This window comes from Oryx dammah, unplaced genomic scaffold, assembly GCF_014754425.2.
Source record: "Oryx dammah isolate SB20612 unplaced genomic scaffold, SCBI_Odam_1.1 HiC_scaffold_19, whole genome shotgun sequence".
NCBI classification, from domain to species: domain Eukaryota; kingdom Metazoa; phylum Chordata; class Mammalia; order Artiodactyla; family Bovidae; genus Oryx; species Oryx dammah.
In genome coordinates this window covers 41,675,813-41,747,901 of record NW_024070203.1, presented here as the reverse complement: position 1 = coordinate 41,747,901, position 72,089 = coordinate 41,675,813, and positions in this window count along the sequence as shown.

Below are 72,089 nucleotides of genomic sequence, written 5' to 3'. Positions count from 1 at the left end.
AGTTTGCTAGTTCAGACAGGCCTATTACAATGCATGTGGAAGCCAGCCAGAGAGCCTCGAAAGGGTGGGGTAAGCATAGTAGTCCTATTTCCAGTTTGACAAGGAAGTTCAGCCTGGTAGGAATTTTCCGATTTCTTTGCAGTAGCAACAGCTTTGCATCTCACTTTGCGAGGGGCCAGATCTCTGCTACGGCATTTGAAGATGGGCATTGAGGTGTGTTTCCTCCCTTGAGCCTGATATCCTCATGGCAGAGACAAAGCTGTGTTGTTTCTCTCTTCCACCAGATCTTTAGCACAATCTGGGCCCATTCCTGGAAGAATTACACTCTCTCCATAAACATAATCTCTTCGTTAGAATGAGTAGGATGTTATCCTTGTGTGTGTGAATAAGCCAGACATGAATTGCCTGTCTCTTTGTGAGCTTCACTGCCTTGAAAATGTTGCGATTCAGGGGAGTCTGGGCCCTAAAAAGATGGAAATAAGCTTCCCAAGTTTAATTTCACGATATTCATAATTTTAAAACCAACTTACCATATGTTAGAGACTCTGCTCAGTGTTATAAAACATGCAGAGAAGAACGAGGCATGGATCCTGCCCTAAAGGGGTTGACAGCACAGTTGAAATAATATGAATGTGTGTGTGTGTGTGTGTGCGTGTGTGTGTGTGTGCGTGTGTGTGTGTGTGTGAGAGAGAGAGAGAGAAGGGTAACAGCACAGGCAAGTTATGAGAGTTCTGTGGAGATGCTCAGTAGGGGGTATTGAGAACCTTCCAGTCTGGTTTCAATAGGTGGGGGCAAGAGTGGTAGATTGGCAAAGAATATTAGTAACAAAAAGGAAAGGAGATGTCAAAAAACAGACAAGCTGTCTGAGCCCTTAAAACTCATCAGACTCTCTCTAGGCCAGAAGAGGCAAATCAGAAGGGTTTTTTAGGTCAAGGAGAAAAGCATGTAACCTAAAGCCACCAGACAGTATAATAAATCTGGAGTCCTATGAAATGCCTTGATTAGGATCTGTAATAATTAGAACCGAGAGGTAGAAGTGTGCTCAACCTTGGCATGCATTCAGAATCCTGTAATAAGGAGGTGGATGATTTTGTTGCATAACATGCAAGTACTGACTTGGGATCGACACACCTAAAACACATGAGGGTAGGAAAGAAAAAGAGTGAGGGGTGAAATAGAGCCGGAGAGCCTTCCTGTATGCTGGGTTCCCAGAGAGTTACCTGAGGAGTTCTGAGGCTTGGCCGGGCACTGTGTTCTTTGAGTGCCTGCTACCCTGAACACTATCACCTGGACCTCATGCTTCTCTGAACTACACTGTTGAACTGGGGAAGCTGTAAGGATCCATCAGCTCTGTCCTTCCACTCTTCTTGACCCCACACTCTGGGCCAGCCAAGAGGAGTCAAAGGCTTTGTATGAAAACATCACAAGAAAATGGATTGTCCTTGCTTCTGTGAGCCTGTCAGTTAATAACTCAATTATTACATAACTACTTTCAGCTCCTCAGAATAAAACACATACAGAGTATTTCAGGGATATTTCAGGGCCTATTGTGAGTTGAATCATGTCCTTCAAAAAGACACCCTGAAGTCCTAACCCTGAGACTGTGACCTTGTTTGGAAATAGGATCTTTGCAGATGTACTCAAGTTAAGATGCAGTCATACTAGAGTAGAATGGACCCTACATCCAAAGACTGGTGTCCCTATAAAGATAAAGAAATGTGGAGAGACCCAGAGACTCACAGGGAGAAAGGCCATGTGATGACAGAGGCAGTGTTCAGAAGGATGCAGATATAAGCCAAGGGATGCTAAAGATTGCTGGAATCCTCCAGAAGCTGGAAGAGGCAGGAAGAGTTCTTCCCTAGAGTCTCCAGAGGAACCAGTTTCTGCTGACACCTTGATTTTGGATTCCTGGCCCCCAGAACTGTGAGAGAACACATTTCTGTTGTCTTTAGCCTCGCATTTTGTGGTCGCTCGTTATGGCAGCCCCAGGTCATGAATATAGAGCCCTCACCCTGTACGGTGTAGCACAGATGCCAGTTGACTCCCGCATCCTTGATGCTACACCCATTTTTGCCCATGACCACCTGGGATGCAGAACCCCACCTGTTTCCATAAGAAATCTCATCATGCTAAGCATGTGTGATCTAGGCTGTGCTTTCATGAGTATCTGAGAGGTCATTAGAAGCATGTCACATTATATTTGGTACCATATTTTATCATTTATTTTGCCCTTCTCTCCCTCTTTTTTCCCCTCTTCTCATTCTCTTAGTTAGGGTTAGTCACTCAGTCATGTGCAACTCTTTGCGACCCCATGGACTGTAGCCCACCGGGATCCTCTTAGTCATGGAATTCTTCAGGCAAGAATACTGGAGTGGGTAGCCATGCCCTTCTCCAGGGGATCTCCTCAAACAAGGGATCAAACCCAGGTCTCCTGCATTGTAGGCAGATTCTTTACCACCTGAGCCACCAGGGAAGCCCACTATCCTACTCCACATCAAAAAAAAAAAAAAAACAACCTTTTATTCTTCATATTTTACATCATTACTGGAGTACCTTTAGTACTCAAGTCTGCTTAGGTTTATCAGGGTCTTTCTTTCAGAAAAATACCAGTTCGTTTCATGAAGGATTCCAGTGGATAAACTTTTTTTGTTACTACAACTGTACTCCTTCATTTAGGAGAAAATAAAATAAGCTCAGAGAAGTGAGTTGAGCTGTCTGCTACAGTTCCCTCATGCACTGGGGCTTCTCTGTCCTCTCTCTTCGACCACAGGAGGATCACTCCTCCTCCATTTTCTTTCATCCTCAAGTGCCTCAAAGGCTATCCTCAAGCCCTTTCTTCACATCTCCAGTCACCTTTTACCTCCCTAAATTTCCAGGGATTTTATCGTAGCTCTTGACCCTACCCTGTCATGTCTCTTGAGTAGCTTCATGTATTTCAGTTGCGGTGGACAGGGTTGGTTTCTCTGTGGCATGTGGGACCAGGGATTGAACCCCTGTCCTCTGCATTGCAAGGTAGACTCTTAACCGCTGACAACCATGGAAATCCCTTGATTATCTTATTTGTAATAATCAAAGGTGTAGAAGGGATGAATTCCAAGCTGCTGTCTATCTCAGAAAGTTTGTGATTCAGACTGGTTGTTGTGCCTGTAATGCACACAGGTACCTACAGTGCTGGGGGGCTTTCCAACTCAGCATTCATTTTAAGAGATTTCTGGCATTGCTTTTCAGACCCACCTACTGTTTAGATGGCTGTGAACGTGAGCCATATCCATTCTTGTTTCTTGGTCTCAGCTCCATTCCATTCTAAATTTGATGTCATTTTTTGCATAAAAGTTATCTGCAAATGTCATTGTTTACTCAGGCTTTTGGGGGAGTCTTTACATGTATCAATTATTCTCCATCCTCCCTGCCATGAAGAGTATCCATGCTACACTTCCATTTCTGTTAACTCTTATCAATATAATTGCTTCCAAATCTTACCGGCCCACCTTGTAGGCCAGGAGACCAGCTCTAGGAAGGCTTTGTGAGGCTGGGGGAGCAGCAGCTGGTTCGTTTCTTGCCTTGGTTGTGCTGTTCTGAACAGTGCTGGTGCTCTGTATGGGGCAGCCAAGGAGAGCGCTAGGCACTCACATGTGGGACGTGTAAGGAGTTAATTCCTGTGGGGCCATCTCTGACCAGCTGGGAGCAGCAGCAGGTGGAGAAGAGCCTCCTTCTTCCTGCCCCCTGCAGACAGTTCTGAGCCACCTTTCAGAGACTCCAAAGTGTCTGTGCATCTCTAGCAGCATTGCTGGAGACAGAGGCATCTGGTATTGCTTTCTTTCCTTCCCTGCCTCCCTCTTCCTGATCCACACAGAAGCCCTTGTCCCCATCTCTGCTTGCGATGGGAATCAAGGCCAGTGTTCCTTCAGGGGCAGTTTTGAGAGAAGGACCTAAAGAAGGGAGCAAGTTAAGAATGTAATATATTTGTGCTCAATCATATATGACTCTTTGCCACCGCATGGACTGTATGTAGCCCTCCAGATTTCTCTGTCCATGGGATTCTCCAGGCAAGAATACTGAGTGGGTTGCCATGTCCTCCTCCAGGGAGTCTTCCCTACCCAGGGATCAAGCCCTCATCTCCTGGATCTCCTGCATTGGCAGGTGGATTCTTTACCACTAGTGCCCCCTGGGATGGATGCAGTTGCCGCTGCTAAGTCGCTTCAGTTGTGTCTGACTCTGTGCGACCCCATAGATAGCAGCCCACCAGGCTCCCCCATCCCTGGGATTCTCCAGGCAAGAACACTGGAGTGGGTTGCCATTTCCTTCTCCAGTGCATAAAAGTGAAAAGTGAAAGTGAAGTCGCTCAGTCGTGTCTGACTCTTAGCGACCCTATGGACTGTAGCCCACCAGGCTCCTGCGTCCATGGGATTTGCCAGGCAAGAGTACTGGAGTGGGCTGCCATTGCCTTCACTGATGGATGTAGTATGTCTCCCCAAAGCTTTTGTGCTGTCTGGACCCCAGGGCTTGATCCACATTCCAGTGGACCAGCCCCTCCATTGGAGCTCCCTTAGATGCCTCCTCACCTTTGACAAACCCAGTGAAAAGAGGAACTCACCCCTTGTATTCCTTGCAACCAAATGAAAGATGACAAGACTGTCCTCCATACAAGAAGACTCCCATTAGGGATGTCTGTAGGTCCAGTGTGAAAGAGTTTATCATGATTCCACTTACAGCCCACTCTCCCAGGTGACCAGAGATTGGTGCTCACAAAGTAAAGTCATTTTACCTTCATGGTGTGGATGCCTGAGAGGCTTCACAGCATCCAGCCTGGGAGAACCTGCTTAGATGCCCGACTTGCTCATGTAGCTAAGTCAAGCCCTGTCTCTCTGAAATTCTCTATGTGCCACGTTGGAGCAAATGGCTTTCTGAGGCCCAGCCTAAAAGTTTTCCAAGCTCCTTTATTGTCTTCCTGACAGACTAAAGAACTTATCGAGGCTCTAATGAAAGGCAGGCTGCGATTGCTGTCATGTCAAGAGCGCTGCAGTCGGGAAAGTCGACATGATTTCATGGCTAATGATTCACTCGCTAATATCGGTGTGGGTTGCAGCGAGGATAACCAAGTTGAGCTGTCTTAGATCAAATGATTCAATTAGGCCAGCTGTCCCTATTTGTCATGGCTCAACTCGCTTTCAAATTACCTTTCCAAAGTGCATACGTGCCTTAGCATAGAAGTTAACAGCTCAACTGTTTTACAAAAAAGGGATACTTAGGCATGATCAGAAAAAAGTCACCTTTTTTTACCCTGTCCACACAGGCTTCTCCCCTTCCCCCAGCCATTTCCCGTAGGAGACACAGTGTGTATTTACTCAGCTAACCCAGCAACCTCCTCATCAGCTATTGTCAGTGTGGTTTTACCTCTGAAGCCTTTTGGGGTATCTCTTGGCAAGAAATTGTTCATTCTAAAAGGGAAGGTTTGGTCCAGAGATCTCTAAAGTTACTGCGGGAAGTTGTACCAAGGTTAAGATGTTTTTCTGACCCACTTCCCATCCCTCCATTGGCAGCTGAGCGAGTTTAGGGTCAGAGAAAAGCTTATGTTATATATCTGAAGTTTTTCCAGAGCTGATAGAAAGGCTCAGGGGTGAAGTAAACCAGTAGCCTCCGTGTGGCTTCAGATGAACAAGGGTTGATAGTACAGCCAGTGATGTAACTGAGCATCAGTTAGAAGGTCAGAGAGGCCCAACATCTTGGTGAAGCATGTGAAGAATCTCATTGCCTTGGGGGAGCAGAGGACTTCTGGCCACAGATAATCTGAATAATGGTTATTTGATTTTTCCCTTCTGTGTGAGGGGCACTGCACAGAGATAGTGGGGAAGTGGAACAAAAACCAGGGACCTGTTTTCTACCCCAGAGGGGCTTTCACTTAGTGATTGTGAAGTCTTATAGTGTACCTGAGGATTGTGGCTATCAGAAAGACAAAGGCAAAATTGAAGTGAGTCTCAGAACTTCCCTGATGGCCCAGTGATTAAGAATCAGCCTCCTAATGTAGGGGATGCATGTTCAATCCCTGGTCGGGGAACTAAGATCCCACATACCAAGGGGCCACTAAGCCTGTACACCACAGCTACTGAGCAGGCATGCAACCAAATAAATATTTTAAAAATTGAAGTGAGTCTAGAGAATAACAGATGTGGGCAAAAGAACAGAGGGCTTAATCTAAAAAGGAAAAAGTTAAAGAAGTATAAAAACATCATTCCTTCACATGTAATGGCAAAGGATGGAATCTAACTGCTTATACTCCTAGAGGTACTACCCCGAGAAAGGGAGATCGGTAACTAATTGTCATATAATGGGGTAAACTACAAGCAAGGAGAAAAATGATGTGGGGCTCTTGAAATTTCTCCATTTTGAAATGTTCTCAAAAGGACAGTGAGAAGTACCATTGAGAGGGGAGGACATTCATGGACATTCATGAGTAAATCACTGTTCTTTCTTCCTTGTGTGTATTTGAAATTAGTTTTGTCTTAGATGTAACTCAGGTTGCATGTAGAAAGAGTGGAGTCCAGTGCTATGTGATGGTAGACTGCTTCTCCAGGCTCTTGTTTCCAAAACTTATTCCCCTGTTTTTTCAGGGAGCAGGGTGGTTTCAACTCTTTCAATTTCTCATGACTTTCCTGGTCTCAGAGAAAGTAGAATGCATATGCTTGTGTTTTTTCTTGGTCACTGGTCATGTGCATTTTGTATATGAGAAAAGAGAGTGATCTAGAGCAGGGTTCTTTTGGATGTTATGGGTATTTCAGGTGTTGGGTACACTGATTTGTTGATTGGATTTTTAAAATTAATTAATTTATTTTAATTGGAGGCTAATTACTTTACAATATTGTGGTGGTTTTTTGCCATACATTGACATGAATCAGCCATGGGTATACATGTGTCCACCATCTTGAAACTCCCTGCCACTTCCCTCCCGATCCCATCCCTCTGGGTTGTCCCAGTGCACTGGCTTTGAGTGCCCTGTTTCATGCATCAAGCTTGGACTGATCATCTATGTCACACAAGGTAATACACACGTTTCAATGCTATTCTCTCAAATCATCCCACCCTTGCCTTCTCCCACAGAGTCCAAAAGTCTGTTCTTTATATCTGTGTCTCTTTTACTGTCTCGCACATATGGCCATCATTACAATCTTTTTAAATTCCATATATATGTGTTAATATATTGTATTGGTGTTTCTTTTTCCGACTTACTTCACTCTGTATAATAGGCTCCAGTTTCATCCACCTCATTAGAACTGATTCAGATGCATCTTTTAATAGCTGAGTAATTGGAGAAGACTCTTGAGAGTCCCTTATACTGCAAGGAGATTCAGCTAGTCCATCCTAAAGGAGATCAGTCCTGAGTGTTCATTGGAAGAACTGATATTAAAGCTGAAACTCCAATACTTTGGTCACCTGATGCAAAGGGCTGACTCATTGGAAAAGACCCTGATGCTGGGAAAGATTGAAGGTGGGAGGAGAAGGGGACAACAGAGGATGAGATGGTTGGATGGCATCACCAACTCAATGGAGATAAGTTTGGGTAAACTCTGGGGGTTAGTGGTGGACAGGGAGGCCTGGCATGCTGCAATCCATGGGGTTGCAAAGAGTTGGACATGACTGAGGGACTGAACTGAACTGAATATTCCATTGTGTTTATGTACCACAACTTTCTTATCCATTTGTCTGCCGATGGACATCTAAGTTGCTTCCATGTCCTAGATATTGTAAACAGTGCAGTGATGAACATTGGAGTACACGTGTCTCTTTCAGTTCTGGTTTCCTCGGTGTGTATGTCCAGCAGTAGGATTGCTGGGTCATATGGCAGTTCTATTTCCAGTTTTTTAAGGAATCTCCACACTGTTCTCCATAGTGGCTGTACTAGTTTGCATTCCAACCAACAGTGTAAGAAGGTTCCCTTTTCTCCACAACTTCTCCAGCATTTATTGTTTGTAGAATTTTTGATGGCAGCAGTTCTGACCAGCGTGAGATGGTACCTCATTGTGGTTTTGATTTGCATTTCTCTGATGAGTGATGTTGAGCATCTTTTCATGTGTCTGTTAGCCATCTGTATGCCTTCTTTGGAGAAATGTCTGTTTAGTTCTTTGGCCCATTTTTTGATTGGGTTTATTTTTCTGGTATTGAGCTGCGTGAGCTGCTTGTATATTTTTGAGATTAATTCTTTGTCATTGCTTCGTTTGGTATTATTTTCTCCCATTCTGAAGTCTGTCTTTTCACCCTGCTTATCGTTTCCTTCATTGTTAAAAAGCTTTTAAGTTTAATTAAGTCCCATTTGTTTACTTTTGCTTTTATTTCCATTACTCTGGGAGGTGGGTCATAGAGGATCTTGCTGTGATTTATGTCAGAGAGTGTTTTGCCTATGTTTTCCTCTAGGGGTTTTATAGTTTCTGGTCTTTGATACATTTTGAGTTTATTTTTGTGTATGGTGTTAGAAAATGTTCTAGTTTCATACTTTTACAGGTGGTTGACCAGTTTTCCCAGCACCACTTGTTAAAGAGATTGTCTTTTCTCTATTGTATATTTTTGCCTCCTTTGTCATAGATAAGGTGTCCATAGGTGCATGGATTTATCTCTGGGCTATCTATTTTTGTTCCATTGATCTATATTTCTGTCTTTGTGCCAATACCATACTCTCTTGATGACTGTAGCTTTGTAGTATAGCCTGAAGTCAGGCAAGTTGATTCCTCCAGTTATATTCTTCTTTCTCAAGATTGCTTTGGCTATTCAAGGGTTTTTGTATTTCCATACAAATTGTGAAATTATTTGATCTAGTTCTGTGAGAAATACCATTGGTAGCTTGATATGGATTGCATTGAGTCTGTAGATTGCTTTGGGTAGTATACTCATTTTCACTATATTGATTCTTCTGATCTATGAACACGGTATATTTCTCTATCTATTTGTGTCATCTTTGATTTCTTTCATCAGTGTTTTATAGTTTTCTATATATAGGTCTTTTGTTTCTTTAGGTAGATTTGTTCCTAAGTATTTTATTCTTTATATCACAATGGTGAATGGGATTGTTTCCTTAATTTCTCTTTCTGTTTTCTCATTGTTAGTGTATAGGAATGCAAGACCCACTCCAGTGTTCTTGCCTGGAGAATCCCAGGGATGGCAAAGCCTGGTGGGCTGCCATCTATGGGGTCGCTCAGAGTTGTACACAACTTATGTGACTTAGCAGCAGCAGCAGGAATGCAAGGGATTTTTGTGTATTAATTTTATACCCTGAAACTTCACTATATTCATTGATTAGCTCTAGTAATTTTCTGGTGGTGTCTTTATGGTTTTCTATGTAGAGGATCATGTCATCTGCAAACAGGAGAGTTTTACTTCTTTTCCAATCTGGATTCCTTTTATTTCTTTTTCTTCTCTGACTCCCATGGCTAAAACTTCCAAAACTATGTTGAATAGTAGTGGTGAGAGTGGGCACCCTTGTCTTGTTCCTGATTTTAGGGGAAATGCTTTCAGTTTTCACCACTGAGCATAATGTTTGCTGTTTATCATATATGGCTTTTATTATATTGAGGTATGTTCCTTCTATGCCTGCTTTCTGGAGCGTTTTTTTATCATAAATGGGTGTTGAATTTTGTCAAAGGCTTTCTCTGCATCTATCGAGATAATCATATGATTTTTGTCTTTCAATTGGTTAATGTGGTGTATCACATTGATTGATTTGCAAATATTGAAGAATCCTTGCACCCCTGTGATAAAGCCCACTTGATCATGATGTGTGATCTTTTAAATATGTTGTTGGATTCTGTTTGCTAGAATTTTGTTGAGGATTTTTGCATCAAGGTTCCTTAATGATATTGGCTATAGTTCCTTGTTTTTATTTTGTGGTATCTGTCTGGTTTTGGTATTAGGGTGATGGTAGCCTCATAGAATGAGTTTGGGAGTTTACCTTCCTCTGCAATTTTCTCGAAGAGTTTGAGTAGGATAGGTGTTAAGTCTTCTCAAAATTTTTGGTAGAATTCATCTGTGAAGCCATCTGGTCCTGGGCTTTTGTTTGTTGGAAGATTTTTGCCAGTTTTGATTTCCATGCTTGTGATGGGTCTGTTAGGATTTTCTATTTCTTCCTGGTTCAGTTTTGGAAGGTTATAGTTTTCTAAGAATTTGTGCATTTCTTCTGAGTTGTCCATTTTTTGGGCATATAGTTGCTGATAGTAGTCTCTTATGATCCTTTGTATTTCTATGATGTCTGTTGTGATTTCTCCATTTTCATTTCTAATTTTGTTGATTTGGTTTTTCTCCCTTTCTTTTCCTTGATGAGTCTGGCTAATGGTTTGTCTATTTTATTTATCTTCTCAAAGAACCAGCTTTTATTTTTTTTGATTTTTGCTATATCACCTTTGTTTCTTTTTCATTTATTTCTGCTCTAATATTTATGATTTCTTTCCTTCTACTAACTTGGGGGTTCTTCATTTCTTCTTTTTCTAGTTGCTTTAGGTGTAAAGTTAGGTTATTTATTTGATTTTTCTCTTATTTCTTGAGGTAAGCTTGTACTGCTATGAACCTTCCCCTAAGTACTGCTTTTACTAAATCCCATAGGTTTTGGGTTGTCATGTTTTCATTTTCATTTGTTTCTATGAATATTTTGATTTCCTTTTTGATTTCTTCCATGATTTGTTGGTTATTCAGAAGCATGTTGTTAGCCTCCACATGTTTGTATTTTTAATAGTTTTTTCCCACTGTAGTTGACGTCTAATCTTACTGCATTGTGATCAGAAAAGATGCTTGTAATGATTTCAGTTTTTTTGAATTTACCAAGGCTAGATTTATGACTCAGGATATGATCTGTCCTGGAGAATGTTCTATGTGCACTTGAGAAAAAGGTAAAATTCATTGTTTTGGAGTGAAATGTCCTATAGATATCAATTAAGTCTAACTGGTCCGTTGTATCATTTAAAGTTTGTGTTTCCTCGCTAATTTTCTGTTTGGTTGATCTATCCATAGGTGTGAATGGGGTATTGCAGTCTCTCACTATTATTGTTATTGTTAATTTCCCCTTTCATACTTGTTAGCATTTGCCTTATGTATTGAGGTGCTCCTATGTTGGGTGCATATGTATTTATAATTGTTATATCTTCTTGGATTGATCCTTTGTTCATTATGTCTTTGTCTCTTTTCACAGTCTTTATTTCAAAGTCTATTTTATCTGATATGAGTATTGCTACTCCTGCTTTCTTTTGGTCCCTACTTGCATATCTTTTTCCAGCCCTTCACTTTCAGTCTGTATGTATCCCTTGGTTTGAGGTGAGTGTCTTGTAGACAGCATATTTAGGGGTCTTGTTTTTGCATCCATTCAGCCAGTCTTTGTCTTTTAGTTGGGGCATTCAACCCATTTACATTTAAGGTAATTACTGATAAGTATGAACCTGTTGCCATTTACTTTGTTGCTTTGGGTTCGAGTTTATAAACCTTTTCTGTGTTTCCTGTCTAGAGAAGATCCTTTAGCTTTTGTCAAAGAGCTGGTTTGGTGGTGCTGAATTCTTTCAACTTTTGCTTGTCTGTAAAGCTTTTGATTTCTCCTTCATATTTGAATGAGATCCTTGCTGGGTATAATAGTCTGGGTTGTAGGTTTTTCTCTTTCATCACTTTAAGTATGTCCTGCCATTCCCTTCTGGCCTGAGAGTGTCTATTGAAAGATCAGCAGTTATCCTTATGGGGATCCCCTTGCGTGTTATTTGTTGCTTTTCCCTTGCTGCTTTAAATATTTGCTCTTTGTGTTTGATCTTCGTTAGTTTGATGAATGTGTGTCTTGGGATTTTTCCCCTTGGGTTTATCCTGTTTGGGACTCTCTGGGTTTCTTGGACTTGGGTAGCTATTTCCTTCCCCATTTTAGGGAAGTTTTCAACTATTATCTCCTCAAGTATTTTCTCATGCCCTTTCTTTTTGTCTTCTTCTTCTGGTATTCTTATGATTCAAATGTTGGGGCATTTAACATTGTCTCAGGGGTCTCTGAGGTTGTCCTCATTTTTTTTAACTTCTTTTTTCTTTTTTCCTCTCTGCTTCATTTCTTTCCACCATTCTATCTTTCACTTCACTTATCCTATCTTCTGCCTCAGTTATTGTACTGTTGGTTCCTTCCAGAGTGCTGTTGATCTCATTTATTATATTATTCATTATTGATTGATTCTTTTTTATTTCTTCTAGGTCCTTGTTAAATATTTCTTGCACCTTCTCAATCCTTGTCTCTAGTCTATTTATCTGTAACTCCATTTTGTTTTCAAGATTTTGGATCATCTGTACTATCATTGTTCTGAATTCTTTTTCAGGTAGACTCCCCGTCTCCTCTTTGGTTTGGTTTGGTGGGCACTTATCATGTTCCTTTACCTGCTGAATATTTCTCTGCCTTTTCATTTTGTTTAGATTGCTGTGTTTGGGGTGCTCTTTCTGTAGGTTGGAAGTTCGTGGTTCCTCTTTATTGTGGAGCCTGCTCCCTGTGAGTGGGATTGGACTAGTGGCTTGTCAAGGTTTCCTGGTTAGAGGAGCTTGTGTCTGTTCTGTTGGATGGAGCTGGATCTCTTCTCTCTCCTTTTGAAGGAAAGGGCTGCCTTTCTGTGTGCTTGGTGTCCTCCACCAGTGTTCAGAAGTTGTTTTGTGGAAGTTGCTCAGCATTCAAATGATCTTTTGATGAATTTGTAGGGGAGAAAGTGGTCTCCCTGTCCTATCCCTCCATCATCTTGGGACTGTCCCCCCGATTGGATTTATTAAGAAATAGCTTATTAATTTATTTTGTCTGTGCTGGGTCTTCATCGCTGCTTGGGCTTTTCCCTAGTTGTGGCAAGCAGGAGCTACTCTCTAGCTGTGGTTCTAGGGCTTCTCATTGTGGTGGCCTCTCTTGTTGTGGAGCACTGGCTGTAGGCACATGGGCTTCAGTAGTTGCAGCTCCCAGGCTCTAGAGCAGAGGCTAAATAGTTGTGGCACACTAGCTTAGTTGCTATGACGTGTGTGGGAACTCTGCCGATCTGGGATCAAACCCGTGTTTCTGGCATTGGCAGGCAGATCCTCTACTACTGAGCCACCAGGAAAGCCCTGTTGTTTGGGTTTTAATATCAAGCTACTCTTGGAAATAAGGAAAACCATGCACCGCCAGATTCAAAACCTAGGCACAGTGTGGGGGCCTTCCAAGCCTGAGTAGTATGGTGGTTTAATGTTCATCTAGAGTCCAACCTGGCCCTGGAGTCCAGGTGTTTCCTTCTCCTCCTCAGCATGGTTGTGTTCCTGTCTGGATCAGACCCTGCTCTCCTAGCCCGATCCTTTGTTGCTGCTCAACTAAAGTCCTGCTCAGTATTTCCTCCAGATCTTGAGTTCAGACCACCCCTGAAGAACCTAAGGTGGTCCACCCATTGTCCCTCTAGAGCAGAACTATCACAACAAACCCTTTCTGGCTGCTGAACTGCAGGGTGACAAAACCAGGAGCTCACTGGCTTTTTCCCATCAGCTTTCATCAGAGGGCAGGGTCATGTGTCTCCAGCAAAGCAGGTCATGGAGCAGAAACTTCTGAGAAAAATCTCTTGGGTCGGCGGAGGGGGGAGGGGTCATTATGGGCAGAATCCTATGTCCTCAAACTCATATGTCAAAACCCAAACTCCCGACACCTCAGAATGGGACTCTCTTTGGAGACAGGGCCTTAAAAAAGATAAAGTTAAAATGAGGTGATTAGGGTGGGTCCTAACTCAGTATGATAGGTGTCCTTATAAGAAGAGGAAATGTGGACACAAACGTGCCCCCAGAAGAAAGACCTCTTCACATGGAGACACAGGGAGAGGGTAGCTGTTGACACACTAAAGACAGAGGCCTCAGAAAATGTCCACCCTGCTGACACCTTAATCTCAGACTTCCTGCCTCCAGAATTTTGAGAAAATAAATTTCTAAGTGGCACTTGTTAAGGCAGCCTTAGTAAGCTAATGTGTGGCTTCCAAGGTGGCTCAGCGGTAAAGAATCTGCCTACGTGCAGGAGACTTGGATTCAGTCTCTGGGTCAGGAAGATCCCCTGGAAAAGGAAATGGCAACCTACTCCAGTATTCTTGCCTGGAGAATCCCATGGACAGAGGAGCCTGGTGGGTTACAGTCTATGGGGCCCCAAAGGAGTCAGACTCGACTGAGCGACTAGACAACAACAGTGAGCTAATACAGGGTGGCAAGCAATTTGGGGCAGAATGATGCTGTGAAAAGAGCTTTGCATGGAAAGCTTGGGAATGAAGTGTTTATAGTGATTCTTCCACTAGGCGGGACCTTAGGCAAGTCTCCTCATGTCTTGAAGCCTCAGTTTCCTCAACCATAAAATATTAGATGAGTTGAGCCTGTGACTTGCAAGCCTCCTAAATGACCCCATTGGAGGTCTCCTCTGTCCTGCTTCTCGGATTTCATCTTGAGCTGTGAAGGCAAGGGGTCTGGGGAGGACAGGCCCCAGGGGACTTCATTCACTGCTCACTCATCATCCTGTCACAGTGTACAGTTTCCTTTTCACAGCTACTTTCCTGTTTGTGCCTACATTCCCCTGAAACTAGGGGAATACCTGCCTGGAGACATAATTAGCCTAATTCTCCCACTGGCAGGAGGGTGACTGCAGGCGGGTGATGCTGTGCAGGTGTGACTGACCGAATTTGAAAATGACATTCGGTCGTGAGTTCCAGCCTCTCAAACAGGACAGGACCAGGTGCCTCCTGCTCTTCTTCCGCCTTCTCTGTCCTCCTTCTCTGTCCTCATGAAGCCCAGAGGCTCTGCTTCCAGTATCTGGCCTTGTGCCTTCTGACCTGATGATAGGAAAAGGCCAGCTTTACTTGGTTCAGGAGGGCCACCTGACCTCATTGCTGAATACAGGGGCACCCTGAGAAACTGCTCACCTCTGGGGGGGAGGGGGTGCCTCACTCCATCTTTTGTGAGCCAGTGACTAACTAGGATGGTAAAATATCAGTGTGGAGGAAAGCACTGCCTAGGGATTTGGGTCTGAAAGGGAGAGTTTTATTCTTGTTTTAAAAATTAATTTTTTTAAACCATAGGTCCTTGTTGTTTATTTTATTTTATATTTACTGGGGTATAGTTACTTTGTAATGTGGTGTTAGTTTCTGCTATACAATGAAGTAAAGCAGCCACATGTATACATATATCGCCTCCCTCTTGAGCCTCCTCTCCTCAACCATATCCCACCCATGTAGGTCATCACAGAGCGCTAAGCTGAGTTCCCTGTGCTGTGTAGCAGCTTCCACCAGCTACCTACTTTATACACGATAGCGTTTATTTATGTCATATCTAATCTCCCAGTTCATCCCACCCTCCCCTTCCCTTCACTGTGTCCATACATCCATTCTCTATGTCTGCATTTTTATTCCTGCCCTGCAAATAAGTTCATCAGTACCATTTTTCTAGATTCCATATCTGTGCGTTAATGTATGATATTTGCTTTTCTCTTTCTTTCTTCACTCTGTATGGTAGACTTTAGGTTCGTCCACATTTCTACAAATGACTCAGTTTTGTTTCTTTTTATGACTGAATGATATTCCATTGTGTATATGTACCAGGTCTTGTTTATCCATTCCCCTGGTGATTAACATGTAGGTTGCTTCCATGTCTTGGCTATTGTAAATAATGCTGAAATGAACATTGCTGTACACATGGTTTTTTGAATTATAGTTTTATCAGGGTATATGCCTGGTAGTGGGATTGTTGGAGAAGGTAATGGCACCCCACTCCAGTACTCTTCCCTGGAAAATCCCATGGATGGAGGAGCCTGGTAGGCTGCAGTCCATGGGGTTGCTGAGTCCAACACGACTGAGCAACTTCATTTCACTTATGCCCAGTAGTGGGATTGTTGGGTCATATGGTAGTTTTATTTTTAGTTTTTTAAGGAACCTCCATACTGTTTTCCATAGTACTGTATAAATTTACATTCTCATCTACAGTGCAAGAGGGTTCCCTTTTCTCTCCAAATCCTCTCTAGCATTTATTGTCTGTTGATTTTTTTTTTGTTGATGGCCATTCTGACCATGGTTATCTGTTTTGTATTTAGAATGTACATGTCAACTCTAAACCCCAATCAAAGAGAGTTTTATTCTTATGCTGGGCTTTCCTATTGTTGCTTGTCCCTGCCACCCTGGTGCCCTGAGGTCCTGGCTCCAGTGGCTGGACCCTCATCCCTTCCACTGATGGGGGTCCCTAGATGGTCACTGCTGCCACTGCTGCTTTGTGGGGAGAAGCAGGAAGAATGTTCCCTTACTCTACCTTATTTGAGCATGTCATGGGTTGAACTGTGACCCCATCCCATTCACATGTTGAAGTTTTCACCCTTCAGGATCTCAGATTATGACCTTATCTGGAAATAGGTCATTGCAGGTGTGGTTAGTTAAGATGAGGCCATACTGTAGTAAGATGGGCCCATAATCTTATATGACTCAGTTCAGATCAGTTCAGTTCAGTCGCTCAGTCGTGTCCAACTCTTTGCGACCCCATGAATCGCAGCATGCCCGGCCTCCCTGTCCATCACCATCTCCTGGAGTTCACTCAGACTCAAGTCCATCGAGTCCGTGATGCCATCCAGCCATCTCATCCTGGGTCATCCCCTTCTCCTCCTGCCCCCAATCCCTCCCAGCATCAGAGTCTTTTCCAATGAGTCAACTCTTCTCATGAAGTGTCCAAAGTACTGGAGCTTCAGCTTTAGCATCATTCCTTCCAAAGAAATCCCAGAGTTGATCTCCTTCAGAATGGACTGGTTGGATGTCCTTGCAGTCCAAGGGACTCTCAAGAGTCTTCTCCAACACCACAGTTCAAAGGCATCAGTTCTTTGGCGCTCAGCCTTCTTCACAGTCCAACTCTCACATCCATAATGTCCTTATAAAAAGAATACCTATGAAGAGAAAAAGACACATATGGAAAGAAAATGATGGGGAGAAACAAGAATGCCATCTGCAAGGAATGTCAGGGATGGCTAGGGACTTACCTGGTGGTCCAGTGGCTAAAACTCTGCTTTCTCAATGCCCAAGGTTTGATCCCTGAGGTTGGGGCACTAGATCCCACATGCCGCAACTAAGACCTGGCACAGCCAAGAAAATAAATAAATAAAAATGGCTAGCAAACCACCAGTCTGGGGGAGAGGCATGGAACACAGTCTACCTCACAGCCTTCAGGAGGAACCACACCTGCCACCGTCTTGATTTTACAATTCCAGCCTCCAGAACTGAGAGACAATACATCTGTTGTTACAGCCTCCAAGCATGTGGTACTTGTTATGGCAGTCCCAGCAAATGAATACAGAGGGAGTGCTTGGGACATGCGTTCTCAGGACTCGTGACACTTTCATTATATACTTTTATGTTATGGTCTGTATGCACAGGTACTGAAGGTCGATTGGCTGAAAGTGACTGGCTGTGACCCAGTTCCAGCTGCTCCACAGCAGTCTCCAGTCCCACCCTGAGTCATCTGTGTGTTTCCAGCTCTCCTCCAAGTCCCCACCACCCTCTGGAGGTGCAGGGTATCCTACTCACACACATACCCTGAGCACGCAGATGCTGTTGCAAGTTACATCTTATTGTTCAATTTCTCATCTTTGAGAGTTTAGCAGGGGCTTCAACTTCTCTCGAAAGCCTTCTCTGACTCCCCGTCCCCATTGATCTGGACTCTCCCAGAACCTCAACTATTCCTCTCACAGCACTTATCATACTACCCCTTAATTGCCGACATCCTCATCTACCTCTCCCTCTAGGTTCTGAGTCTGGAAACCATGTCTTGATCCCTTTTGTGTCTCCAGAGCTGAGTAGAATAGCCGACAGTGCGTCCACTCTCTATGAGTATTTGTGGCATGAAGGAACCCATGAATGACTAAATTAATATTCAGCCCTGGGCCCGAAAGCTGCACCACTGCCGGGAGAGGATATAGCTCATCAAGTAACGCTGCTTTCTGGTGCCTGAAGAACTCAAAACAGCTTTGATTCAAAATGTTGGCAAAATAGACTGCCTCCACTATTTTGACTTTTTTGGAAATGAATTGATGAGGTAATACATTTTGAAGCCATGCCACAGAAATATACCATGCTGTGCTTTTGAAAGTGAAGCACGGCAGCGAGGTGGTGTTTCTGGCTTATGTCCTTGTCAGAGTTAAAAGGAATTTTATTTACTCCTCTCAGCCTATAACTGCAGACCCAGAGCTGGCCTTCCTCTTGGGAGACTGGTGTCTCTTCCCTCATAGGTGGCACAGGAAAAGAAAGTTGGCACATTAAAATATGTAACCTGCTAAAAGGCAGCAGTCAGCCAGGCTATCCTGGGCTATACCAATGTGTGTGTGTGTGTGCTCAGTTGTGTCTGGCTTTTTGCAACCCTGTGGACTGTAGCCTGCCAGGCACCTCTATCCATGGATTCTCCAGGCAAGAACACTGGAGCGGGTTGCCATGCCCTCCTCCAGGGCACCTTCCTGACCCAGGGACCTTCCTGACCCAGGGATCAAACCTACATCACTGTGTCTCCTGCATTGGCAGGCAGATTCTTTACCACTAGCACCACCTGTGAAGCCTGGCTGTTGCAATACTCCTCCAGTATTTATGAATACTTCCTAAAATGATCTGCATGCTTGATTGTGAAGTTGAGTGTAGAGTCTTCCAGGTTCTAGAGCACTAAGCTCCAACTGTACTTGTGAAGAGGCCCAGCTGAAAACAATGACCTGAATTCTCTGGGTGTGAGTATTAATGTATGCAGCTCCTCAAAGCTAACTTCAATCACCCAGTGAACATGTGATGTGATATATTTCAGGCCAGGCTGGCTTTTTGCTCTGTAGTCTTGCATTGTTAATGTGTGTTTTTTAGTCTTGCATATTTATTGCATTTATAAATATACTTAAAAAATCTCTCCCTAGGAGATAAGGAAGTGAGGACAGTGTGTGAAGCTCGTACCCCATGTCACCCTCCCCCATCTGCGGAGGCTTCACTGATTGATAAGAGCATCCTTTGTGCCATGTCTTAAGTGCCATCTCAGAGTTTCCTACATAGGACTTTCAGCAGTCACTGTCCTTTGTTGGAGATCAAAGCTTCCAGCCCTGAGCTCAGGTATTTGTTCAACCTCAGTAAGTAAAATAAATAAAGTTAAGGAAAATAGTTTTGTTTGCAACTCAACATTTAAAATAGGTTACTATGGGACTTCCCTGGTGGTCCAGTGGTTAAGACTTTGCCTTCTAATGCAGGGGGTGCCAGTTTGATTCCTGGTTGGGGAGCTGAGACCCCACATGCCTCGAGGCCAAAAAAAACAAAATATAAAACAGGAACAATATTGCAACAAATTCAATAAAGACTTTAAAACTGGTCCATATTAAAAAAAATTAGGTCACTAAATTTTCTCTAGAAGACCAGTTTGTAGTATTTTAGGCTTTAGAGGCCATGTATAGTCTCCCTTGCAGAGTCTTATTTGTTTCTGTTTACTTTTTTCTTTTGTTTTTTGAATTTTTGAAAACAACTACAATTAACTCTTGAACAACGTGGGTTTGAATGTGCTAGTCCACTCATAACACAGATTTTTTTCAGTAGCAAATACTATAATCCTGCACAATCTGTGGTTGGTTGAATCCATAGTCGGTTGAATCCTTAGATGTGAGACCAGGGATCGGGAGGGCCAACTATTAAGTTGAAAAGGGACTTTTCAACTGTATGGGGGTTCAGTGCGCCTAACCCTTGTGTTGTTCCAGGGTCAACTGTATTTTCTTGTTGTTTGCTGTTGTTGTTCAGTCGCTAAGTCACGTCTGACTCTTCTCAACCGCATGGGCTGCAGCACACCAGGTTCCCCTGTCCTCCACTATCTCCTGGAGTTTGCTCAAACTCATGTCCATTGAGTCGATGATACTATCTAACCATCTCATCCTCTGCTGCCTCCTTCTCCTTTTGCCTTCAATCTTTCCCAGTATCAGGGTCTTTTTCAATGAGTCGACTCTTGTATTTAAACTATGAAAACCAGTCTGAGCTCCTGAGCCATATAGAAATGGACTCAGGGCTATATTGGGCCCACTCTTCATTGTTGGCTGATCACTGATATAAAACATTGTATTTTTTAAGTGTGTAAGGATGATTGTAGCATTTACCATTGAAACCTTTGGTAGATATAATTCTTTTTTTAAAAATTAATGTTTTTACATTAATTTTTATTGTAGTAGAGTTGCTTTACAATGTTATGTTAGTTTATGCTGTACAGCAAACTGAATCAGCCATGTGTATACATATATCCCCTCTTTTTTGGGTTTCCTTCTCATTTAGGTCGCCACAGAGTGTTGATCAGAGTTCCATGAGCTATACAGTGAATTCTCATTAGTTATTGGTAGATATAATTCTAAGGAGGCCCGGGGTACCTGTTTCATGTGCAGGCTTGTATAAAATTATGAAATTCTATCATGTGAAATTCATGTTACTGAAATACTAACAATCAGATGCTTGTGTAAACAGGGCATGAATCATATGTTCTTACTGAGTTTTTCAAGTTTGCAGTTGAGGAAGTGCATAATTATCCCTAAATCTGACTGCTTGGATGTAACTTTTCAATGTCGTTTTGTCTGAACCTGTTGAGTAGATGGAATTTGGAAGTCCAGGCGTAGGTGTACACATCCATGAATATTTGTTACATCAGAAATCATCTTATAGTGGGCGCAAGTTGAAGTTGTTGTGAAGTGACTGATGTTCTAGAAAAATCTGTCTGCCCTGAATAGATCTGACTTTGAGCTGAGAGGCTTCAGAAATTTGCATTTGATTCAGGAATAATGTCCTTGGTGTTCCCTTCACACAGCTACTCTTTTATCTCCTGGTTGCTGTGAAACTTGAGAAAGTCACTGTACATGACTGTGTGTCTGTCTCTCATCTGATATCACTTTCCTTTGTTTTCTGAAGGGAACTTTGGCTCTTTGCTTTTTAATCTGTAGAACCCAGTGATTTCCAAACTCAGTGCTGTGTTTCCATGCACGTGTGCTTTTTTCCCCCCTCAGGTCACTCTTGTAGATAACCTGCAGCCAATGTGAAGATGAGAGATGAATAAAAACATATTGGTGAAAAAGAGTGCAAACACAGTGGCACTGATCTGAATGGCTCTAGAAACAAGAATAAACGCACAACTCTCTTTGTAGAGCATAACACCATTAAACTAGGGCCGTTACTCAGAACAACTTTCAGGAACGCAAAATTGGCAACTTACCCCACGTTGTCAACTTGTGAATCTTACAAACATATTGGATTATTATTGTCAGTCTTCACTGAAGCATATGCCTTGTTAGGTGTGGATAGTCCAAGAAGGTGTGTGAAACCTGTCTGGGCTCATGTATGCGGTATTACGGCCTCGTGGAACAAAATGCACTGAGCTTCTGATAGATCCAATATATCTCTCACTTGTATTGCTTTTCTTTTTTGTTTCCTGCTACTCTGTGAGAATATACAAAAGTGGAAAGTTTTATATGGATATAGATAGCTATCTACAAATATCTATCTATAGATGTCTTTCTGTCTTTATCTATAGATATTTATCTATGTCTAGAATTGATGATTAAAGAAGGCAGTGGCACCCCACTCCAGTACTCTTGCCTGGAAAATCCCATGGACAGAGGAGCCTGGTAGGCTGTAGTCCATGGGGTCGCTAAGAGTCAGACATGACTGAGCAACTTCCCTTTCACTTTTCACTTTCATGCATTGGAGAAGGAAATGGCAACCCACTCCAGTGTTCTTGCCTGGAGAATCCCAGGGATGGGGGAGCCTGGTGGGCTGCCGTCTCTGGGGTTGCACAGAGTCAGACACGACTGAAGCGACTTAGCAGCAGCAGCAGGAGCGGCAGAGTTGATGGTTTCAAATTATGGTGTTGGAGAAGACTCTTGAGAGTCCCTGGGACTGCAAGGAGATCAAACCAGTTAATCCTAAAGGAAATCAGCCCTGACTATTCATTGCAAGGTCTGATGCTGAAGTTCCAATTCTTTGGTCACCACTGATGTGAAGAGCTGACTTATTGGAAAAGACCTGATACTGGGAAAGATTGAAGGCAAAAGGAGAAGCGGGCAGCAGAGGATGAGACAGTCAGATAGCATCACCAACTCAATGGACATGTATTTGAGCAAACTCCAGGAGATGGTGGAGGACAGAGGAGCCTGGTGTGCTGTAGTCCTTTGCACACTCCTTGGTGCAAAGAGTTGGACACAACTTAGCTACTGAACAACAGTGATGTATCTATGCTATTTCTGGATATTTAGATATATGAAATCCAGGTGTGTAATGCAATATAAGCTATTTATGTTTGCCTGTCCTCTCTCTGATCGTCTATATAGAGGACAGACATTAATTACTATACAAGGATATAGTTTCATTGGCAATTATATTAGACTTCATGAGAAGACCAGAGTTCAACTCCTGGCTCCACTCTTCACTAGTAGTGTGGTGTAAATTTTTTCTTGAGACAAATTTTTTATCTGTAAAATAAAGCAAATGATAACCATAACTAATTTATAGGGAGGTTGTTCTGATTAAATGAGAAGCTATATTTGTGAGAAGTTCCTCATACCACGTAGAGAGTTATAGAAATGTTAATTAATTTAATTTAAACATACATTGGCAGTATTTCTCCCCTCTGGCATCTTGCCTGGCCACTGTTCCAGGCCCCAGAGATCCGTGCTGGCTGTTTCTACAAGACAGCGTCGCAGAGGAAGCCTGTGCTGGTGGCTGAGTCCCCCACTTCCATCTGGATGCCTTTGGCATCGTGCAGACATTGTTTCAGCGCTGAAGTCACTGTGTAAGCTGATCTTTTGTAAAAGCCCCCACACTAGGTGAGGGGCTTCCCAGGTGGCTCAGTGGTAAAGAATCCACCTGCAGTGCAGGAGAGGCAGGTGATGCAGGTTTGATCCCTAGGTCGGCAAGATCCTCTGGAGGAGGGCATGGCAACCCACTCCACTGTTCTGCCTGGAGTATCCCCACAGACAGAGGAGCCTGGTGGGCTACAGTCCATGGGGTCACAAAGGGTCAGATGTGACTGAGTGACACACACACACACACACACACACAGACACACACATGATAGGATTGAGCTGCGTGTAGTCTGTGCTCATTGTTCAGGCTCTTGTCCTCTAGAAGCTTACCTTCTAAGACTTCCTGACCGACCCACCCATCACAGATAATGCTATGGGGAGCCTGCTCTCTTTAATCTTCAGGAATACACCACTGTTCTCCATGGGATTCATATCCTCAAACATCCTGACCGAAAGGCATTGGGAAAATTCAGCTATCAAATAATTATGCTTCAGAAGTTAAAAGAAAACTATGGAATACTCTATAATCAAGAAGTTACTATTTAGATGTGATAAGTACTTCATGGTAATGGGGTGAGTGATACTATTGGAGGAAGGGGTTTGAGTCATTAAGACCAGGTCACCTAAGAATGCCAGAATCAGGATTGAAACAGGGTGGCAGGCAGAATTCAGGGTCAGGCATCTAACTTCATTCAAAACAGGGAGCTCTCACTCTTGAGAGAAATAAACTCTAATGCTGGGAAAGAGCAAAGTTCAGGTACACAGTACTAGCGCAGGGGTTTATCTGTGTGTACGGTATGCTCAGTTGTGTCTGGCTGTATGTGACCGCCCAGCAGGCTCCTCTATCCATGGGATTCTCCAGGCAAGAATACTGGAGTGGGTTGCCATTTCCTCTTCTGGGGAGTATTCCCTACCCAGAAATGAAACCCAGGTCTCCTGCATTGGCAGGCCGATTCTTTACCACTAGCACCACCTGGGAAACTCTACAGGGTCTTGTGTAGTCAGGACTAATTGTTGATTTTAAATAGAAGATCAGAAGTTGCCTGATTGCCCCAAGTCAGGAAAATCAGACCCTAGACTCAGGTGGTCCTGGCTCTCCACCCAGATTTCCCTCCCCCTGTTTCTCAGGTCATCTGCTCCGTTCATTGCACAGAAGAACCAATCCTCTTCCCAGCCAACCGGTGTAGACATGATTGTGGAGCTGGGAGACCTGGGTCTTTGCGCTGCATTGGGGCCAACTAGGAGTGTGGTTCTGAGCCTCTGGGCTCTGGTTTCCTCATCTGTATGAAGAGGGGATTGCGCTGGTTGTCTCCTGGAGTTTCTTCTTGATTACATTTCTCTACCATGGCTGTGTTGACTAGGTAGGATGGCTAAGTTCAATTTTCAATCTTATTGTTCAGAAAAGCTTATAATGCAGGCAAATAAATATGAACTTTTCTGTGTATTCAGGCCCCCTCTCCCATCCTTAGATGTATAAGTAAAGCTGGTAGTTTTTTTTTTTCCATTTACCTGCAAAGTTTGCAAGTGTCCACATGATAATACCAATATAAGGAGTAAATCTTGATGAAGGTGAATGAGGAGAGTGGAAAAAGCTGGCTTAAAACTCAACATTCAGAAAACTAAGATCACAGCATCCGGTCCTATCACTTTATGTCAAATAGATGGTGACAAAATGGAAACAGTGACAGACTTTATTTTCTTGGGCTCCAAAATCACTGCAGAGCATGACTGCAGCCATGAGATTAGAAGACACTTGCTCCTTTGAAGAGAAGCTATGACAAACCTAGACAGCATATTAAAGAGCAGAGACATCACTTTGCTGACAAACGTCTGTCTAATCAGAGCTATGGTTTTTCCAGTAGTCATGTATGGATGTGAGAGTTGGACCATAAAGAAGACTGAGCGCCGAAGAATTGATGCTTTTGAACTGTGGTTTTGGAGAAGACTCTTGAGAGTCCTTCGGACTGCAAGGAGACCAAACCAGTCAATCCTAAAGGAAATCAACCCAGAATATTCATTAGAAGGACTGATACTGAAGCTGAAGCTCTATACTTTGGCCACCTGATGTGAAGCTGACTCATGGGAAAAGACCCTGATGCTGGAAAAGATTGAGGGCAGGAGAAGAAGGGGCCGACAGAGCATGAGATGGTTGGATGGCATCACTGACTTAATGGACATGAATTTGAACAAGCTTTGGGAGATGGCGTAGGACAGGGGAGCCTGGAGTGCTGCAGTTCATGGGGTCACAAAGAGTTGGACACAACTAACAATAACAACAAACAACAAGTATACCTCACCATGATAATTGTCAGTTGAACAAAATAATCTGGTTCCTATCTTCATGGAAGTGAGAGTTAAGTGGGACAGCAAATAATGAATGTGGAAACAAAGAAAGTATATATAACTTAAAATTGTGGAAATTCCTGTAAAGGAAAAGAACAGAGTACAATAATGAAGAAAACCTCATTTAGACAGGATTATAGAAATGACCTTTCCTTGGAGGTAACATTTAAACTGTGGGAGGAGTGACATTTTGGTTGAGAACTAAAAGGTGAAATAGAGAGAGCCAAGATAATCCAGGAGTAAGCACATTGTTACATTTGGAGAAGAACTTGGTGATTGAAGGAAATTAGGGCTCATTGGTGAGCTGTAGCATGATGAGTAAACAAGGCAGAGGAGAAGACAAGAGGCATGTAAGATGTAACAGGAGACAAATTATCCAGGGTAGGGGCCATGGAAAGCATTTACATGTTATCTAAAATATAACCGGAAGCCACTACAGTTTTAACCAGGGATGTAATGTAATTTGGGGCTTCCCAGGTGGCGCTAGAACCCGCCTGTCAATTCAGAAGAAATGCAGGTTCAATCTCTGCATTGGGAAGATCTCTGGGAGGAGGGCATGGCCACCCCCTCCAGTATTCTTGCCTGGAGAATCCCGTGGACAAAGGAGCCTGGCAGACTACAGTCCGTAGTGTCGCAAAGCGTCAGACATGACTCATGCCACTTAGCACTCACTCATACATGTAATGCAATTTACTTCAAACTTTTAGTGAGTACTGTAACTGTTGTATAGAGAATGAATTAGAGGGGGGAAAGAGTGAAACAGAAGACAAGATAAAAGGCTATTGCAGGACTTCAGAGAAGTTTGAACCGTAGTGGTTGTGCTGGAGAAACTGTGATTAAGAATTGACAAAGAGCTGATGATATATTTGATGTGGAGAGGGAGAATTTGGAATCAAGGATGATTCTCTATGGGTCTTTGATATTAATGTGGAGTGAAGACCATTTGCTAAAGGGAAAAAGACTAGATGAGGAATGAATTTGGTTGGTGTGAGGATCAAGATTTTAATTTTGGACATGTTTGAGATGCATGTGAGATATCTGAGTTCATGCTTCAAGGAAGTCTTTAGATATACGTGCCTGGAGTTCAAAGGAGAGGTTGAACTAGAGGTTTATATTTGGGTATCATTGGCATATATGTGCTTAAAGTCTTGGGAATTACCAAGGGAGAATATATATAAAGCTGAAAGTACCTAGGGCTGAGACATGCAGCAGAAAAGAAGATGACACATGGAGGCAAAAAATAACTAATGAAAATTAGAAAGATGGAAGGTTCGTTGTTACAGGAGCCAAGACTAGAGAACTGTTCAAAGGAGGGTGTGGTTAAGTTTATTAAGTAATGTTGAAAAGTGAGTAAGGGGACAGAAAACAGTCTAGCATATTTGGCAACATGCATGTTATTAATGACCCTAACGAGTAATTTCAGAGCATGATATGGACAAGAATCAAACTGGAGTGAGTAGAAGAATGAGAGGGAATTCTCCTAGTAAGACAGTGGACCAAAGTCATCATAAAAGTTTGCTGCTGAAAACATTTATATACACTGAATAGACTACAAAAATACTAATTTATATGTATGACTGAACTTTCAGTAAATGGAAATTCCCCAAGTGCTGGAAATTCATATGAGAAATAAAGTAAAGAAATGAGCATGTGAGCTAATTTGGGGCTATTCTGGGAGAAGTTGTCCAGCTTCATCAGCTAGGGGTTTGGGTTTTAATAGTCCTGTAGCAACGAAAGATGAGACTTTCAGATTACTTGAGGTGAGGAGTCGGAACCTAAGGTATTTGCATAAAGCTCAGATTGCACCATCAGTGAAATCATCATCATCATAAGAATTTAAAACCCTGAAACTGAAGAGTTGGGATTTACAATTATACTGTTAGATACAATATATTGTTAGATACTGTTAAAAACTTTTAAGCTAAGAATTCAGCTTGAAATTTGGTTTCAGGATGAAACAAGCATTAAACTCTGGAGGGACATTTCCTTAACCCATATCACAATTTCCGTGGATAAAGACTTAGTATGGATGGGCTCATAGCCTGAAATTACATAGTTCAGTTCAATCACTCAGTCGTGTCTGACTATTTGTGACCCCATGGACTGCAGCATGCCAGACTTCCCTGTCCATCACCAACTCCTGGAGCTTGCTCAAACCCATGTCCATCGAGTTGGTGATGCCATCCAACCATCTCATTTTCTGTTGGCCCCTTCTCCTCCTGTCTTCAATCTTTCACAGGATCAGGGTCTTTTCCCATGAGTTGGCTCTTTGCATCAGGTGGCCAAAGTATTGGAACTTCAACTTCAGTATCAGTCCTTCCACTGAATATTCAGGACTGATTTCCTTTAGGATTGACTGGTTTGATCTCCTTGCAGTCCAAGGAACTCTCAAGAGTCTTCTCCAACACCACAGTTCAAAAGCATCAATTCTTTGGTGCTCAACCTTCTTTATGGTCCAACTCTCACATGGCTATTGGAAAACCCGTAACTTTGACTAGATGGACCTTTGTCCGCAAAGTAATGTCTCTGCTTTTTAATATGCTGTCTAGGTTGGTCATAGGTTTTCTTCAAAGGAGCAAGCGTCTTTTAATTTCATGGCTGCAGTCACCATCTGCAGTGATTTTGGAGCCCAAGAAAATAAAGTCTTTCACTGTTTGCATTGTTTCCCCATCTGTTTGCTATGAAGTGATGGGACTGGATGCCATGATCTTAGTTTTCTGAATGTTGAGTTTTAAGCCAGCTTTTTTCACTCTCCTCTTTCACTTTCATCAAGTGGCTCTTTAGTTCTTCTTCACTTTCTGCCATAAGGGTGGTGTTATCTGCACATCTAAGGTTATTGATATTTCTTCTGACAATCTTGATTCCAGCTTGTGCTTCATGCAGCCCAGCATTTCACATGATGTACTCTGCATATAAGTTAAACAAGCAGGGTGACAATATACAGCCTTGACGTATTCCTTTCCCTATTTGGAAACAGTCCATTGTACCATGTCTGGTTCTAACTGTTGCTTCTTGACCTGCATACAGATTTCTCAGGAGGCAGGTAGGGTGGTCTGGTATTCCCATCTCTTTCAGAGTTTTCCACAGTTTGTTGTGATCCACACAGTCAAAGGCTTTGGCATAGTCAATAAAGCAGAAAGAGATGTTTTTCTGGAACTCTCTTGCTTTTTCCATGATCCAGTGGGGGTTGGCGATTTGATCTCTGGTTCCTCTGCCTTTTCTAAATCCAGCTTGACCATCTGGAAATTCTTGGTTCATGTACTGTTGAAGCCTAGCTTGGAGAATTTTGAGCATTACTTTACTGGCGTGTGAGGTGAATGCAATTGTGCAGTAGTTTGAGCATTCTTTGGCATTGCCTTTCTTTGGGATTAGAATGAAACTGACCTTTTCCAGTCCTGTGGCCACTGCTGAGTTTTCCAAATTTGCTGGCATATTGAGTGCAGCACTTTCACAGCATCATCTTTCAGGATTTGAAATAGCTCAACTGGAATTCCATCACCTCCACTAGCTTTGTTCGTAGTGATGCTTCCTAAGGCCCATTTGACTTTGCATTCCAGGATGTCTGGCTTTAAGGTGACTGATCACACCATCATGGTTATCTGGGTCATTAAGATCTTTTTCGTATAGTTCCTCTGTGTATTCTTGCCACCTCTTCTTAATATCTGTTTCTGTTAGGTCTATACTGTTTCTGTCCTATATTGTGCTCATCTTTGCATGAAAAGTTCCCTTGGTATCTCTAATGTTCTTGAAGAGATCTCTAGTGTTTCCTATTCTATTGTTTAGATAACACATATGGAAATAATCCCTCATTATCAAAAGTCCACCAGCATACATGCACACACTCATTATATAAACAGGAAGGTTAGAGTCTTAAGAGAGTAGAATAATCTGATGAAGACTGTATACTTATTATAATTAAAGCTATAAAAGAAGGAATAAAAACCTTAAGAATATAACAATGTGAGAAATAAATAAGAAAATCAAACAGAATTTCTGAAAGGCAAATTAGTCTGTCAAAGACTCAATTGTTGGCTTTCTGGTTGGTTTGCATCTGCAAATGGGAAGCTCTGTGTTGTATGTGGACATAATTGAGATATTGTACTTGTTCTCATGGAGCTTATCGTCTTGTAGGGGATGACTGGCATGATTGAAATCACCAGAGAAACAAAGCAAGTAGTTAATACATTGAAAAGTTATTAGAATAACTAAATATAATTGAAGAAAAAGCTAGCAAGCTAAAAGAAATATCTGAACTAAAAAGTGAAGAAATAATTCACCCAGAACATAGTATAAAGACAAAAATAGATACAAATATGAAAAGAAGTTTTAAAAATATTGAGGATAAAATTAGAAAGATCAACATATACTCAAAAGGAGTTCCAGAAAAGGAAGCTAGAAGAGAAGTGGCAATATTCAAAAAGACAATGGCTGAGAATTTTCCAAAACTAATAATATACGGACATGAAGCTACCAATTCAAGAAGCAACATCTTCCAAGCAAGACAAATAAAAATACATCCACAGAAATAGATCAGAGTGACTCTGCAGAACACTAAAGACAAAGAGAAAATTGTAAAAGTAGCCAGAGAGAAAAGGCAGCTTTTCTAAAAATGAGGAAAAGTTACACTGATGGCAAATTTTTAATTAGTAACAGTATAATGCAGAAGACAATGGACTATATCACCTTCAAAATACTGAAAGTATAAAATAATGAAAAGTATAAAATAATGAAAGCCAAAATAATGAAAGTGAAAGGGGCTCAGTTGTGTCTGACTCTTTGTGACTTCATGGACTATGCAGTCCATGGAATTCCCCAGGTTAAAATACTGGAATGGGTAGCCATTCCCTTCTCCACGGGATCTTCCCAACCCAGGATCAAACCCAAGTCTCCCGCCTTGCAGGCGGATTCTTTACCAGCTGAGCCACCAGGGAAGCCCAAAATACTGTTAAAAAAGTATCAGCTTAGAATTTGACACATACCTATAATATAAATCAAGATTGAGGGTAAGATAAAGGTGTCTTTATTAAGACTAAGATCTAAAACCTAAGAAAAAACTTCCCAAATGTCTAGTTGACTCTTAAGATATGCATATAAATGAGAGACTCCTCAAGTGCCCAGAGGTAAAGCACACATAGATAATAGAGGTCCATCCTTGAACAGAAAGTTTGCTTGAATGAAAAGCATCCTTGGAAGAAAAGCTATGACCAACCTAGACAGCATATTAAAAGCAGAGACATTACTTTGTTGACAAAAATCTGTCTAGTCAAAGCTATATTTTTTCCAGTAGTCATGTATGGATGTGAGAGTTGGACTATAAAGAAAGCTGAGCACTGAAAAATTGATGCTTTTTGAATTGTGGTGTTGGAGAAGACTCTTGAGAGTCCCTTGGACTGCAAGATCAAACCAGTCAATCCTAAAGGAAGTCAGTCTTGAATATTCACTGGAAGGACTGAAGCTGAAACTGAAACTCCAATACTTTTGCCACCTGATGCAAAGAACTGACTCATGGGAAAATACCCCGATGCTGTGAAAGATTGAAGGCAGGAGGAGAAGGGCCAACAGAGAATGAGATGGATGTCATCACCAACTCAATGGATGTGAGTTTGAGCAAGCTCTGGGAATTGGTCATGGACAGGGAAGCCTGGCATGCTGCAGTCCATAGGGTTGCAAAGAGTCGGACACAATTGAGCAACTGAAATTAACTGATCCTTGAACGACAAGATGCTCACAGTCAGGATGGGACTTTGCTTAGAGTTTGACAGATGAGTTCCTTACCCAGCACAAGGCTGATGCAGCATATGTGCTGTGTCTGATTCTTTGCAACCCCATGGACTGTAGCCTCCCAGACTCCTCTGTCCATGGGATTCCCTGGGCATGAATACTGGAGTAAGTTCTCATTTTCTTCTCCAGGGGATCTTCCTGACCCAGAGACTGAACCTGCATCTCCTGCATATATTTCATCTCAAATCCTTGACCAATCACTTAATTCCTCAGGAAGAAGGCAGATTCCTAGGGGGCCAGGCTAAAAATCAGAAGCTGAAAGGGAAAAACCTAAGCAGAGACATCAGCGGTTGTACACTACAGGTGGAACAGATTCTTCTTTTAGAGTCCAGGAATTACTTGTCAGTTGTCAGTAGAACAAAGAAAATTCCATAGTCTTCCCACAATATATTATGTACAATTTTGAGTTTGACCAAATTTCTTAGACATTCAAAGAAGTGGGAACTTGTGAACCTTACTCAAGGGGAAAAAGTATAGTTAATACACTTAGTCTCAGTGGATCCAGATACTGGATTTAGCAGGTGAAACCTTTGAAGCAAATCTTATATTTAAAGAAATAGATTAAAATATGTTCAAAGAATTAAAGCAAAACCTAATAAAATAAGAGAATCAGTGGGAAATCACAATGGCAAAATGAAAATTGTGAAAAGAACCAACTGGAAATTTTAGAGCTGAAAACTATGTTAACTGAAATGAAAAATTCACCAGATGGGCTGAAAAATGTATTTGAATTGCTATAGAAAAGGATCAATAAACTTGAAGATGGTTTAATAGAAATTACCCAAACCAAAAATCAAAGAGAAAAAATATAAGGAAAAATGAACAGCCTCAAGAACTAAGAGGCAATATTAATAATTCTAACATATATGCTGTTGGAAACCCAGAAGGAGAAAAAAGAATTACTTAGAGAATTATTTGATGAAATAAAGGGTGAATATTTCCCCAGTTTTGTCAAAAAACATTATAGTTCCCAGAACCTCAATAAACTTCATGGTAGATAAAGTTTGAGAAAACTGTAATTCAAACAACTCACAGTTAAATCACAGGAAGACAAAGATTCGGGGAATTATAGAATGTTTTGATTGCCATGTTAGTCACATGACTATATACATCTCCCCAGACTCTTCAAACTGTACGGTTAAAATAAGTGAATTTTATTTTTTCCATAAACTATACTGAAACAAAACTATGGAATAATATACATGTGTAATACATAACTCACATATAGGTATATGCTTATCACATTTATCTCTTTTATAGTTAATCTGGATTTATCTCAAGAAAACAAGGATAGTTTAACATTAAACAAATCCCTTATTTTAAATCAGTAAATTAAGATTAAAGGAGAAAACTGTATGATCATTTCAATACATACAGAAAGAATATCTGATAAAAATCAATAATAATTCCTGATAATCTTGTTTATTAAGCTATAAATAGAAGGACTTTTTCTTGTCCTGAGAAAATATATTGTCCAAAAAACTACATCAAATATTTTATCTTTTTTTTTTAATTCACACTTTCTTTATTAAGTCTTTAAATGAAATCATGAGAAATCCTTTTATAAGAATTTTTAGTGTTATTAATATTTATTTTATTGATATTTTAGTTTAAGAAAATGTTACATATAGGAAGTTTCAGTTAACTGCTTAACTTTAATTAATATGCTAATTTTTAATCAATTTTTTTTAAATTTTACTTTACAATTCTGTATTGGTTTTGCCATACATTGACATGAATCCACCACGGGTGTACATGCGTTCCCAAACATGAACCCCCTCCCACCCCCCTCCCCACAACATCTCTCTGGGTCATCCCCGTGTACCAGCCATGATCATTTCAATAGATACAGAAAAAATATCTGATAAAAATCAATAATAATTCCTGATAATCTTGTTTATTAAGCTATAAATAGAAGGACTTTTTCTTGTCCTGAGAAAATATATTGTCCAAAAAACTACATTAAATATTTTAAATCATAAAACTTGAGAAGCACTTGAATTCACTGATACCATTGATCTCAGCCTTAATCCAACTTTTTATTGGAGGTCCTGGCTAGTGAAATGAGACAAGAAAGTAAAAGAAACACATAATAATTAAAATGGAGGATAAGTAGCTTTTCTTATGGAAAAATGATCTCAAGTGCATAATATTCATAAAAGGATATTATCCATCACAGACGGATAAAAACCTCAAATGTAAAGTGCCACACTACAAACCTCATGAGTCAGCAACATTGTGTGTTGTGCGTGTGTGCTCGGTTGTATCCAACTCTTTGCGACCCCATGCACTATAGCCCATCAGGCTCCTCTGTCCATGGAATTTTCCAGGCCAGAAGACTGAAGTGGGTTGCCATTTCTTTATTCCAGGGGGTGTTCCTGACCCAGGATCAAACCTGCATCTCTTGCATCTCCTGCATTAACAGGAAGATTTTTTACCACTGAGCCACCTGGGAAGTCCAAGTCAGCAATATATGTGTTCCTAAAACCACCCTCCGCATACAAAATCTCACAAAAGCACAAGGTTTAGGGGAGAGGTTGGATTGTGGGTGGAGCAACACTCAAAACCTTTATCATTGACACACAAAAAAATAAAGGGGGAAAAAAACTGGAAGCATGTTTTTTTCAGATGCTAAGGGATGACCGAGGATGAGATTGGCTGGATGGCATCACTGACTCGATGGACGCGAGTCTGAGTGAACTCTGGGAGTTGGTGATGGACAGGGAGGCCTGGCGTGCTGCGATTCATGGGGTCGCAAAGAGTCGGACACAACTGAGCGACTAAAGTGAACTGAACTGAACTGAAGTAGTTGCAAAATACATACTACAATGAATATGGCACCTTACCTTGCAAAAATTGGAAAGGTTGCTTATGGAGCAGAGATGAGAAGAGTTTCATCTGGTGAGTTAGTGTGAAGCAGTGGAAAGAGGTTATCTGAGATCTCATGGAAAGTTGTTATCTGAGATCTCATGGAAAGTTGTAACACCAGATATGGATGGGCTTGACCTGTGACCTGTACTGGTGGATGTTTTGAGGCACATACATGCATGTGCTGTGTGTATTCCTACACAGTTCAGTTAGGCTGTGTGCCATTCTCTGCCTTCACCTGGTGTTTCTGGCTGATTAAATTGTATATAAGCAAATTGGATATTTGTATTATGCTCATATTTTTTCTTGTATCAATTGTTTTGGAACAAATTTACACTTTCAAAACAAACACTGTAGCTGAACTGACTGTATAAGAAAATTTAAGTGTGTATTTTTTTTAGCATTGTTGTATGAGAAAAATTGTTTTCCTAAGACATAAGAAGTAAAAGCCATAAGACATGGGTAAATTTGACTATACTCAATAATAACAGTAATAATGATGCTGATGATAAAATTTTACATATAGCAAAAATGATACAAAAGACAAAAAAATAAGCTATTGACTGACTTAGAGAAGATGGTGATGATATTTACATTTATGTGGAACTTCTGCAAATCAATAAGAAAAAAGCAAGCAACCTAAAAGAAAAATGGGCAAAGGCAATTTACAAAGCAGATAAATGTCTAATAAGCATAAGAAGAGCTACCCTACCCCTATGGTAATTAGGGAAATGAAAAGTAATTCACCAGTAAGCTACCGCCTACTTACTAGTTTGGCAATTAGTAAGTTTGATTGTACCAAATGTTGGCAAGAATGTGGGAAACATGAACTTTTATAATTGATGATGAAAACAAGAACTGATGCAATCATTTTGGAAAACAATTTTCCGGTCTATTAAAACTGAAGGTGCTGACAGTTTAGGACTGGTCCCCACCCTGGAGAATATATGTAACACATATGCATGATTGAGGGTGCTCAAAGCAGATTACAAAAACAGATTACCCCATGTTTTTGTGATAAATATGGGAAAATCTGTCTGTTATTAAGAGAATGTATAAAGCTTTGTTTATTGAAATGATAGGAAAGTATAGAGCATTGAAATTATGCCCTAGATCTGAGGATATCAGCATGAATAAATTGCACAAAGAAACAACATTTAATTGCATGTGTGTGCTCAGTCATGTCCAACTTTTTGGGACCCCATGGACTGTAACCTGCCGACTCCTCTGTACATGGGATTTCCCAGACAAAAATACTGGGATTGAACCTGGGTTTCCTGCATTACAGGCAAATTCTTTACTGTCTGAGTCACTAGGAAAGCCCAAATATTATGTACAACATGGAAATTTTTAAAGAGACAAACTGCTAGTGTCTACATGTTTTGTGGATATATGTGTGTGTGTTAGAACACTTGGAAGGCAAAATTGTACACTGCCTTCAGAGTTGTGGCTAACCTGCCAGAGGAGGAATATGGTGTGGGGTCAAGTGTTCCTGAAACATGGGATATCTTATTTTTTAAAAAAGAGAGAAACATTGGATACAAATATGGCAAAATGATATATCATCTGCTTAATCTCAGTGGTGAAGCCATAGGTATAGATTGTGTTATTTTCTGCACTTTGTGTGTGTCTGAAATGTATTCAACAAGTATATATTGACTGCCTTATTTTATGTTAGGCAATTTTTGTAAGTGAAAAACAAAATATAAAGGAGTAAGGAGTAGATGGAAAGAGAAATCTTACATTGACACTTATATAGAAGTAGCTAGTCAGAAGTGTGTTTGGGCTGGTGGGGGCCCGGGAGGGTTCCAGCAGCCTAAGAGGGCTACGTGTGAGCATTGCCTCTGTCAACAAAGATATCTAATCCTGGGACTCCCCCGGTGGTCCAGTGGTTAAGACTCTGTGCTTCCAATGAGGGGCATGGATTTGATCCCTGTTTGGGGAACTAAGATCTAACCTGCCATGCGGCCAAAAAAAAAAAGTTTAAACCTGAACCCAGTGCTTATGTCTGGGGAGGCAGGTGGAGCATGAACAAGTTGCTTTTTCCATTGAAAGCATGTGTGCAGGCTTTCTTCCTTCAGGACCAGGGCCAGCAGTGTGCTTGGAGAGTGGACAGCAGGGCTGCCTTAGCAGGATGTTAGGACAGCTGGGTCTGAAAAGACCTCTATTTTCGGGAAACTGAAAGGCTCTGAGGTGCAGGGCAACAAAATGGTTTATAGTGGAGCCAGGAAGCTATGAATTTTCTAACATAAAGACAACTCTGCTTGGAAATGCCGAGAGTCATCCTTTTCTGATGGACACAGGGAAGGGTCAGAAGGCCTCTGACCACCAACACTCCCTGTTGGCCTCACCCCTCTCACAGCTGGATGAGAGGATTCTGGGAAATAGCACATCCCAGACAAGGGATGCTGGGGTGCCAAGGGGTTAACAGGCACTTTGTGTGAAGTTTTAATATTCCACAAATGAAATGTGCATGTGAAATGGGAAAAAAAAGAGGAAAAGATTATATTTGTCAGCTGGGCTGCCATATGTTGTTCTGGCCGGAGCACAGCAAAAATGGTGACAATTCTTTCCTGAATGAGAATCTCTGTCAACTCCTGATTTCATGCCTTTCTTTGGACAAGCAGGAGGTTTCTTCATGACCAGGCAGAGTCTAAGATTTTTGTTTTTATGGGGGCAATCTCTGTCTACCCCTAAAAGGTAGAATGTTGTCATTGCTTGGCTTGAATTTTCAGGCAGCAGAAAAAGCAGGAAAATTATAAAATTCATCAGCATGGTTTCTTCTTCTTTTTTTTTAAAATGCAATTGGCCCTTAGGGTAAAAACAGTCCTCTGAAAGAACAAATAGCTCGCTGAATGACACATGGAGAGGAGGTTATGTTGGCAGCTCCGTTAGTTTCCACCAAAGTCATCATCACACAATTTTGTAGAATTGACTTTGTCACACAAAAGACTTTTCTTATTCATATTTGTTGAGTTATGATGTATGTTAGTAAAAAATAAATCCTTGAGTCTTTCTTTGTAAGGAAAACAAATAAGATGCAGCTTTGATGTAAGAAAGTTAGTCTTTTCTAATTCTAAATATTTCTGTCTTGTTTTGCATTTGAAAATGCTACACTGGACACAATTACTTTTTTCTTTAAATAATGTTTTATGGATTCCATTTACTGATTGTCTAAGTAATATAATCTAAAAGATTTGAACTTTATAGAAATTTAGAAGAGAAAACAAACATCTCTCATAATTGTACAATCTAGAGATAATACTAAAATATTTTGATATATTTTCTGTATTATAAATAAGTAAATGTATAAATGATTTTTACATAGTTGAGATCATCTTATTAAAGGTTGGGTTGTCAGTATAATTCTTAATAGTTTCATATATCCTATTGAGAGGATGTTCCATTCATTGTTAACTATTCCCCATTATTAGGCATCTAGTTTCTAAGTTTGTCTTCCTCTCACCGACAAGTAAGACACATCATCCTTTTTCTTGCATGACTGTTCTTTGCAGAAGATGGCACTGTTTGCCTGAAAAGCAAGTGAAGTTGCTGCCCTTGACCAGTTAAGGTAGAATTGAGAATCTTGCAGGGAGAGTGCTCACTGAGCTGAGATTCTCTGGGAAGATGAAGAATTAAGAGATGAGACTATGGAAGGGTCTGGAAAAATGAGAGTGAAAATGGTGGCAGACTCACGGTGGTGAAGATCCCCAGGCTCCCACTGGGGAGATAGCTTGAAGTAAAAGGCTTCCCTGCAGGAATGAGATCCTTTTTCCTCCCTGGTTAAATGAAGTGAGGGGCTTCCCAGGTGGTGCAGTGGTAACGAAGCTGCCTGCCAGTGCAGGAAAACACAGGATACGTGGGATTGATCCCTGGGTCCGGAAGATCTCCTAGAGGAGGAAATGGCAACCCACTCCAGTATTCTTGCTTGGAGAATCCCATGGACAGAGGAGCCTGGCAGGCAGGCTATATAGTCTGTAAGATCACAAAGAGTCGGACAAGACTGAGTACTCAGGCACTAAAGAGAGTGAACTTCAGGGATTGCAGCTCATTTCCTGAAATCTAGGAAGGGAGAGCAGAGATCCAGCGCCCCGGCCAGGACAGGAGGGCCCTCTGCTCAGCTATCCTCCACTTCTCATGCCCTTCCCGGGCTGTGGACCATACACAGAACACTAAACACTCGGCATGAAAATACTGGTGTGTGAGGAAATGGGACGGAACACAGAGATGATAGAGAAGACAGGTCAAAGGGAAGTCAGTCATGCCATGTCAAAGTGAATTGAAAACAGAGATGAGCAGCTGAGCCTGAGTGAAGCGAGAGGTGAGAGTGAGGCAAGTAGGCGAGGGTACCAGGAAGAAGGCAAGGGAGGAGGAGTGAGGAGAAGAAATGACCACTGAATGCAGCCTGGCGAGGAACTAAAAATAATTCCTTGTGAACCTTTCCCATGTTAGACCAACCTGAGTCACTAACACACTATTATAAATCAATTACACCTCAAGAAAACAAGGGAAAATAAGAAAATGAATAGCTTAAAAATGCTAAAGAAATAATAGAATGAGAAGGAAAGGGAGACAGCAGAATTGAAAAAAAAAACCAAACTTCTAGGATCGGACCAATATCATGAATGGGCTGATGAAGTGAATAATAATAGTAGCTAACATTTATTGAGCATTTAGTATGCTCTGTACCCTGCTCTAAATGCTGTGTAAGGATTACTTCTTTTAATACCTGCAAAAATACTATAAGTAAGTAGTATATTCATTATTAGATGAGGACACTGAGATACAGTGTGGATAAGTCTTATTTACTCCCTGGAAAGTGGCAGAGGCAAGATTTCAACCTCAGACAAATTCTATGACACTGTGAGTGTATGGTTTAATCCCGATTATTAAAAACCATTGTTTTCATCCATCCATTCGTCCATCCTTTCATCGTACATATGCAGAGTTGAAATTCAGCTAATACTAATGGTACCTATTTTTGGATGATTTCTTCTCTTTATAAGTTTCTGTACTGATTGAATTAAAAATATTATTTTTATCAACTTCAAAAAATAGCTGAGTATTGTAATATAGCAATAATATAATGATTGTAGTAAGCTCTTACACTTGTATTCCTATATCATGCATTTAATTTCCTTATTTATCTTCCAATGATTCCAATAATTCCTTTCCTTATTTATCTTCCAATGATTTATCTTCTAATGATTTTATGTCAGTCACTTCCTAAACAAAGTTGGCAATTGTGATACACTTTCTCTTTCGCATTTGCCATTTGGAGATGTCTCAAAACATCAGTCAAATCAGATTTTAGTTAGTCTTTTTAAAAATTATTTATTGATTGATTTTGTTTATGCTGGGTCTTTGTTGCTGTGCAGGCCAGCCTCTGGTTGCGGTATAGAGGCTTCTCTCATTGTGGTGGATTCTCTTGTGGACCAACTCTAGGGCATGCAGGCTTCGGTAGCTGCAGCATGTGGGCTCAGTAGTTGTGGCACATGGGCTTAGTTGCTCCGAAGAAGGTAGAGTCCTCCTGGGTCAGGTATTGAAACCGTGTCTCCTGAGTTGGCAGGTGGACTCTCCACCACTGAGCCACCAGGAAAGCCCCAGTTTTAGACATTCTTCACATTTGAACTGAAACTTCTGAACCTGAGTTGACCTACACTCCATTTCCGATTTTCCTTCCCTATGTGTACAGTGGAATTGGCTTTTTAAGTTTAAATTATTGTTTTTCTTCCCCACTAGAATGTAAGTTCTATGAAAGTGGAAGTGTTAGTCATTCAGTTGTGTCCAACTCTTTGTGACCTCGTGTCTTTCCATGGAATTCTCCAGGCAAGAATATTGGAGTGGGTTGCCATTTCCTTCTCCAGGGGATCTTCCCCCACCCAGGGATCCAACCTGGGTCTCCCGCATTGCAGGCAGACTCTTTACCAACTGAGCCACCAGGGAAGCTCACAAGTTCTATGAAAGCAGGCAAATTTGTCAGTCTTATTATATTTCCATCTCCTAGAATAGAGCCTAATACATAGGTATACCATACATCTCTGTTGACTGAGTGAACAGAAATGGACTTTGTTAACAAAGTAGAGTGGAGAAAGATTCATGGAATTGTTGAATTCTTGAAGTGAATGTCACTTTTGAGTATGATTCAACTTGATTTTGATTGTTAATTTGGCAATTTCCCACACTTAATTCATACAGTACACCAAAAATACACAATAAATACTTATTTCACATGGGGAAAATATTTCAAAGCCTGTGTATCCACATATATCCACAAACACTCCCCTTAAAAGGCTTCCTTTTTGAAAGGATCAGAGAGGTAAGGCAAAAGCAATGATCCTGGCTATGGGAGGAAAAGCCCTGTGTTTTTTTTTTTTTTTTTTTCTGCAGCCATGTAGCAGTCAGAGATTTTGTTGCAGAAGTCCCAGACTGGCAGCCCTGAAGACTAGGTTTGATTTGCTGAGCTTTCCAATTGATTTCATTGCCAACATTAAACAAAAAAGATTTTCTTTTAAAATTATGGTTTTCTAGTTTCTTTTTGAAAGTTGGCAGAACTGGAGACCCTGGATGCACAGTTTCACAGAGCTGGCTGTTGCTCAGTAGCTGCCACTTTTAGCTAAAGCACGACTCTGCAGTTTGTCACAGTCCACACCCTTCCATTACGTGTTCCCAACCGTCTTGTGCCTGAGTCACTTTGCTCATTCGTATCAGTTGCCTGTTCCTGTAGTCAGTGAGTTTGCCATCCATGTTCTTTTTCGTATGTGCACCTCCTTGCCCGATGACGTGTTGCTTCCCTGGAGGCCTGTCTTTCTGCTTTTTCTGTTTTTGATGGAATGTGTGTCAGTTGCTCAGTCATGTCTGACTCTTTGCGACCCCAAAGACTGTAGCCCAACAGACTTCTCTGTCCATGGCATTTTCCAGGCACAAATACTGGAGCAGGCTGCCATTTCCTCTTCCAGGGGACCTTCCTGACCCAGGCATTGAACTCGCTTCTCTTGAGTCTTTACCAGGCGGAGTCTTTACCATTGCATTACCTCAGGTGAAGTCTATTTTTGATAGAATATGTTCCTTCTTTAAATTTCATTCCCCCCTCCCCCGCCAAAAAATTTCATCTCATATAATTTTTAAAATCTTCTAAAGTGTTTCCTAAGGAACCAGTCTTTGTTTCTCTTTTCAATTTGACTTGTGCATATATGTTTTTTAAAACTTTTTATTTTATATGGAAGTACAGCCGATTAACAGTGTTGTGATATTAATAGTTTCAGGTACCCAGCAAAGTGACTCAGCCATATATAAACATGTATCCATTCTCCCCTTCCATCCAGGCTGCCACATAACACTGAACAGAGTTCTCTGTGCCTTGCAGTAGGTCCTTGTTGGTTTTAATGACTTAGGCATATATGTTCTACCATTTAAATGTAGATTTGAGATGGGACACAAAGACACTGGGCTACTTCCTTTCCCACAGACTTTAACCACACCCTGTAACCTTGATTGTCTGGCTTCCTTCCTTCCTCTCTCAATAATCTCCTGTGTTGCACTCTGAGAAGAAAAAAAAAGAAAAGTAGAAAGAAGACAGGAAGTAGGAAGAGACATTCTGGAGGAATTTATCATGACTCATGAGTGGGAATGGCACCCCACGCCAGTACTCTTGCCTGGAAAATCCCATGGACAGAGGAGCCTGGTGGGCTGCAGTCCATGGGGTCGCTGAGGGTTGGACATGACTGAGCGACTTCACTTTCACTTTTCATTTTCATGCATTGAAGAAGGAAATGGCAACCCACTCCAGTGTTCTTACCTGGAGAATCCCAGGGATGGGGGAACCTGGTGGGCTGCCGTCTCTGGGGTCGCACAGAGTCGGACACGATTGACGTGACTTAGCAGAAACTGAATTAAATGCATTTGCAGGAGAATCATTTCACCACTCCTTTTTCTCCTTATCTTACATACAGGTATTTTAATGCTTCAAAGACATTTATTTGTAAAAATATTTTGAATAATTTAAAAATACTTTAACATAAAATTTAAATTTTTAATGATAATTTAAAAATATTTAAAAATTGTATGAGTATATGTAAAATTTCCCAATGTTGTTGAAGCCAAAAAGGGACAAGGGTTTATTTGTTCACATCTTTCTATCCCCAGCACCTGGACTGTACCCAGTCTAATAAGTGTTCATGAAATGATTTCCCATCTAGTCTTTATTTTGTATCAAACTGATGGATCTGAGGGACACAGTCTCTTTTTATTGCTGGCTAGTCTTTTGTGAGTAACCACTCAATAAGAAATAAAATAATTTACGAAGTCAGGTAGCAAAAGAAAGCAGAAAAAGGGTACCGATGTTGTCTTGGTAATATTGAAATGAGGTGATCAATACAGTGACCATATGTCCTTATTTGTTGGGGACAGTCCTGGTTTATTCCTACTGGCTTGGCACAATTATTAATAGCATTGTTTTTCACTCTCAAAGTGTCCTTGTTTGGATGATAAATTATATAGGCACTCTATTAATCAGGCCCTAGGTAATCAAAAGCTATTTGTAATCTAATTGCAGGGACTTAAGCTTTTGTATTGTTTTAGAAGAAAATTGGAGATAATAAGATGCATTCACACTTTTTTAGAGATTTTATACATACACATACACACACTCATATATAAGGCATTTTATAATACTGCTTTTTATTCTAATTACTTGTACAATTATTTCCATTGGCTTTTTTATTTATTTATTATTTTACTTTACAATTCTAGGAACATTCGTCCACACTTGGGAATATGCATTTTTATTTTCTCTTAATGCCTTGCAAACAGTTTTGCACTTTGTAGACATACAGTAAATATTTCTTCAGTGGGATTGAAGAAAACAAAATCAAATTATTAAGTTGTCCCATCAGCGATAATTTGTGTTGGTTTATCTTCAGATCCACAAACTGGGAGGAGTCAGTGTTCCACTATAAATTTTACATATTTGGCACACTAAATCAATTTTTTGTGCTTCTCATCTTTGCTCTACTATTTCCTTAAAAGCTCTAGTTGTGTGTTATTACAGAGATGGCACTTTCTTTCTTGAGATGGTTTAAAGAAGTTACATTCATTGAGGCACAATGTCCACAGTGGCTTTGATTTCTTTGGGTGTGTTGGACAGAAATGGTATTGGGCCAAGATTTCCATCAGAAGGACAACAGGGGACTACCAATAGGATATTGGCCATAACTTGCAAGTTTCATTAGTCAAAAATTCAATGAATAAATTTTTGGCCCTGTAAAGATTTCAGAGACTCAAATAAGACCAACAGAGAGGACCAACCTTTGAGAATCTGTGTATTTTGTGTTTGAGAACTAAACTCCTGGCCAACTGGCAAGGCACTGAGCTCTTCTAACAAGTTATAGGGTGGAAATTATTTCTCTTCTCACCCATCTGCTCTAGGAGCCATAGCTCAGATTTAGAAGTAGAACTCATTACAGTGAGTGGAAAAAAGACCATCAATGGAAGTCAGAAAAAGAAGAGGCCATCATTGAAGTAACAGCAAATGCAACAGCAAAAAGGTAGAGAAATCACTGCGTAATATTCGTGCAGAAGTCCAAATTTTGTATTATCACCATCTGCCATAATCAGTCTATAGAGGTTCCTGCACTACCTTTTGAAAAAATGAAGGTGCTTACTTTTAACGACATGTGAGAGTATTTCTCTGTGAAGGAAAAGCAATAACCCTTCACTAAGTGCTTTACCAGAGGCAGAGCAGTGAGGGTTGAGCTACAGAAGGAGAGCTGCCATAAACAGAGGTAAATATCCAAAGGAGGAACGAGAACAGGGAATTGGGTAAAAGAATAACTAATGAAAACATTTCTCTCTATGATTTTCTTTTATCAGCTTTGAGCAGATAAAGGAACCAATCACACATTTTCTTAGCTTAAAGAATGTTTCTTAGCAACATTCTTTTAAAAGGTAAAGCCTTCTGAAACTGGCAGAGAGAAATGACCTTTTAAACCCCTCTGCCACTGCATTTACAGTGGATAAAACTGTTCAGTGGATCAGTCTAGTTCAACCGGGCTGCTGCTGCGTCACTTCAGTCGTGTCCGACTCTGTGCGACCCCAGAGACGGCAGCCCACCAGGCTCCCTCGTGCCTGGAATTCTCCAGGCAAGAACACTGGAGTGGGTTGCCATTTCCTTCTCCAATGCATTAAAGTGAAAAGTGAAAGGGAAGTCGCTCAGTTGTGTCCAACCCTCAGCGACCCCATGAACTGCAGCCTTCCAGGCTCCTCCATCCATGGGATTTTCCAGGCAGGAGTACTGGAGTGGGGTGCCATTGCCTTCTCCGGTTCAACCGGGCAAGTAAACCTAAGCTAAGAGACTTGCAGTATAGCAACTGCAGAGAGCCTATTATTCAAAAGGATGGACACATATTATGGGAAGGCAGCCTTTCTTTTTGGATATAAGCAAGACCAGTATAAATAAGTAAGGGAATCTAAAAAGGAGTGGATACATGTATATGTATAACTGATTGGGCTTCCCAGGTGGCTCAGTGGTAGAGAATCCTCCTGCCAATGCAGGAGATGTGGATTCAATTCCTGGGTCGGGAAGATCCCCTGGAGGAGGAGATGGCAACCCACTCCAGTATTCTTGCCTGGGAAATCCCATGACAGAGTCTATGTGGTTGCAAAGAGTCAGACACAACTGAGTGGCTGAGCACTCACAGCACGTAATTGATTCACTTTGCTATGGGGCAGAAACGAACACAACATTATAAATCAACTACATGCCAATAAAATGAATTTGAAGTATGTTTTTTTTGTTTTTGTTTTTGTTTTTCCCATGGGAGCAAGTAAATAGGATTTATTAAAGAGAAGGAAAATACAAAGCTCTCAGCATAGACACTGAGAGTGGGTGAAGAGTCCCAGAAAAATACGCTTTTAAAAAAGGAAAAAAAAGTCATTTTCAGGAGTGATCTTGTATTAAAAATCATATGGAAATACCTTTTATGTAAATATTATCTTAAAATACTAACATTTTGGGAAACCAGTTGTACTCAATGGTGTAATGAGTGATATGACTTGTAGATATATATGTTTTCACTTAAAACTGTCTTTGGCTAATTGTTGAATCCTTCATCCCTTCATACACAGGATATATTGATTTTATCTATGGGAAAAGGGTATTATTAAACCTCTGGCCTAGAAGATGAGAAAAAACAAGATCCAGGTAAGATATCTTGTTTTAAAGAGATTCTTCACATAGTTTCTATTTCTTGGAATCGTCTCATACATTTGTCTTCTGCTCTAGTGCCATTCGATATGCAAAGAATGTTTCTTTGTTTGTTTTTACTAATTGAGGACATCTCTCTAGGTTGCGATGTTCTAAAATATTCTCTGCTTTTCACACGTGAGTGGTTATTTAAGACCCAGGCAAAATGTTACGTACTCTGATGACTCACCTGACTCTTAAAAAATTATTTATCTATCTATTTTTGGTTGAGCTGGGTCTTCATTGCTGTTGCGGCGAGTAGGGGCTGCTTTCTAGTTGTGGTGCATGGGCTTCTCACCGCAGTAGCTTTTCTTTGTCGTGGAGCACAGGCTCTAGGGTTTGGGTTCAGTAGCTGTGGCACACTGGCTTAGTTGCCCACATTATGTGGGACCTTCGTGGACCAGGGATTGAACCTCTGCCACTTGCATTGGCAGGCAGATTCTTATCCTGTACCACCAGGGAAGTCCTCCCCTGACTCTTTCATGGACTCCATTGCCCTCTTTCCTGACTCCAAGCTGCACTTTATCTGTATGCTATAGTTGAGTTATTAGGAAAGTGTGGGCAAACTGGGATGTGGGCCAGTTTTGCCTGCGGGCATCAAGAAAGGCTTCAGAAAGGTGATATGGGAGCCTGATCTAGGAGGAAGGGGGTTTGCCAGGTGCAAAAAGCATACAGTTAGAGTTCAGGACTGATAAACCTCTCCTTGATGCATAGAAAAGAGTCCCACAAGAATATCTTCAGCAATTATCCGTCATGTGTAAGTACTCGGTATTTGTTGATGGAGACTTGATTGAATGAGTGCTAAGCTGAGATGAATATATTCCTTTATCAGCCAGTCCCTCAAATGGGCTCATTTCCTTCTCTTCCATTTCTTCATATATCACAAAGCCCTTACGGATCTGGAAGTACCAAGTGGCTTTAAATATATTCAGTATCTCTGTTTATCTCTCTGCTCCATCCAAGGTTTTTCAGTGAAAGATTTTATCTCCAAACATTCTGAACAGTGTTGCTCATGGAGCCTTGTTATTCAATGTATGGTTCAAATAACCTAGCATTGTTTGTATGTTATTAAATGCAACTGTCAACATTTTAAGGCTTCCCTGATGGCTCAGAGGTTAAAGCGTCTGCTTCCAATGCGGGAGACCTGGGTTCGATCCCTGGGTCTGGAAGATCCCCTGGAGAAGGAAATGGTAACCCACTCCAGTATTCTTGCCTGGAGAATCCCATGGACGGAGAAGCCTGGTAGGCTACAGTCCATGGGGTCACAAAGAGTCGGACACGACTGAGCAAACAAACCTGGCATTGTTTGTTCGTTATTAAATGCAACTGTCAACATTTTAAAAAACATCATCTTAAAAAATAGTGGGTGGGGCCTTGTATTACTTGCGTGATTTTTATATTTGGTTTTGGCTTGGTGAGCTTCAGATTTTAAAAACCAGCAGAACAAATTTGTTTTGATTTCATCACCATATAAACGAAAGGGGGATGATTTTAGTATTTCTCAGTATGACTGGATATCAGGGGATAGCCACATGGCTGTGCTCATATGCCGTGACGGTTCTGTAGTAGACATTGAAATGTGTCATCTGATGGGCCTTGACCCTAATAATTCATGCTCTCTTCAACTGGAGACGTAACCAGAGATGGTTAAGATACACATTTTGGGTGGGTTTTGTGTTGTCTTTTGCAATGCACTGATCACAGATTTTCATGAGTGCTTGATACAAGCATTAAAATATTTTTTTCCATATCTTCTTGATCTTTTATCTATTGCCAAAGAAACCGTCTTCTTTTCTGAGACATGCACACAAGTAGGGAAAGTGAGAAATCTTCCTTAGGTAACCTCAGAACAGAGGAACTTTGTTCATTATGCAGCCGAGGCCATGCCAAAATGCAATTTGGAGGGTGTCCAGCCCTTCATTGGAAAGTAATGGTTTTCACTGAACTGAGTTATGACCAGCTGTTTACAGACAGTCTGTGACATACTGATAGAGCAGAACACCGTATGTTGCTTTCCAAATCAAATGATACAAGAAGTGTGACAGAGTGGAGAAACATCTGTCATTAGCAATTTTCAGCACGCTTCACTAATTCTGGACAAAATACGAGTAATGAACTTACCGCAGGAAACTTCAAATACTACCACTGCTGAAACAAGGATATAAACAGCGAGTCCTCCTAATGGCTGCTAATTTAATTCATTTGCAGTAAGAAACAAACAAAGTGGGTTATTTGTTTTTGATCATAGGGTAGTAAATACTAATGCTGATCACAGACGCTTGTTTTAATCCAAGAATATGGATGGAGGGTACAACTTTCTTCAAGTTCAGACAGAAAGCCTTGTGCCTTCTTTAATGGTTGAACAGGGTGGGTTTTTGGTGGGTTTTGTTTTGGTAAGTAGGGTTGAAAGACTGCCTCCTAACAGGGATGAAATCTTTCCGGGTGCTGTGTGAGTGTGACAGTCTGAGTCCAGGGTGGCTAGGGCTCTGACAGGTTTTGTTGAACCTGTGGTGATATTTACATAATAGTCAATGTTCCTAGTCTTTCTCCTAAGAAGCTTGTATTGAAGAATGTGTTAGGTCTGTCTCAAGCTGCTTTCCCTCAACCACGACATGTCTTGCTGCTTTTTGTTTTTTTTTTTTTCCTGGCTGGTAATTTTCATTTTGGAGTCCCACAAATTTTCACAGTTCTGTAACGAGCGCATGGTTCTCATACAGCATCCACATGGTTCTCTACCGGTCGACGTCACACTGTTGATGAGATCTCAGAGCCAAACCATGTGAAGGCTGCAATCTGTGAACATTTTTCTTTTGTATCTTTGCAATCAATTGCGCTATTAAGTCGTTAACATTCAAGGTCTACTCAGCTCAGTTGATGTGCGGTTAGCGCCAATACGGCAAAATTCCTAAATGGATGGAATTGAGTTGGACTTGGAAAGAAAAAAAAGAAAGAAGGGATGTTATTCTTTATCGGAAGTTTCGACTAATGTTCAAAAAATGGCCGTGGAAAATGCAGACGTGAGATCTTGCCAATCCATTGGTGTTTTACCGATGGGACCTACATTGGATCGTGTCCCAGAACAAAAAGACTGAACGCCATTCGGAACTGATGACTGTAAAATGAGTGTAGGAGGTCTTTGAGGAGCTCCTTAATTACAAAATTATTCATGATAAAAATTGCACTGATCTCAAATTCCCACTTCTTGTAAATTTTACTATGGTACTGCATAAAAATGGTTGATAGCTTTTAAAAATCTTAGATAAACCAGATCCAGCCTCAGGATGTTGTGAAGGAAATCACCTCCAAATAACTTTAAATCTTTCACTCTTCTTCTTCTTCTTCTTTTTCTTTTCTTTTTTTTGGTAAGGGAATGACACATACTGAATTATCTATCTTTTTTAAAGTGATCCCTAAATTATGTTATGGTTGAGAAGAAATCCTCTAAGATATGTAAATGCTAAATTCTTCTGGTTTTATAGACATCTGCATTGAAAAACAAAACAAAGCGAAAATATAGATGCCATTGAAACCCATCATTATGTTTGTGATCTAGATAATAAAGTAAGCAGACCCGAGCAATTCGCTAACACTAACGCTATTCTTTACATAAACAGTAAATGTTTAGATTTTCCTGTTCACTGACTAACAGCACACATATCATAAACACTAAGCTGTTATAGTACGTTTCGTGTGTTGATTCACTTTAACAGTTGTTAGTGTGAAGACAGGAAAAGAAAAGTGGGTGTAATGAGACCATGTGCAGTATGCTGTGAAAACAGAGGCCCTTATTTGGCATAATGGGTTGCACCATAAGGGCCATAAAATTGTGCATGTGTTAGTATCATTTTAATTATTACGGGTGCCACATGTTAAGCAGAATAGCGGAACTACTAAAACAGCTTCAAAATCCTTACTGCTGATCGCTGCATTTAATTACAAATAGGAACATTTGGAGATAGGTCACCATAAAACCCTTCTGTTGTCAAATGAGCTCAAATCTGATTTTTGTAATTATGTTTTTATACCACAGATCCTGTTGAATAACTATAGGGAATAAAATTTTAATAAGTGCTGATTAAATGTAGGTATATCTTGCTTCCTAAGAATATTTATGAATGCTCATCACACTTAAATCAAGGTACCATCACTATTTTCCTGTGGACAGTGGTTTGATCATCCTCCCTTCATGCAAATAGGCTGAATAAGTTTATGTGCCATGAAATATTGTTTTTTTTTTCCATTGAAGCATAAAAGCCCTGGATTTCAATTATTCATTCTGTTTGTGAACACTGTGTACTGTACTGTAATTCTCTAGAACCAAAGTGTTTTCATTACCCCATTCCATGTCAGACTCAGTGGGGTCTTGTAATTCACTTTTCTAAGGCAGGATTTTATCAAGGAAGATGACAACTCACATTGATCTTTTGTTCCCTCCTAGAATAAATATAGTTAGAGACAGTAAGTTCAGTTGTTTTTTCTTTTTTAAGCTTTCTTTTCTTCGGAATTGTTTGTTTGTTTATGGGTTACTTGGGTTCTAAAATCACAAATGTGTTGTGTTTACCAAGACAAATGGTACTTTGGGGTGCTTCATACGTGTCATATTCCCACCTTGTCAAAGATGATTTTGAAATTTTGCATAGTGGTTAGGCCTTCTAGCTCTTTTGAACGTGAAATTATCTCTGTGTTTCCAATAGAGATGAGAAGTGTGAGGTGAACCGAAGAAGGAATTGCTAATGGGTTACGGCACATGAAAGTCTTGAGTTATTACAAGGATATAAGCCAGACACAGAGCTGGCATATTTTACAAGTGATATCTGTTAATGTTGGTATGTGATCTCACAAGATATTAAAGCAGGTACACTTAAGAGCTATCCATATGGATTCATACATTTCTGGTCTTTGTTAAGTCCAGAACATAAAAGCAATTCTTACTCTATGGAACAGAGAAGTTGAGCCTTTTGATCAATAATATTTCTTTGGAAAAGTCATGTCCTTCTGTATATTCCAGAAGACCACATCACTGAAGAAGTTGCTCATTGAATTTGGAGAAAGGAATCTAGTTTTCCAACAAAGATATTTCTCAAGATCATGACATAGTTCTCTTTGCAAAACTTTCACAGGTTATCTGTTGTTGTTAAGGACTTAACACACATTTTAGACAGCTGTTTTAATCTCCAAATAGTTCTGCAATGTAAACATTCAAAGAGTAGTACATGTTCTCCATAGTCCTTGCTGCAGATAAATGTTAAGGCAGCACTTCGGTAAAGACCTGGAAGACTTGTACGTCACTATGAGACAGATGCTATCCTTTTGGCAGCTGGGTATTGCTGCCTGAATACATCATTCTGATCCAGTACCCAGAGACACAGAGGAACAAACAGTGCTTCTCTTTGAAGTAAAAACACAATATTGTGAGTGATCTTTGGAATACTGGGTGATCCTCACTTAAGATTCACGGCTACCCCAGTGCCATATGTGGAGTCTCATAGTCATTGTCATCTCTAAGGAATGGGGAAGGAGAACTCAGCCAACACCGAAGGCAGAAGTTCCAAAGTTCTGCCTCTGTCGTTTGAAAGCATCCTTTGACAGTCTTCAAAGGATGAAGATCAACTTCTTCATTGAATCAAAGACAGATCAACTTCTGTCTTCAGCTCAGTTCTGAGAAGTCAACTAAATGTCTCCAAAACTCAGGTGACACTGTTTTGAACCCTAGGATTGATATACTGTAGGAGATATAAGAGTGAGTTAGAATTTATGAGCAAATTAATTAATTATTGTGGAAAACCTGAGAATCACTGAAACTGCTCATGGGGATGGATTAGGAGAAAACTCCTACAGACACAGGAATCATTTACCAGGAGCAATGTTTAGCACAGTAATTATATTACTATATAATAACAAATAAATTATATAATAATATATGTAACATAGGAGCAGATTTTTAAATCAATAGGAATAAAAAGAAGGATAAGCAAAGATGAATAGCAGGGATTTTCCTGACAATCCCGTGTTTTAAGATTCCATGCTTCCCATGTAGCGAGTGCAGATTCGATCCCTGATTGGGGAACTAAGATCCCACATGCCTCTTATCTATTTTTGGCTGTGCTGGGTGTTCATTTCTGTGAAGGCAGAGATGGGGGCCTATTCTCCAGTTGCAGTGTGCAGGCTCCTCATTGTGGTGACTCCTCTTATTGTTAAGCACAGGCTCTAAGGCTCACAGGGTTCAGTAGTTGTGGACCATGGTTTCTAGAACTCAGACTCCATAGTTTGGCACACTGGCCTAATTGCTCTGTGGTATGTGGGATCTTCTCAGATCAGGGATCGAACCCGTGTCTCCTGCATTGGCAGGTAGATTCTTTACTACTGAGCCACCTGGGAAGCCCACCTTCTTTTTCTAATATTTAGCTTTAAACAAAGATTGATCACAAATTTTGTTTTAAATAGTTTTGTAAAAAGATGCAGACATTTTTGGCTAGTAGATATTGAGAGAGTCCCTTGGACTGCAAGGAGATCCAACCAGTCAATCCTAAAGGAAATCAGTCCTGGATATTCATTGGAAGGACTGATGCTGAAGCTGAAACTCCAATACTTTGGCCATCTGATGCAAAGAACTGACTCATTGGAAAAGACCCTGATCTGGGGAAAGTTTGAAGGCAGGAAGAGAAGGGGACGACAGAGGAGGAGATGGTTGGATGGCATCACTGACTCAATGGACATGAGTTTGAGCAAGCTCCGGGAGTTGGTGAAGGACAGGGAAGCCTGGTGTGCTGCAGTCCATGGGGTTGCAAAGAGTTGGACACGACTGAGCAACTGAACTGAACTCAACTGAGATATTCGCACTATTGGCTTGCGTCCTCTGAGACTGCAGGACACTCAGCCACCACTAGGTGTCCACAGAGTTAGCATTTAGAATTTCTGTGCTTGAAGAAGGGTTTGGATGAACATCTTGACCCCTTTCCAGTTCTATATCCCTTCACTTCCTTTGAAACCTGGAATGCACCTGATGCTGGGGATACAGATGATGAGCCTGCAGTCAGGGAGTTGAAGAGATAGAAAGGCCAGAAAACATATATCAATCCAAGAAAGTACCTGTTAGAGCAAAAAGATGTGACCATTGTTATAAAATTTAGTGTGGCCATGCTCACTTCCTGCTCTGTTGGACAAGCTTCATCACAACCATCAGTTGTAGATCAGAAGCCAAAACTAGCCAACACCATCATCTCTATGTCTTCATGAGCCCCTCTGAATCCTCACGAAGTTTTCACTGGAAATCTTTATGTCTCCTTTAAGAAACATGGATGATTCACTGCTACCGCAGAAGGGCTACTAGGAAACATTGGTAATTTTAAGGGGAGTTACCTCATAATTATTATCTTCATGTCTTTGGGGTCAAGAGACCTAAGCGCTAAAGGAAAATCTATTTTGTGGAGTCATCTCCTGTTATTTCTAATGGGAAAGTTTCTGTTCTATTTTTATTTTCTATTTTTTTTTTTTTTAAATTAAGAGGCTGTAACTACTGGTGAATTTGGTCAGAGAGTTTATTAGCCAGTTGACAGGGATGTCTTAGACACCTGGCTGTGCTTGAGATGAGCCGTGCTAGGGGAGAAGCAACAGGTAAACAGCATCGTGATTTCTGGCTCACTTTCTATCCTGGTGTTTTTTCAAGATGGTAACTAGGTCATGACCATTTCGTACAATCTCTCAAAGTTTTTACTGTCATGAAATTTAATTGTTTTCCTTTTCAATGGGAAATTTGATTTCCATTATCCTACATGCCTTTCTTTTAAAAAAAATTATTTTAAAATTTCTTTTATTTTTGGTTGTTCTGGGTCTTCACTGCTGCACAGGAGTATCCTCTAGTTTTGGCAAGCAGGGACTACTGTTGGTTGCAGTACACAGGCTTCTCATTGAGGTGGCTTCTCTCGTTGCAGAACACAGGCTGTAGGTGTGTGGGCTTCAGTAATTGCCGTACGCGGGCTTAATTGCTCTGCAACATGTGGAATCTTCCTGGACCAGGGATCAAACCCGTGTCCCCTCCTTTGGCAGGTGGATTCTTATCCTCTGGACCACCAAGGAAGTCCCTACATGGCTTTTTTAAACTCAAAAATGATGGTAACTACAGTTTCATTTTCCTAAGACATATGTTTATTTGTGTATCATAAAATACTTCAAAGTATTTTCCCAAGCTAAGTTGGAGGGGGAAAAAAACCTGATACTCCTTCTGAGAAATTTAAAACAAAAATTTTCTAGAAGTAAGTCTTCTTGCAGTTATGCCATGAGGCATATTATTCATTGGTTGACTGCAATTGTCCCAAGACTCATGTTTCCATATGTCATTTCTGGAATGTACTGTACAAATTCTAAATTAGCAGTGAAACTATTCTTGTTAATATTTGGCATTTATAATTATTAAAATGTTTGACAGCAAACATAAGCAAATATATCATCAAGAATATTAATATTATCCATGTATATATATATAATAAATATTTATGTATCCTTAATATAAACATATATACTTATATTTTAGACTTACATATAAATGTATATCAGCTCCCACAGTGGCTCAGTAGTAAAGAATCTGCCTGCTAATGCAAGAGATGCAGGGGACATGGGTTTGATCCCTGGGTTGAGAAGATCCCTGGGAGAAGGAAATGGCAACCCACTCCAGTATTCTTGCTTGAAAAATCCCATGGACAGAGGAACCTGGTGGGCTATAGTCGATGGGGTCACAAAGAGTCAGACATGACTGAACACCCGGGAATAAATGTATACATTGTATGTTTTTATGTACACACAGTTCTTTTATTAGTTTCAGGTCCAAACTTGATTTACATCAAAAACATTTTGTAAATTCAGGGAGTAAAGATGCATAGTCATGACAACTCAACTGCACAGAATAGACCTTCTCAGAAGATTTAATTTGCCAGATTTTCTATCTACTGACCTTTAGGAGAGGAACAAATCAAAAGGCAACAAGCTGTTACTGGAAATTTTAAGAACAAGGTGTATCAGCCTTGTTGTTTAGGGTCAACAAGTTCTGGAAAGTGTCCTGGGTTAGGACCCTTTCAGACCTTTGCAATTTACATCCCTTAAAAAGAAGTCTGCTTGACTCTCCTTTGCTCTGTCCCTTTCTCAGACCTCTAAGATCAGTTTTCACGTCTTGCATATTCTTCTGTTGTTTCTCTTCTTACTAAATTACAGGTCCTGTGAACTAGCCCACTTTTCTGTCCTGGCAGGTGGACAGGGTGCCTCCTTCTCCCTGCCAAGCTGGTGGCTTCTCACCCTGGCCTCCCCAGTGCCTAGCATGGTGCAGAGTCTACAGGAACCACTTAGTGCTTCCATCAGGTTGAACTGAGTTCCAGATGTTGAGCTAGTTGGATGTTAACTGAAAGAATTAAGCACTAAGAGTGGACTGGTTTCCACTTAATTGAATTTTCTAGTTAACTAAAAATAAATGAGTTTGGTGTGTGTGTGTGTTTCAGCCCTTGCCGAGACATGTTCTTGCTGAATTAGGAAAAGTCTAATTAATATGTCAGCTCTTCTACTGAGCACCAGTGAGTTTCTTCCCTGGTGGCTCAGACGGTAAAGAATTCGCCTGTAGTGCAGGAGACCCAGGTTCAATCCCTGGGTTGGGAAGATGCCCTGGAAAAGGGAAGAGCAATCCACTCCAGTATTCTTGCCTGGAGAATCCCAAGGACAGAGGAACCTGGTAGGGTACAGTTGGGTTGCAGAGTTGGGCATGAATGAGGGATTAACACTTTCACTTTCCACATCTGACTCACCTTTAAATCTAGAGCAGATCACATTTTGGCACATACAATTCTTTGTGGAATGAATGAGTTGTTTATCTGTTATTCCTATAACAGATTTTTAATTTTTTAATAAAAATATATTTTAAAATTTTACTATTTATTTATTTTTGGCTGTGCTGGGTCTCCGTTGCTGCTCGGGCTTTTCTGCAGTTGAGGTGAGTGGGGGCTACTCTTGAGTTGTGGTGCGCAGGCTTCTCATTGTGGTGGCTTCTCTTGTTGCAGAGCATAGGCTCTAGAATACAGGTCGATAGTTATGGCATTTGGGCTTAGTGGCTCTGCGGCATGTGTGATCTTCCTGGACCAGGGATCATACCATGTCTCCTGCATTGGCAAATGGATTCTTCAACACTGAGCCACCAAGAAAGCCCCTTAATTGCCTATATTTTGCTGGATTTTCAACAAACAGGATTGGTGAAATTATAATAATTGTTAAAGAGGAAATTTAGTGTGTTGAAACCACAGCCACACCAAAATTTCAGTTGCCTCAGTATCATAATATTTGCGGCTTAAAGATTAAGATTTTGGTGAGAAATACGTTAAGGAAGACATGAGTAGAAACTGCCTTGAGGACAAGGATTTCAAATGCTGGTTTTTATACCAATCTTCGATAGTTAAGAATGTCGGTGAGAATCAGAAATGTTAAATATGCTTCAAAGACACAAAACGAAAAATTTAAGTTGAAACCAAATACCAATATACTTACATGTGTGGTGGATTTTTTTTTAATTATTGAAAATGACACTGAACTAGAAAGATGTTGAGGCTCCAGTTTAATTTTGCCCTCCCTCACGTTTCCTCCAACCTTCATATTGTTTGACAGTATGTTGCATGACTGTTGCCTGTAAGTGTGAAAAGTCAAGATGAGAGTTCACAGCAGGTTGATGGCCTAGAGATGAGGACACTTCAAAGTTGTAAAGGTATTATTCTCACATGGAGTTATTTCTCAGTGGGTGTGAACAACAGCTACTCATCAAGCTGCTGTAGTGTGAAATAGAATTTCCTGAAAAATGATGTGCAGACATATGCAGAAAGCCACATGCTTAGTGCATGCACAGACTGCCTGCCTAACTTCCAAGTGTGGGAATAATTGCCATGAGATGAGCTAGAAATGCAAAAGTCCCCATCATAAGTAGCCAGGGAGAGATGTGGCTTGGAATCACCACCTATACTTTGGGTTCCAGGTAGGCATATTGTTGGAGGAGAAAAAGTGAACAGTGAAGCTGCACTGGAGAAATAGGAAGGATCTGGTTTTATACAGGAGTCCCTAGGCTCCTAAATCTAATGCCTGAAGATTTGAGGTGGAGCTGATGCAATAGCAATAAAAATAAGGTGCAGAGTAAATAATGAGCTTGAATCACCCCTCCTTCCCTGGTCTGTGGAAAAAATGTCTTCCACGAAGCCAGTCCCTGGTACCAGAAAAGTTGGGCACTGCTGGATAAGACACTGGAAGCCTTTCTGTTAATGCTTGAAGACCTACCAGTGGTGGGAAAGCAATTTTGTTCATGCTGCCATGCACTGTGTCACAACTTGGTGGTCCTGATTGTATTTCGTGAGTTTCCACTGCTGAATGAAGAGATTCATGTGCAGAGGAAGAGCCACTGTGCTGTGTGTCTGCTGAGCAACTCTCTGCCCCAGACCACACTTGCTCCCAGGGTCCAGGTATTTGTACTAGATTTGTTTGCACCTTTTCTCCAAATAACTTGGTGCTGCACACAGACCTCTACATTAATATTTTTCTCAACTTCATGGTTCTCCTTTGATTCTGATAAGTGTGCAGTCAGGAGGCAGGCAGTTCCGGAAGTGACCAGAATGATACACAATTTTTTTTTAAAGATTTTTTTTGACATGTGGACCATTTTAAAAGTCTTTGTTGAATTTTTTTGGCTTCCCTGGTGGCTCAGTGGTAAAGAGATGCAGGAGATTTGGGTTAGATCCCTGGATTGAGAAGATATCCTGGAGAAGGAAATGGCAACCCACTCTAGTACTCTTGCCTGGAGAATCCCATGGACAGAGGAGCCTGGTGGGCTACAGTTCATGGGGTCACAAGAGAGTCAGACATGACTGAGCAACTCAACAACAACAGATTGTATTTGTTACAATATTCTTTCTGCTCTATGTTTCGGGTTTTTTTTTTTTTAGTTGCAAGTCATGTGGGATCTTAGCTACCCAACCAGGGATATCGAACCTGCAACCCCTGCATCGAAAAGGTGAAGTCTTAACCACTGGACCACCAGGGAAGTCCCATGATGCATGATTTTGAGTAAGACATAAATAAATCAGATCTCCTTGGAGTGGGGTGTGGTGGAGAAAAAACATCCAAGTGTTTGTGTATGTATTTATTTTACCCCACATGTTTAAAACAGGATTCAAGTGGCTTACCAAAAAATAAAATAAAATAAAATGGTATGTATGCCATAAGGCCTATGAAAATACTAACAGAAAATATAAATTTTGAGGAGGAAGACTCAAATATGCTAACCAGGAGGGTTAATGAGAATAAGGATGACTCATCTCACTACACAGATGGAAGTTTACTTCTGTGGTTTGGTTGCCAGGTGTGCCAACTCTGTGGTGTTAATCTCTAGGTTCATTATGTGGGAGGCCCTAGTGAATTCTTGCCTTCAGTTAGAAAAGACCCAGAAAAAGAGATGCAACTTGCTAGGAATCCTAAAACCGGGCAGGCTGGGGGTCAGCTGTTGCTTCATATTGTAGAGCTGTTGCTTGCTGTTCTGTGAGGCTCGATTGTTGGGGGACAAGAGTCAGCTGACCAAAAAACAATATACTGGGGCAGACTGTTTCTCATTCTCATTGGCATTCATTTGTTTTTTTAAAAAAATAGCTTTTAAATTATTGGAGTAACATATGTTCCTTGCATACTCCCAACCACAAGTATGAAGATGAAAATAAAGATCTCCAAGCCAATTACTCAGCAACAACCCTGAGGATGGGAGGATGCATTCTCTTGCGCTTGGGTCTCCTTGTGCACACGCACACGCCAGCTTAATAAAAGGCTAGGGTCTTCTTTGACTCTTCACTTTCTCTTACACCAATCTCTTATAACCAATCTATCCCACTTTCTTGACCTTCACTATTCATAGACTTGGGGCTCTTCTTCCTACCCCCTGATGCTGCTAACTGCTCTGAGCCATCATCAACCTTCCCTTGGCACATCCTTATCACTCTCTCCCAAAATCCTGCCATAGCCTCTCCTCAACACTGTGTCAGAGTGATCCTTTGAAGATGCAAGTCAAATCCTGTCTCTCCTATGCTCAAAAACTTGCAGTGACTTTCTAACTCACACAGAGAAGAAGCCCAAATCCTGCACTGTCGTAGTGTTCCTCGTCCTCCGCTGGTCCACACCGTCCATCCTCAGCTGGCATGCCATTGTGTTTTAATTTCTGGTGACATAGTATTCCACTAACAACTGTACCAGAGTTTTGCCGTAGTTTAGTTAACCAACTAAACTGTGATGAATACCCTCTATTCTCATTTTTTCCCTGCTGTACACAAGGCTGAAACAAACATATTGGCATGCACCTGACTACACAGTTCTGCAGTTTTTGCCTTCATCAGAAACACGGCGCCAGACTTCTTTTGCAGAAACATTATACCAATTTGTACGGCTACCAACCTTTTTGTTTCAGAAGCCGCCTCTGGTTAGAGTTCAGCTTTTCTGGTGGCCAGGGAAGACTAAGCAAGTCTTAGAATTTTACATCTGAATTCCTATTTTGATGGTGGTGAGATTTTGAACTACTGTTGGCATCAGATTCAGTGCCAGTCTTCTTGCTTTGCCTTGTCAAATTGGACAGGGAGACGGCTGTCTTGCAAAAGTGGAATTGTCACTAATTGGTCACAGAGGAAAGACTGAAAATCTTGCCAAAAGTCTCCTGCCTTCTAAGGGAATAAAAATCCTCCATAAAATTTTCCCTGTCATTAAAAAGAAACCAACCCAATATGAAAAGCACCTTTATAAACTAGAAGGCACCGTAGAAATTTTGAAGCATTGATATTCTCGTTGAGGCACTGCTGGTACCGCCTCTGTGTGAGCAGTATTAGTGGGGCTCATGAATGCACAGATCAGGAGGCTTGTCTGTCCAGCCTTCCCGTTTCTTTCTTTCTTTTTTTTTTTAAAACCAGCTTGTTATGTCCTGTTAAGAAATGTCAAAGCAGAAGCAACAGTAAATAACTTTTGACTTCACTTTGGCGTTTTCATTTAGATTAAAGCCGAGCACTTGAGGTACAGTCTACATACAAAATGCGTGCTCTAGAAAATGTTTTGTCACTTGTAATGTTTGGAATTCAAGTGGGTTTTCTTTATCATGACAAAATGAATTTAGCGAGAGGTAAGCATCACTTCATACTGAGAATGACAATGACGTACTTGTGTCCACTGAGTGAATACAGTGGAAAACTTCATGTTCCATAAGACACCGAGTTAAATCATTAATTCTGGTTTCCAAATAGCATGTATTCCATAGCACTTTATTAAAAATATTATATGCACTTTATAAAAATCAAGCCAGATGACACTCTCCTGAATATTTCAGAGAACCGGATTTTAACAAATCTATTTCTGTTTAAATTTAAAAGAATGCGAATATGTTTACAAGTCTAGAAATATGTATGTTGGAGTTTAAAATGTGATTGAATAAATTTTCAGGAGTTAAACCACTTATTTTTAGAATTTAAAGTAGGCTTTAATTTTAGATTTTCCTAAAATGAAACAAAAAAAGACAAATGCTGCCTTCTATAAGATGTCAGAGTTTGGGGGAATAGTTAATCTTTGAATTTTTCACTGAGATAAGTAATTTATATTAATATATAAATGCCTTGATTTTGTTTTATTAAAAATTTTTTATGGCAACGCTGTCTTTGCCCTTGGTTATCACTTGGCTACACCTGGCAGGGTATCCAACTTACCCCAGTCCACTCTTCTCAGCTTCCCAGCATCAAGACTGAAAGAGGAAGGGATGAAAAAAATAAGTGAAACATGCTAGGAGAATAAACCATGGCATTTGTTTGGATTAACGTATTCCTAGTCCAATGTTTGTGATTTAAATAACATTCAAGATTGCTAAGGATCTCTCTCCCCATTGTTTCATTGTCAAGTTTTTTTATCCAACCACAGATAATTTTCTTTGGAGCACTCTATAAAGTGAATTAAAAAATTAGTTTGAAATTTTAGAACCTTTAGAAGTGAGAAGAATCTTAAAATAACAGGTTCTGACTTTCTGCTAAGCTTGCCTACACCCTGATTGAACTTAGCCTTCCATCCCTCCTGGCCTGCACCAGGGGAGCCGAAAGTTGATGGAGGAAATTACACCATCAGCATAGCTGTAACCACCTTAACTTTAGGGCCGTGAATATTAAGTAGGCCCTTGGCACTGTCACAAATTACACTTCCCACAATAATAGCTACGAAACAATGACCTACCTCTTACCAAAGACAACGTTCGATACTCATGTACTCATGTATTTGTTCAACAGCAGGCATTGGCTCTCTCTTCTTGGAACATCTTCTATCAAAAGCTAGGGGACAACACATGTCTTTTCTCTGCTTCTCTACCTAACTTTCTCTCTACTTCCTCTGTGTCTTTTGCGGGTGCTTTTCCTAGATCTGCCCATTGGCAAGCTTTAGGGCTTTTCTCTTCAGCTCTTTAATTTTCTTTACATTCACCCTTTTTTCCTAAGCAAATTCATTTAATTTCATGACTTTTTTTTTAATCAACATTCTGATGGTTCACAAGAGGAGACAGACTCAAAAAGTAATTCCCAGACTCTCCACTCCCATGAGCTCTAGATTCAACGAATCCACTGCCCCCTTCACATCTCCATTCAGATGTACAATGATACCTCAGTCTTGAGGTGGAAACAAACCTACTCCCTTGCCCAAGCTTTCCCCACCTCGTCATCCAGTTGCTTAGGCTCGATGCTCAATGCTTAGCAACCATTTTTTTTTTTTAATTGGAGTGTAATTGCTTTATAATGTTATGTTAGTTTCTACTGTACAAAAATGTGAATCAGCTATATGTATACACATAGCTCTTATTCAGCTATATGTATATATATAGCTCATATTCTCTCCCTCTTGGAACCCCCCACCCCTCCCTCTCCCCATCCCCTCCCTCTAGGTCATCACAGAGCACCGAGCTGAGCTCCTTGTATTATACAGCAGTTTCTCACTAGCTGTCTATTTTACACATGGTGGTGTATTTATGTTAAACCTAATCTCCCAATTTATCCCCCCTTCCCCACGTCACACGTCTGTTCTCTGCATCTGCATCTCTATTCTTGCCCTGGAACTAGCAATCATTCTTGATGAATTTCTTTTCTTGGCTCTCTACACCTAATGTACTTTGTTCATTCTAAGTTGCTTCAGTCATGTCTGACTCTGTGGGACACCATGGACTGTAGCTCACCAGGCTCCTCTGTCTGTGGGGATTCTCCAGGAAAGAATACTGGAGTGGGTTCCAGTATTCTTGGGATCCCCTCCAGGGGATCTTCCTGACCTAGGGATTAAACCTGTGTGTCTTATGTCTCCTGTACTGGCAGACAGGCTCTTTACCACTAAAATGCACTGGTGATTCATTTTGGCTCTACCTCCAAGATATACTTGACTTTCTTCATTTCACTGCCATGGCACCACCAAAAACATTACATGGCTCACCCGTCCTGTAGAAATATCTTCCTAAATGGCTTTTCAGCTTCTATATCCCATTTAACAAAATCTCTCCTCCACACGGCAACCAGGTTGAGCCCTCCAAAGTATATGGCAAATTATGTCAACTACTTAAAACGCTCTGATGTTTTTCCATTGCAACAGAATAAAATTTAAACTCTTACAAGGCCCCACGTGATCTGCTACCTGCTCATGTCTCAGCCCTCATCTCTCCTGGCCCTGCCTTATTTACTCAGTCTCAATCCCTGCTGTCTCCTTCATCTTTGTGAACACACCCAGAGGATTCCCACTGGAGCATCTTTGATGTTTCTTCCACTTGGAATGTAGACACAAAGCTTGCCTGTGTGCCCAGTTCTGTTCTCAGCTGATGTTGCCTTTCCTTAGAGAGATTTTCCCTTCTGTGCTAAGTTGCTCTCGTAGTGTCTGACTCTTTATGACTCTATGGATTGTAACCTGCCAGACTCCTCTGTCCTTGGGATTCTCCAGGCAAGAATACTGGAGTGGGTTACCATTTCCTTCTCCAGGGGACCCTCCTGATCCAGGGATCAAACCCACATCTCTTAATGTCTGTTGCATTGGCAGGCGGTTTTTTACCACTAGCACCACCTGAAAACCCAACTTACTTGGGCTAAGATATCCTCTGTCCTTCATCACTGACTATAGTATCATCTTATTTTATTTTCTTCATGGCACTGGTGGGCTATAGTCTATGGGGTCGCAAAGAGTGGGACATGACTGAAGCGACTTAGCATGCATTAAGCTGTGTCGATCTCGGAATAATGCCAAGTTCTCTCATGCTCTTTACTTACAAGAGTGACATGATCAGAGCTGGATTCCAGATAGATGAGTTTGGGGTCTAAGCGCTTTTTGAGATGTCAAAGAGCACAGGCCCTTGTGAGCTTTACTTTTCTGTGTGATGGACAGGAAGGTTTAGAGCCATCAGGGAAAGTACTAGTCACCTTGCTGCTTCGTCAAAGACCCATATACCTAGTGCCTTGTTAGCTGGGTAGGATGAGGAAGGAGGGCTCTCTCTTCCTAAAGGGGACACTCTTCCAGTTGCTGTGAAGACCCATCTTCATTCAGGAATCTCTTTGGATAGCAACAAAGAGCAGCCCTCAACTTTGACTGAGTTCTGTGTTCACAGGCAGGGCTGCCATATGGTAGAGGCCAGGCAGTCCTGTTGTGTTTATACCCTGGGCAGTTTTGGTCTGGGTCAGCCACCACCATGACCAGGTTGAACTCTTTCCACATTCCTGACCTGTCTTCTAGGTAGCAATTGTCTTCCAGGCCAATCTATTGAATGTGTATTTCTCCCTTTCTGTTTAATGTAGTGCTTATCTGAAGTCAGAAAGGGACTCATAAAGAGAGGTCCTCAGGAGTGCTGAGGGATTGGCTTGACTGCTTTGATTGAAGTAAAAAGATTTACTTTTCCTCTTTGATTCAGGACAACACATTGTCTTTTATCATCTGAAAAGGGGGCTGCGTTGAGAACCTCTGCCAGTTCCTTCTTTCCAAAAACCTGTCATCACTTAACCTCCTTTAATGACAGTCTGTGTGTAAATTTCCCAAATTTTCACTTTTATAAATTCTAGCTACAATGCAAAGCATGTATTGTATGTTTCATACACAGTCGTGTCTTGATATGGTTATTATCCCATATTATTTTTACTTAAGATAATTTGTCATATATTTTTTGTTATTGTAATCGTCAAGCGTTTTAAAAAAATCTTCTGTGAAAATCCAACACAAAATATTCTCCTGTCCTAAACATATTTAGTTTACTCAAGAACCTGGGGTCTGTGTCATCAAGAAAGACTTAACCATCCCACAAATTTATACTCTGATTTTGAATACATTTTGGCACAAAAGGAGCATGTAAGATTGAAAGTAATTTTGGCTTCCACACTTGGTTTATATTTGTTTGTGAACTATGGTTCCATTGGCTGAAGTGCTTTGAAAACTGACAGTAATGAGATTTAAGTTCCTGTGAAATCTGATTCTCAGATGCCATCATGTTCTAGAGTGTGATTTTTCTCTCGATTTTTCAATTTTTGTTTTGAGAGTCATTATTATCTTAATCTATTTCCAACAGTCCAAAATCTGCAGCTTACTTTAATTCCATAACTCTTTATAAGACAGCAAAGAAGCAAGCAAGGACATGTGTGTGTATGTGTGTGCACTAACTGTGCTAAGTTTCTTCAGTTGTGTCCCACTCTTTGTGACCCATGGGGTGTAGCCCGTCAGGCTCCTCTTGTCCATGGGATTCTCCAGGCAAGAATACTGGAATGGGTTGCCATGCCCTGCTCCAGGGGATCTTCCTGACCCAGGGATGGAATCCACGTTTCTTATGTCTCCTGCATTGGCAGGCTGGTTCTTTATTGCTAGTGCCACCTGGGAAACCCATGTGTGTGCTTAATGGCTATTGCAGAGATATAGAGCAAAGATCAATAAAGGACTTTTCCAAGTGAAGTATGATATATAATATCTGGGAAGCAGTATTAATAGGTGATCACTCTCATAAACATTACTCCCTCTCATGTTTAGCATACGAAATGACCAGGTAGTTGTACCATATCGGTGTGTCTATGCTTGCCCAACTCTCAATACACAAACATTTAAGACAGTGGTCAATTCTATGAATTATCTTTTGAAGCTACAATAAAAATAATAACTCAGATGAACATCTTGTCTAATTAACAGGACAAATTTTGATATGCTGAGTTTTTGTTTATTCAAGAAATATTTATAAAACGTTTGTTATATGTTTGCCCTGTTCTAGCCCATGGGAGTAGAGTAGTAAACTAAACAATTGTTTTTACCACCCAGAGTTTATGTGTTTATATCTAACCTGATCTTTACCCCCCAGCCCCTCCTTCCCCTCCACAGTTATTTGTTTGTTCAGCTACCTTTCATGCTGAGCATGTAAAATCAAATAAACATGAAGTAAAAATTGTCTTGTTTTGTGAGTTCTCACTCTCATTCTCTATTTCCCTTTTCCAGCTTATACCTTCCAAGTTACATGTGAGTTAAACTGCACTTTTAAAATGGTATCTTCTGAAGCTAATTTAGACTATCAAATACCCTTTCTTATTCATTTCCTTTTTTATTAACTTTTTGTTTTGCACTGGAGTGTAGCCGATTAACAATGATGTAATAGTTTCAGGTAAACAGCAAAGGGACTCAGCTGTACATATACATGTATCCATTCTCCTCCAACTCCCCTCCCATCCAGGCTGCCACATAACATTTGAACAGAGTTCCCTGTGCTCTGCAGTAAGTCCTTGTTGGTTATCCATTTTAAATATAGCAGTGTGTACATGTCCATCCCAAACTCCCTAACTATCTCTTTCCCCCCAGGCTTCCCCCCACCACCCCAAACAACAATAAGTTTCCTCTCTTATCCTTTTTTCCAGATGGCTTCTTTAAAACAAATATAAAGAAATCCCTAATCTAGAACTTAATGACTATATCCACCTTTTATTTATAAGTTTACTTAAAATTCAAAGTTCTGGGCCACACTTGAGGCAGCCCTGATGCCACCTACCCTTAAATTCAGATCTGTGTTGTTGGGGCTTTCATTTTGTTGCCTGTCTTGTTTGGCTTGAGGTGTTTTGGGCAATAGGATACTTGACTGCTGGGATCTCAAAATTGACCACCATCTTCATGGACAAGAAAGCTTCATAAGCTTTCTTCACCAGCTTATAAGTAAGCCAGATAGATAAGGAAATAAAAGGCAAACATATAAACCCAAGGAAACAATTAGCTTCCCATTACAACCTTTTATCATCCAGTCCTGTGTAGGTCTGTGTCAACACAGATTGACAAAGTCATAGAATTTTATTAGACAATGTGAAAACTCATTTGCAAATTTTATGGCCGTCCATCATTGCTTGCATTCACAGTCCAGAGGCTCTCCATTGTTGGAAATAACAATTGGGAGCAGTGGTTGGACACGGCCAACCATAGAGGTTGCGATTTCTCAACGACAGGTGTTCTATCCTAATTACCTCCATTAGTTCCTCTTTACTGCAAGATTCTGTGTCCTGATTCGTATTCTCCTTACCGAACACCAGACCAGAACTAACAGCTCCAATGTGCAGCAAGACAATCACCTCCCCACCCGCCATGGACTATTTCAGTTCAGGGGCTGTTGTCAATAGGACTGTCCTGTGTGTGTGGTCTGATACCTAGGTTTCTAACCTGGGCAGGACTTCAGGCTGCAGGAAAAAACACAGCCGGTGAAGAGTCAGACCTAGACATCTGTAATCTGTGAAAGGTGCTAATGAAAAAAGACACTTTCTTTGGAGGCAGTGGATTTGAGCTGAATGGCCTAGAAAGCCAGGCCTCTGCTGTCACTCAACAAGAGCGAAGAGCAGCGATCCAGGGGTGCAGATTCTGCAGTTCATCTCAAAGGGATGCTTTTACTACGTATTTGAGCAGGCATGACTCATTTCTTGAATATTTTTTCAAAATGTAGGGGACTTTAACAGTATTTAAGGTACCATTTTTACAAATCATGTATGTGTGTGCTTAGTCACTCAGTTGTGTCAGACTCTTTGAGACCCCATGGATTCCAGGGGATCTCCCTAAGGGATCAAACCTGGGTCTCTGACCTTGTAGGTGGATTCTTTACCATCTGAGGCACCAGTCCTGCAATGCTGTACTTAAATAAATTTTGCATTGTATATATTGCTTTTAAATAAATGATGTAGCTCTCATTATCACCCTGCTGCTGCTGCTGCTGCTGCTAAGTCACTTCAGTGGTATCCGACTCTCTGCGACCCCATAGATGGCAGCCTACCAGGCTTCCTGTCCCTGGGATTCTCCAGGCAAGAACACTGGAGTGGGTTGTCATTTCCTTCTCCAATGCATGAAAGTGAAAAGTGAAAGTGAAGTTGCTCAGTTGTGTCCGACTCTTCACGATCCCATGGACTGCAGCCTACCAGGCTCCTCCACCCATGGGATTTTCCAGGCAAGAGTCCTGGAGTGGAGTGCCATCGCCTTCTCCACATCATCACCCTAAGAGATAGGTATTCTGAGTTCTTGTCTACTTTTCTTCTCCCTTCCTTTCTTGTCTTGTTTTTACCTCCTCTTTCTTCCTTCTCTTTCTTCTTTAACAGCGGAGGGTCCTATGGGTCAATTCATTTGACTGAGGCTACGTAACTTTTATTTTTATTTCTTTTAATTGGAGGCTAATTACTTTACAATACTGTAGTGGTTTTTGCCATACATTGACATGAATCAAACCATGGGTGTACATGTGTTCCCCATCCTGAACCCTCCTCCCACCTACATAACTTTTAAGCAGATGAGCTGGGAGTAAAATGCAGCCCTCTAGATCCAAAGACTATACTTTTCCTATGTCCCCTAGGTTCCTATTCCATTCGATGTTCCTCAGTGAAATGATGACAGCAGACAGGCAGCCTGTTACCTTTATGAATCTAAATTCTTGAGTATCTGTTATTGCACGAGTGAAGCATAGAAGTGACTGACTGCATTTTACTTATTTATTCATTTTATTTATTTATTTTGGTTGCATTGAGTCTTCCTTGTTGCATGAGGGCTTCGTCTGGTTGTGGTGAGTGGGGGGCTATTCTTTGTTGTGGTGCTCGGACTTCTCACTGTGGTGGCTTCTCTTGTTGCAGAGCTGGGGCTCTAAGACAAACTAGCTTCAGTAATTGTGGTTGTGGAGCATGGGCTCAGTAGCTGTGGTGCATGAGCTTACTTGCTCTGTGGCATGTGGGATCTTCCTGGACCAGGGATCGAAATGGTGTCCCTTGCATTGCGAGGTAGATTCTTAACCACTGGACCAACACACAGGGGAGCCCTGACTACATTTCTTATTTTCCTATGTACAGGGTCTGAATATGATCAGTCTTGAAAGCTCTAAGGGCTGTACTCTTGCTAAAGTTCTACATCTTTTTCTTTTTTTTCCCAAGGGTACCCTTTCTTTAGCCATGGCCCTGTTCTTTTAGGAAATAAGTCAATGAGACAACAAGATGAAACCCAAAAGACTAAAAAAGTGAAAATTAGATATCAACAAGGGGTCAGACATCACAATATATCAGGGTCAGAAATTTAAAGTGCCAGGGTATGGAGGTGTTTTGATTTTAATGTTATAAAAGGAAATGCCATAATTCAGAGCAGTTGGAAGGGGCAGAGGTATAAAAGTGACATGAATGACTGGCAGTGGTTTCTCAAGGTCATGGCAAAGACATTGCTCATTCTTGGACCATGAGTTTTTTAAGACTTTGGAATATAAATCTCACATTAAGTTACCATACTGCTAAATTCTGTTGTTTTTATTCTTTAGATATTAAAAAATGTCTGGTGCTGTATGCTTACCTGAGCTGCCACAGAACAATTCATTATCTCTAAATCAGCAATGTAACTTAAGATGGGATGTGAGAGTGAGACTAGCAGGAAAAGGATTCTAATAGGGAGGGGCAGGACGTGAGTGTGTGAATGTCTATTTTTCTACCTTTGTCTTATGGGCAGCAAGACCAGAAGAAGCCTTCGCTGTTCTCACAGTGATGTCTTTTCGGTTCTAGTACCATTCCTTACATCTGTTATCATTCTTTTTTGCTTGCGTGGAGAAATTTAAATAGACACAAATAGTGCCCTTAGCAGAGTGGGTCGCCTGCATCATGTCCTCTCTTCAAATGGGCTTCTTCCCCCTTTCTCCGGCTTCTTTTCATGATGCTACTATCTGCCTGACATTATCCTAGCTCCTCCAGTGGTGCTCCAGACTCGTCTATGATCAGGCTACATCAGAGAATGGCTCCCACAGTGAAGGCCTCTAGTTAGTTTAATCACCTGCAGAAAAAACCTCTACTGTTTTATCTACTGGTAAGCTTGTTATGTTCTGGTTTATAACTTCAAAAATATTTAGGATTGTTTAAAGGAGGCTTAGCCCCTTTAAAAAGCAGCTTCAGCAGAGCAGGATGACACAGGCAGTGATGAAAACCAAAGCTGTTGAGAGCTACAGCTGTCTGGTCCTTTCGTATGCAGATTTATGGAACAAGGAGGGGATTTGAGAAGGAGACGAGGGAAGACTCGAGAGAGTTGGTAAACACACAGTGAAGAACAGGGGCTCAGGCTTCAATCTCCCAGGAAATGCAGGCTGACTCATAGAATCAATAGCATTTACCACTGGACAGTACTTTTCATAATCCCAATAATGTGTTCTAGTCCAGTCTCCATATTTTACAGAAAGGGCAAATGCTTTGCTAAAGGTCACACAGCTAGCAGACACAGCTTCTGAGGCCAAGTGTCATGGTCTTTTCACTCACTCTTGCTCTGTGCTGGATAAATAATAGGTTGTCATTATATGTGTGTCCAGTGAGTGAATGACTGGATAAAAGCATTTATGATAACCAATGGGTATATCTTAAACATCTAGCATTGTTCTGTACAATTTTAAACAAGCTAGGCAGTGAGCTGAGAGAAGGCAGACAAGAAAGTCTTGTGGCACTGGCATTTGGATGAAGTAACATTTATTTGATGGCTTAGTTAATGTGTGTGCCCACAAATGCCTGCACAGCCTTTAATAGGCACTGACTGTACCATGAACCATATAAATGATTGTGAATAAAGATAGGCAAGCAACTCCAGGTTAAAGTAGAAAGGTTTTTATAAATATTATGCTTCTCAAAAGCCATACAGTTCTTTTCTCATTTTCTCATTTTCTGCAGTTTTCTTGATGGAATAAAATGTTTTATTTACAGTAATCATTTCCTACTTATTTCTCAACTTGATCACTGCAATTCAATTCTGATGCCAACTATCCAGAGTTAGGGCAGATGTCCCTTCACTTCAGATACCAGCTGTAAGTTCAGAGGTTCCCAGACCACTCATACTTCAGACCAACTTATAGATTTGGGTGTTTTCATTACATTTTCAGGTTTGGTAATTCACTAGAATGACTCACAGACTTAAGATTTTCAGATTACAGACTTTTTATAAAGGATATAAATGAAGAGTGGTCAAAAGAAGAGACTCATAAAGTGAAATCTGGTAGCACCCTAAATATGAAGCGTCTACGTCCCCAGGCTTCAAATTTCCCAGCATGTCAATGTGTGTTACTAACCACGAAGCTCACCTGAACTTCAGTGTCCAGAGTTTTTATTGGATGTCTCATTATGATGACATTCGTGGCTGAATCATAGGCCATGAGGTTGGACTCAACCTCCATCTCCCCTCCCCTCCTGGAGCTTGGACTGATCTTGTATGTGGTTCAAAGCCACACCCCTCCAATCACAGAATAGATCTTTCTGACATGGCCAGCCCTCATCCTCATTAACATAAGCTATCTGGGCCCATCATGAATAACTAAGAGACCCTTATCAGTGGGGAAAGTCCAGAGATTTAGAACAAATTCTGTATTATACAGTAATCATGTTACTCTATCACTATGCTGTTAAAAAATATCTGTGTCAGTAATGGTCCTGATCAGCCAACCTTTGAATAGGAAAACTGACCCACTTGTGCTGCCCGTCAAGGAAGTTCTACTCTCTGGTCCCAGTCATTGGGATTTATCAACACCAGATCCCTTGATTATTAGTAAAAAACTGAGGTCCGTGCCTTGCTGACTCACCACCACCATATAGGACAAAAAATCATGGTACCACGTGGAGGACTTGGTACTGCTGCTACTCCCCAGAAGAAGAGGGAGTTTTCTACCTCCAACCATAATGCTCTTTTACTTCTCTGGCGTTCTCTTCCTATTGTTGTTGTTGTTCAGTTGCTAAGTCATATTGCTAGGTTGTTTCCAACTCTTTGTGACCCCTTGGACTGCAGCATGCTAGGCTTCCCTGTCCTTCACTATCTCTCAGAGTTTGTGCAGACTCATGTCCATTGAGTCAGTGATGCCATCCAACCATCTTATCCTCTGTACCCTCTTCTCCTTTTACCTTCAATTTTTCCCAGCATCAGGCTCTTTTCCAGTGAGTCAGCTCTTAGCATCTGGTGGCCAAAGTATTGGACTTTCAGCTTCAGCATCAGTCCCTCCAATTAATATTCAGGGTTGATTTTCTTTAAGATTGACTGGTTGGTCTCTTTGCTGTCCAAGGGAGTCTCAAGAGTCTTTTCCAGCATCACAATTTGAAAGCATCAATTCTTAGTCATTCAACCTTCTTTATGGTCCAATTCTCACAGCTGTATATGGCTATTGGAAAAACCATAGCTCTTACTATATGAACCTCTGTTGGCAAAGTGTCTCTGCTTCTTATTGTGCTGTTTAGGTTTGTCATAGATTTTCTTCCAAGGTGCAAGCATCTTATAATTTCATGGCTACAGTCACCATTTGCAGTGATTTTGGAGTGCTTCTCTTCCTATTCTAGGTTAACTGTTACACAACCCTTTGCATCAGCATTGTAAAATAAACAAGTTATTAAATATAAGTAGCTAAGGTTTATTATTCACTTACTATGTACAAGCTAATGTGTTAAGTTCAGCATATACGTTAGCACATCTAATTCTCAAAACATCCTTATGAGATGGGGACAGTTGAAGAGTGAACACATTATAAAGACTTAGACAGACCTTGTGTCTTAGTTTAGGGGAGTTCTGAAGTAGATTCTGAGACAAGTAATTTATTTGCAAGAGAATCTCAGGAAACTTTTGGGGGTGGGGGTGAGGGCACAATTTTGGATAGTCAAGTTGGCCAATGAAGGGTATGCTATCAAGTAAGTTATCACTATTGGAAACAACTTTGAACCCATTAGGAGAACCTGGGAACCAGTGCTGTTCCTCTGAGGAGTGAGAGAGCTGGGGTATTTGTACACCAGTTTCTGTTCATTGTTGGTTGAGAGCTGATCCAGAAGGGAGTTACTTCCTAGGCAATTCTGCTGTGTCTCAAGAGCCAGCCAGGCAGGCAACAGAGGGAGGAGAAATGATCAGGAAAAGAAATGCAGCTGTGGGTTGGAAGTCAGTGTTAAGAGGCTGTCAACAAGGCACCAACAGCATTTATTGCAAGTAAGTTTGAATCCTAGTTCTGCCACTTAGGACTTTGGACAAGTTACTTAATACCTCTGTGTCCCAGTTTCTCATTTGTAAAATGGGGTTATCAACACCTGCTTTATGGTAGTGTTAGGATTAAATGGGATCCTGAATGTAAATTACCAGACATACAGCAAAGCCTCAGAAGTCATATGGTCTTATTAAATTGGTGTTTGATATATGAGTATTTCATTAATTTCCTGAGTAGTTCATTCAGTTATCAATTACCTGCATTTCCAGGAGGACTCTTACTGAGCAAGCAGGAATCATAAATATCCCAGCAGTTTTAGGCTTTGGGTGTCAAGTTCTGGAGCCCTGGACTCTGTGCTGTTTAGTTCAGAGTGATGGATCTGCCCATACTTGGGGGCATGTGGCAGGAGTGACCTGAGGCGAAGTTTGGGATCTTTCAGTTGTAGGCTTGTGTACAAATAGGTTTTCCCAAATTTTCAGACTAACATCCCTTATTGGTCATTTTTTCCCCCACTGATTGCTATGCCTACATTATTAAGATTCTGCCACCTCAAGGGGCATCTCAATTTAAAAGAAGAATTATTTCATCTTTCCTCATTTCCTGGGCAAAAAGAATGC